Source organism: Lemur catta, chromosome Y (assembly GCF_020740605.2).
Source record: "Lemur catta isolate mLemCat1 chromosome Y, mLemCat1.pri, whole genome shotgun sequence".
Taxonomy (NCBI): domain Eukaryota; kingdom Metazoa; phylum Chordata; class Mammalia; order Primates; family Lemuridae; genus Lemur; species Lemur catta.
In genome coordinates, this window is record NC_059156.1 from 516,504 (window position 1) to 588,592 (window position 72,089).

Below are 72,089 nucleotides of genomic sequence, written 5' to 3' on the forward strand. Positions count from 1 at the left end.
CTCTCCCGCCCCGGGGGCGGAGGGGGTCGTCGTCTGGTGGAGACCCGGCCTGCCCCCCCCTTCTTTCCCCGGAGAGTCGGGGTCGACCAGCTGGCCGCCGGCCGGCGAGCCCCCGTGCGAGCAGATAGGGAGAGTCCCGCGGGCGCGGCGCTAGCGCCTCCACCAGTGCCGCGCGCGGACGCCATGATACATGCGGTCGACCAGATGTCCCCGTCACACAGTCTCTGCGGGGCTGGGCTCGTGGACGTCATGCGAACGGTCACCGCCACAGGGCTCTGGCGTCGCAGGCCTCTCGACTCCCTCCGCCTCCTTTCCTAGCTACGTGGCCGACAGTGTGCCTTCCCCCACCCTCGTTTGCTCTTCCTTTCTTTGCGTCCCCCCCCGCCCCCCTCTTTTCCTCCGCACACGCACAGTTATCACGCTCACGAACTATCCCGGGGACCTGGCGTGACTTTAATCGCAACCCCCCCCCACCACTCCTGGCAGAGAGCACACTGGCTGTTCGTCCAGATGTGCCTGGTGCAGGCGGCCTCCGCGTTCGTTCGCCGCTTGACGGGATGTCCGGTCTTGTGGCTGCCCTGGCGGCGGGGTGTGTTCGGGACCGATTTGGTGTCTCTGGCACCGCCGGCCCCAGGGGTCGCCCCGCGATGCGTATTCTTCCGGCGCGGGCCGAGGGGCGCATCGCAGCGTTCCCCTCCTCTCGGAGTTTCTGTGTGCCGTCTCCGACTTGCTCTCACTCCCCTACTACCTCTCCGACTGTGTGACTTTCTTTTTGGCCCTATTTTATCTATCTATTCTCTCTTTGGGTTTTCCTGCCCCCCCTTCTCCTCCCGTATTCATAGTTTCACGGCAGCGGGTGATGTGCCCACACACCAGGACGCACATCTCACACGTGCGTGTGAACACGCAATCACCACGTTTATGAACTAGAAAGGGATCTGTCTGGGTGACTTTGCAATTCTTTCCCCTCCCCTCCCCCCGCGCTGAGAATGAGTTTCCCCGGCTCCTGTTCCCGCCTGGGAATCGGCTGCAGACGCCGTGGCCCCGGGTCCGCCGCATGTTGCCCTCGGCCTCCCTTGGCACAGTGCCCTGGGCTCCACCAGATGTCTCTGGCGAATTGGGGCCGCAGGGTGCCGTTCACGGTGTGGTCACCAGGTGTCGCTCTGGGCTCAGTAGTCTTCCTTCTCCCTGGGACTTTGGTCTCTTTTTTCAAAATTTCTTTCTTTCTTCCTCTTTTTCCCTGTTTCCATTTTCCCTTTTTCATCTCTTTCTCTCTTTTTGTTGCTTTTTTTGCGGCACACGGGTGATGTGTGTGTGGAGGAAACAGGGCGTGAGGGAGAAGACACATCTCCCACGTGCGCGGGAACACCCTGGTACCGAATTTTTAATAGTTTTCTCCTCTCTCTCTCTCACTCACCCCCTCTCTCCCCCTATCCTTCTGTCCTCTTCCCTCCCTCCTTCCCTCAATACCTTCCTTCCTTTCTTTTTTTTTTCTTTTTTTCTATTTCTTCTTTTCTTTCTGACAGAGTCTCCTTCTGTTGCCCTGGCTAGAGTGGCGTGGCGTCAGCCTCGCTCACAGCAACCTCAAACTCCTCGGCTTAAGCGATCCTTCTGCCTCAGCTTCCCGAATACCTGGGACTACCGGCTCGTGCCACCGTGTCCGGCTAAGTTTTTCTATGTCTGTTTTTAGTTGTCCAGAGAATTTCTTTCTCTTTCTCAGTAGGGACGGGACGGGCCAGGGCGGGTACGGTGCCTCGCTCTTGCTGAGGCTGGTCTCGAACTCCTGACCTTGAGTGATCTTCCCGCCTCGGCCTCCCAGAGTGCTAGGATTACAGGCGGGAGCCATCGCGCCCGGCCCTATTTTCTATTTTCTATGTTTTTTTTTTTTTAATTAGTTGAAACTGACGGTGAGCACTGCCTGCCTGTGTTCTCCTTAGACCTGACTGATGAAGTCCCCAGCATGTAGCCCGGGGGTCAGTATGTCTCTTTATTACAAAAACATCACTTGACTTTACTCCCTGCCAAGCCTCCACCCCCATCGCCACCCACACCCCGACCCACAACCAGGGACAACGCTGTGTACGTCCTCATCGACATATTATTTAGGGCATTGGGGGGGGCAAAGGAAATACTGGTCCTGTAGAAGAAACATTCCCTCGCTCCACCGGTGGCTCCCTCAGCCGAGTATGATCTTTATGTCTCAGAACTTTATTCTGCTCTCCGTGTTATTAATAGGAGGATGACGGCTGCACAGGCACTGGCACCCGCACACCCCCACACCAGAAGCCCCGGCTCTCCCCCCCACCCCAATTGCATCAACACCATAATTTTTCTATACCTTGTTCGATTGGGGGATTTTTTTTTTTTTCAGGCAGAGTCTGGCTATGTTGTCCCGGCTAGAGTGAGTGCTGTGGCGGCAGCCTAGCTCACAGGAACGTCAAATTCCTGAGCTGAATCGATCCTACTGCCTCAGCCTCTCCAGTAGCTGGGACTATAGGCATGCGCCACCATGCCCGGCTAATTTTTTTCTGCATGTATGTTTTAGTTGGCCAGATAATTTCTTTCTATTTTTTATTTAGTAGAGACCGGGTCTTGCTCTTGTTGAGGCTGATCTTGAACTCCTGACCTCGAGTGATCCACCCGCCTCGGCCTCCCACAGTGCTAGGATTACAGCCATGAGCCACCTCACCCGGCCCCGATTGGGGGATTTTAACTTTTTGAATTTGTCATTGTAGAAATCAAAGATGACTTCCTAACTTCTTTTTCTATGGAGCTGTTCCATGGAGGCCCAATCTGTCCTTCCATAGGATGGACCTCAACGACTCTCAAAGGCCAGTGGGGAAGGGGAATGAATCCTAGACATTTTCCCCTTTGAGGCGAGGAAGGCCAGCGTCTGGGTGTTTCAATACACACACCACTCACTCATGTCAGATGGAAAACATGAAAACATGAAAATCAAAAAATAAAGCGTGGAGCCGGCCGGCCCGCCAGCACGCACGCACGCAGGCAGGCACACCAGATCGTCTGTTAAAAGTGCTGAATGACTTTTTCAATTTTTCCGGTTGTACAATTTTAGCATGCATTATTTATACACAAACTGACGTGCACACGTATAGGTCTGTCCCTGGTAAAGAAGCCAAACTCAGTAAGATGGATGTCCCTGACGGTGGCCCGGAGAGCCACGCCGAGAAGCAAGGAGTGAGTGCTATTGCCGTGGTCTGGTTACAGTTTGGTTTTCTACATTCCAGGGACATGGGAACTCTGTGTGAAGTCATGGATCGATACGGGGACACGGTGTACGCTGGTTTGCCCCCCACCCCAAACGCGAGCCATCTCGAAGCGGGGGATGACGGGATTTACACTGATACTTGGATGGGTAATGGGTTAAAAAAGATGCAGCTTTGTCTAAACGCTTGCGATCTTTTAAGCTAAGGAAGTCCGTTCATCCGAGCCACTCACTCACGGGACGCTGTTAAGTCAAGGGATGACCCGCAGCTGTGATGGAAGCTCTGTCTCGCAGACAGATAGCCTCAGGCCGGCTGACGAGTTAGCGAAGGATAGCTCTGAGAAGGGAGGGGGCGTGACCGGGTATGTCTGACCTGCCTTCTCAGGGCCAAGCAGTCATCTTCTTAGGGTCTTCCTGGGGTTCCCTTGGCCACGAGTGGGGGGATCGATCCATCCATTCAGCCTGCTGGGGAGAGGGAGGGGTGAAGATTTTAACGCATTTCCCAACCTGTGTAGGCAGCGGCAGGAGCGGGACAGGAGCAGTTGTCATGGTCGTCCTCATCGCCACCGCCTCCGTAAAAACACCGAACGACGTTTCTCTATGCACGAAAGGTGTCGGTTTGCCTGCAGATGATAAGGGAGCCTTTCTGGGCTGGGCGATAGAATTTTCAAAGTCTGCCCTTGACCCTGGTGACACCACACCCACCACCTCTGTAGCCACCCGTGGGACCGGCCCACCAAGCCTGACCTAATGCACTTTTGCAGCTATCTGTCGCCCTACTCCCCCAAGGCTAAAGCCCTCAGGGCGTCCCTTCCCTCACGTTCGTCCCTGCTTCCAACTTTGGACCGACTGTAGTGGTATGGAGAGCCACGGGTGCACCCCACGGCCCCTCACGTGGGACGCCCTTCTTGGAGCCGGCCGGTATTCAGCTTCCTCAAGCGTGCCAACCGCCTCCTGTCAGGGCCTGCCTTTCCCCTCTCTCCCCCGCAGGGCTTTCCCACTCCTTTGCCTGCCTTAGACTCTCTGCCAAAGGCAAAGAAAGCACTGCTGGCGGTGATGGCCGCAGCAGTGGTGACACTGACTCTCTTGAGAATGAATGAATGTCTAATGTCTGTCTATTTATTCACACACAGGTGCGCACACACACGGCATATATACCACTTATTCTCATTTGGGTGATCTGTCTTGATTGCTCTCCACAGAGTCGAGTAGCCTACAAGGCAAATAAAGTACTCAGAATCACACCCCATGTACTCATGGAAATATTCCCCCTCCCCATCCCCATATGGACAGTCCACATCTGAGCCCCCCTTCCCATCTGGATAACCAAGACCAGAACCCACGTAAAACCAGTCACGGTAAGCTGTCAATTTGATTGCATTCCCAGGCCTTAATGGAGAAGACAACCATACATATGAGCCCAAACATTAGTCCCCTAGTTGGGTTCCCTGGACTGGCAAACTTGCAGAAAAACCTCAACAGTAGTAAGAAAGCAAGAGGCAGAGCAATGCAAAGGGAGAATGGCCTTTTCTGAATTTAAAAGCAGCAGCTTCCAGTGAAACTCTACGTCCTATCCTGGTGACGTGCACTCTCTGCTGCTGTAGGGATGTGGCGTGACACTGGCGGGGCAGCCGCCAGCCCTAGTGTGCGCGAGCAACAGCGAGTGTGGACAGTGTCAGAGAGGAAATGGAAACAGACCAGCGCGCCTGGAGTCAGGGGACTGTGTGAGCAGTCCTGTGCCGCTGCACACTCGCCACGGACATAAGGCAAAACACGCGTCTTTTATTCCGATACCACCCAGCAGTCCTCTCTTGGTATGCCCGAACACAAACCAGTACCTACGGAAGACGGTGCATTATTACATTTCAACTGTGTCCATGTGAACTGTGTGAACCTAACCTGCAACCCAACCTCACTGTACCCATTTCCACAATTCACAACCCACTTTCCATTCGAGACAGGCTGGGTGAAAGGGGAACGTAGGCTGTAAAAGAACACGGACGTTTCTATCCTAAAAAGTGGGTAGAATGTTTCAGGCTAAAGTGTCCAGTGCATCTGACCGTCCCATCGTCCCTCCCTCTCCCAGCGCCCCAAACAGAGCATGGATGACATGACTGACTGACAGCATGAGTGGCAATAAGAGGGGTCCGTGCCACCTGTGGGCCGGCTTTCCTGGAGGGTCACCCGCCTACAGCAGATATCACCTGAGCTGGGGTTATACTCTGCATAAGTGCACGGGGGTCACACACACAGCTCCCTGGGAAACTGGGACTGTGTGTGACGGCGGCACACCTTGCTTACTCTGCCCAGCTCAGTCGCCCAGCGGCATCTTCGTCTCAAACACTTACTCTGACAACACGACATGTTAAAGCTACGCCCACAAAATTGAACTCATCCACCACCCCATCTCCTGCCACTAAAGCTGATCGAGGTCTGAAGAACTGCGACAATCTCAAACTCCAAACAGCACCTGGTCCGCACACTGCCCAGTAATTCCCAACCATGGGGACAGAACCCACCACCCTGACAATCAGCAACTGACAATATCCCCAAAGTACCCATCCCATCTATGTCACATTTGGCCATACGACGACACCCCTTGTAACTACCTGTGACTCAGAGTCAGTGCTGTGAGCTCAGTTCAGCCTGCTTCTCACATGGCAAAAGTGTTTCCCATATACGCTTTCCAGTACGTTCCATCCGCCTCTCTGAGAGACACAGCACGGTCACGGTTGTTCTGTCTCCACGTCTCCCACAGTGCTCACCGCCTGACTTAGTGCTCTGGGCTCCTGGCACCACTTTCCTCTTATTTCAATTCAGTGCTCTAAACCGTGTGTATAAAACCAACGCATGTCTTCAAACTCTCCCAGTCAGAAACAAATTATCATTGTATCACGAAAACTTCATACCAATCCTCAGAACGAAGCCCTGCGTGAGACGACGTGACACCGGAGAGCAGTGAGAAGGACGCAGCCACAACACGGGCCAAGAGGGAGAAGGGCTGTGGTGCACACGCAGGTGGGGATAAAATAAAAGAGAGAGAAAAGCTGGAGACGATCACAAAATTGTACAAGATGCATTTTCTTTCTAAATTCAGAGAGTCAGCTGCGCAGCCTGGCAACAGATGTCCCCTCTGCACGTGCAGAGCTGATGCCAGTTCTCCACTCTGGACATTTCAGTCTCTTACCTACATCTACAAACTCACCCCAGTAAGAACGTTTTGCTCCATAATATTAAGCATCTATTTCACATAGAGCACTGCCCTGTGTGTTTCTTACTTTTATATAAATGTCAAAACAACTGCATGATTTTTGAAGCTTCTGTTTCTATCTGAAAAAGTCAGTCCAGTAAAATCAGTACATTTGTCTTAAAAGGAAGACAACAATTAAAAAAAAAAGCTTGGCTAGGTAGTTTCATTCTCTAATTGAAAATGGAGAAAATAAAGTATATTAAACAAAGCATAACTAAATATATCACTGCAGAATTGCTCATATCTTCAAATTAATTTCTGAGAATGATTAGATTATATAAACTATTAGCTTAGCATATTTAGATATTGCATTCTAAGTAACTTAAAATAAAAAGAAGATTCTATGCATTTGACTCAGAGAGCATGTGCAAAAAATTATGGGGCAAAACTATATAAATAGTGATTTAGGATCTAAAAAGTATGTTTTCTAATTATACTCCCACAGAAACTTTATTATAACTATCACAATATCCCAGTGATTACAAAAATGAGAAAAGAATACAAAATAGTAACTATGACAATATCCTCCCAGTATAGGAATTTTAAGTCCCGAGGGAATTGAGATTACTAGAGAAATCATGCCACTCTGTCACCCAATACAATGTTATTTCCACATGTTATCCACAGTCTTAGACATGATGAGACAGTGTAAAGTTGATGACAGGATAACAATTCCTTCTTTACATATCTGTGTTAAACTTTAAAAATCAGTTAGTTATATCGATTCAAACAAATTATGTTCAAACAGTCTTCAGAAAGCATCCGAAAATCCAGTATATGCTCCCTGGTAATACACAGTTGCAAGAACTCCAGGAGCATTTTTCTCGAGGTATCACGTGGTGGGGGCATCCGTGGTCTTCTGATTTCAAGATTGTTGTTTTTAAAGCACCAAATGAGTAAGAAAAGCTTCATCTTTGTCTGCTATACCGCTTTTAGTAAAAAAATTTGTTCCGTAAATTTCAGATTCTGTTAAAAGGTCACACTTAAGAATCGACAAGGCCACATAGGTTGCCTTAAGGCCACAAGTTTCCCACCCCTGTGAGGCTAATTATTTACTGAATGTTGATTGGAAATAATTTATAACATTCCAGATAGGAGTAATCTTTACTTTTGACTGATATCTGTGAAGGCATATTAATTTCTATCACATTAAGTAACATTCAACACTTCTACTATGTCTTCTATCACACCAAATAATACTCAAGACTTCTACTTGATTCTACTATGAAAATAACTCAGCATTTTAAGTGGCTAGTTTGTTCCGTGTAAGGACCAACTGGAAAAAATGATTTATTTAGTAAATTCAGATTGGTCCCCTCACTTAAACTCAGAAGAGTCACGTTCTCAACATGCACCATATGCTTATATCCATGAATGTTTTATAATATAAGTCAAAGACAAGCTGCATCTTCCTTTAGATTTTCATCATGGGTTTTACATCTTAATTATACAGCCATGGAAAAATTCATATTAATTATATCCACTTAATATAGAATAATCTCTAGTAGTTCTGATGCAGAGAAAAGATCATATATTTTCATATGAACACTAGAAATTAAGGCACAGCATCAACTGAATTGAGAGCTGAATTACATCAATACCTGCTTTTCAAGCAAGTCAAATACTGTCAACACAAATAAAGTATCGAATGACTATGTTCTTGCTTTTTTTTTTTTGAGACAGAGTCTCACTCTGTTGCCCAGGCTAGAATGAGTGCTGTGGCGTCAGCCTAGCTCACAGCAACCTCAAACTCCTGGGCTCAAGCGATCCTACTGCCTCAGCCTCCCGAGTAGCTGGGACTACAGGCATGCGCCACCATGCCCGGCTCATTTTTTCTATATATATTTTTAGTTGTCCAGATAATTTCTTTCTATTTTTTTAGTAGAGACGGGGGTCTCGCTCTTGCTCAGGCTGGTCTCGAACTCCTGATGGTGAGCGATCCACCCACCTCGGCCTCCCAGAGTGCTAGGATTACAGGCGTCAGCCACCACGCCCGGCCGTTCTTGCTCCTTTGAACCATATGAAAAAATCATATAATTGCTTTGAATTTGGATTATTCTCCATAATAGATATTCTGTTTTGGTATAAAATTTCAAAGTGTTTGTGCTTTAGTTTTTTTATTCTGGGAATCCCCCAATAGAATGAAATTTGCATTTTAATTAAATGCTTCCATTTATTTTATCCGTAAGGTTTCCTTTTCTGTCATATTTTTGGTAATTTCTACGTTATGTATTTTGGATATTATTTTCTTATTTGCTATATCTATAGAGTCTTTCTACTATGAATTCTCTGATGCCGAGTAAGGTATGACCTACAGTTAAAGGCCTTGCCACATTCTTTACATTTGTAGGGTTTCTCTCCAGTATGAATTCCTTGATGTCGAGTAAGGTATGATCTACAGGTAAAGGTTTTCCCACAGTCTTTACATTTGTAGGGTTTCTCCCCAGTATGAATTCTATGATGTCGAATAAGATGTGAACTATTTTGAAAGGCTTTTCCACATTCATCACATTTGTATGGTTTCTCTCCAGTGTGAATTCTGTGATGTTGAGTAAGACTTGAGGAATGAATAAAAGATTTGCTACATTTATTACATTTATAAAATTTCTCTCCAGTGTGAATTCTCTGGTGCTTTGTAAGATGTGAACTATACTTAAAGGATTTGTCACATTCTTTACATTTGTAGGGTCTCTCTCCAGTATGAATTGTCTGATGAACAATAAGATGTGAAGAACGAATAAAGGATTTACTACATGTTGTGCATTTGTAAAATTTTTCTCTGGTATGAATTCTCTGGTGCTGAGTAAGTTGTGAACTGGTTTTAAAGGCTTTACCACATTCCTTACATTCATATGGTTTCTCTCCAGTATGAATTCTCTGGTGTACAATAAGACTTGAGGAATAAGTAAAACATTTGTTACATGTATTACATTTGTAAAATTTTTTTCCAGTATGAATTCTCCGGTGCACAATAAGACTTGAGGAATGAGTAAAAGATTTGCTACACGTACTGCATTTGTAAACTTTTTCTCCAGTATGAATTCTGTAGTGCTTTGTAAGAAGGGACCTATACTTAAAGGCTTTCCCACATTCCTTACATTTGTAGGGTTTCTCTCCAGTATGAATTTTGTGATGTTGTCTAAGGATTGAAGGCCAGATAAAGGACAAGCCACATTTTTTACATTTGTAGGGTTTCTCTCCAGAATGAATTTTCTGATGCACAACAAGATTTGAGGAATGACTAAAGGATCTGCTACTTGTTTTACATTTGTGAAATTTTTCTCCATTATGAATTCTCTGGTGCTGAGTAAGACGTGAACTACAGTTAAAGACTTTGCCACATTCTTTACATTTGCAGGGTTTCTTTCCAGTGTGAATTCTCTGATGCACAATAAGACTTGAGGATCGAGTAAAAGATTTGCTACAAGTACCACATTTGTAAAATTTTTCTCCAGTATGAATTCTCTGATGTTTAACAAGATGTGAAATATGATTAGAAGATTTGCCACATTCTTTACATTTGTAGAGTTTCTCTTCAGCATGGATTATGTTATGTTCCCTTTGATTTGATGATCGACTCAAGACTTTCTCACATTTACTGAATCTGTATGAATTTCCTCCAAAATGGATTCCAAGATGCTGAGTATGTTTTGAAGGCTGGGTATAAGCTTCTAAACCTTTATTGTATTTGTAAGGCTTCTCTTGAATATGGATACACTGATGAACAATAAGCTTTGAGTATTGAAAAAAGACTTTCTTACATTTGTTACATTTGTAATCGTTCTCTTGAACATGCATTTTCGGATATTTTCTAGAACTATACACTTCATTAGAGGTTTTCTCAGAGTTACGGCAGTGATTATTTCTGTCTGCAATGTAAATATCTTGGTCATTATTTAGGGTAGAACCCTGGCTAAAGGGCATCAAAGTTTTATTGTAAGTGTGATATTTTCCCAAATTATCTATTCCATGATATTGATTAGATGAACAAGTGAAGACTTTCCCATAGTGATTACTGTTGGAGATTTTGGTAGAAGAAGGTATTATGTTTTGGTGGAAAAATAATAAACTTTTAACAAATGACCTATCAAATCGATCATATTTAGAAATCTCACCTTCATTTTTAGATATCACATCTTCAGAAATGTTTGACTGAACATTTAATCCAATTCTGTATTTTAATTGGTCCAAATTATTATTTGGAACATTCATCACACCACAGTCTAGAATTTCCAAATTTTCTTTCTGATAAAAGTTATGCTCCAAAAATTGATGCTGATATTTACTTAGAGAAACATATGGTTCAGCAGAAGTATCTGATATAAATGAAGCTTTTTTCCAAAATGTTTTATGCTCTTGACCTATAGTATCACTGATATTTTCATTATGGGTGGTTGTTCTACACTTGTTCTGTCCATCATAACATCCATTCTGCCCTTCACACTCATCTGCGCTTTCCCAGTCTTTCCGTACGTGTAAATTTTCAAGACCACAACTCACAAACCTTCCCAGTATCACTTTCTGGAATGGAGCTTCTATGCACTTCTTTGTCCACAGGACTTGGGTGAAATGAGAAAATATATCTGAAATATACCAAAAAAATTTAAAATTCCGATTACTATATACTTTACAAATAACATATAGAAAAGTATTCCAAGCTGAAGACATCAGCATGATGACTGAATCAAAAACTTCAGGCCTTTGTTTCTCCATTGATACACCAACTTAACAAAACATGCTTAAAAAAAAAAAAAAGTACAATTTGCAGTACCCCCACAGTGAGCACAAAGCCAAGAAGAATGAAATTAAGAAAGAATGAAATTAAGTCTGTTACCTTTCTGCACCACAGCAGAATGGAATCAGGAAAAAAATCTTCCCAGACCTTGTTTCTCTCTCAGAAAACAAAGAAAAGAATGGAACATGTGTCCAAAGCTCTCAGGTTTTCTGGGGCTACCTAAAGACTGGTTACTGCTTCCTTTAGTATGGAGTGTTAAAGGGAATGGAAAAGACAGGTTGAGTCTCCTGAAAACAGGCATATTGAATCAATGCTATTTAAGGTATGGTAGTAAAATTTCCCATAAAATGCATTATAATCATTAATAAAAGGCCATACTGAGAAAATTTAAGTGAATGAAACTTTCTTATGTTGTTGAGTGTATTGGTACTACTTTTATACAACATACAATGGCTATAATACAGTCCTTAGTAGCTAAGCAAAGTTTTATGTTTCCAAATAAAGGAACAACATAAACATTATAAAATGTCATGTAATTACTGCCATAAAACAAACATTTTGGATTAAATTATACCATCATTTAGATATAGGCTGAGAAAAGAGATATATAAATTTCCATGATTCCTTATTCCTTCCAGTAAACTTAAACTTTCCAACATTTTAACACATGTGGTGTCTGCTCATAATCTAATTCAATTCTTATATTACATGTAAATGTGAGCATTTTGCTTCAGAACTTTTGAATCTAAAAGTCCCAGACAAACTGACATGCAACATTTACAAAAGTGAAACTCACAGGAGAGGACGTCACCAAGATGACAGAACAGGACCTCCCCCCCATTTGTACCCTACAGCGCAATGCAGCAGCCGTGCCCAGATGAAACTGCTTTTGTGGGAGCTTCGGGATCCAGAACTGAGCTTGTGGTGCCCTAGGGCAGCTCAAAACCAAGCAGTAAGGCCGCTGTGAGAGGGCAGGTCCTCACCCATGTGACAGGCTGCCTAATCACAGTCCCAGCTACAGAACAAAAGGTAGCAACATCTCACTGGGGACCTAGTTACGGTCCGCTTTCCCTTGGTCTCGCCATTAGCACCATCTGCCAAGATACCCAGGAAGATTCAGAGCCACCTGTGTCTCAGGTGAGGCCTGATGCCCTTGGTCTTGTCTGTGGCCCCTGACTCAGCCCCAAACCCACTTTCTTCACCTCTCATTAATGGTCGGGGGAAAAGAACTCCCGCCCGCACTGGGATCTTCAGGGAGAAACATCCATCTGTGACCTGTATGTAGCACCACCAAATCTGATCTGAATGTGGATCTTTTTTTTTTCTTGAGACAGAGTCTCACTCTGTTGCCCGGGCGAGAGTGCCGTGGCGTCAGCCTGGCTCACAGCAACCTCCAACTCCTGGCCTCAAGCCATCATCCTGCCTCAGCCTCCCCAGGAGCTGGGACTACAGGTACATGCCACCACGCCCGACACATTTTTTCTGTGTTTAGGACAGTCAGGGTCTCGTTCTTGCTCAGGCTGGTCTCAAACTGCCGATCTCAAGCAATCCTCCGCTTTAGCCTTCCAGAGTGCTAGGATCACAGGCGTGAGCCACCACACCGAGCCCTGAATGTGGATCTTGAAGCAACACTGGAACCCGGCTGCCTCCAGCTGCAGGTAGTCACAGCCCAGGAGCAGGCTGGCTAACCTGGGAGCAGTCTGGAAGCGCATCCGTCTGCGTCCATGAAGGCAGGCCTGCTAACGCAAGTCTCACTGTGGATCTAAGAATCCCTGGAACTCAGTTCCAGTCCCTGTCAGCCAAGGTCTGGAAGCAGCCCTGCCCACGCCAACACCTGCAGGGAGACACGCCATGGACCAAGAGACAGAACCGAAGACTGAGGTCCCAGCTGCAGCAGCCCCGTGAATCAGTCACAGCCCCCTCAGCTGGGATCAGGGGTCAGTCCTGCCCATCCAGAGACCTGGGTGACAGCACTCTCAGAAGCCTGTCATTGAGACAAACTTGCCACACCTATTGTAGAAGCCCCTGATCTGCAGAAACCACTGCAGTTCCTCGTCTCAGCGCCAGTCCTACTGAGCAAGATCTCGAAGAAAGCTCAGTCTCCCCAGGGAATAGACAGGATGCATGAGTGTACGATGCCCTGATAACTGAGTGCTCTGCCAACCACGAATCCGCTACAGTCCCAGTAGCAGTCATGGGACCTGGCTCCAAACTCAACTGACTGGAATCTCCGTGAAAATATCATCAGCCCATGGATGAAATATGGCAAGATATTTAACTTCTCAAACTAGTCGATAATGACTGAAAGAGGGGAGTGCTCCTTCATAGTCAGGGACACAAACACAGGAATACACAAATCATAAACCATCGGGCAAACCTGATCACCACCAAAGAAAACTAATGAATCTGTGGTAATCATCTGCAAAATAATGGAGAACTGGCTAACAAAGAATTTAAGGTAATCATCTTTTTGAAATCTCAGATAGCCTGATTGGCCCGAGTGTGTGATGTTTACAACTAATTGATCAGAAACAGTTACAGATTCCTTTGTTCCTTCTCCACTCCTACTGCTTCACTTAACCAGCCTTTAAAAAATAAAAATAGGCCAGGCGCAGTGGCTCACGCCTGTAATCCTAGCCCTCTGGGAGGCCGAGGCGGGTGGATAGCTCGAGGTCAGGAGTTCGACACCAGCCTGAGTGAGATCCCGTCTCTACTAAAAATAGAAAGAAATTATCTGGCTAACTAAAAATATATATAGAAAAAAATTAGCTGGGCATGGTGGCGCATGCCCATAGTCCCAGCTACTCAGGAGGCTGAGGCAGGAGGATCGCTTAAGCCCAGGAGTTTGAGGTTGCTGTGAGCTAGGCTGACGCCACGGCACTCACTCTAGCCTGGGCAACAAAGTGAGACTCTGTCTCAAAAAATAAATAAATTAATTAATTAAAAATAAAAATAAAAATAAATAAATAAAATATCAGATAGAAAAGAACACTGAACTATAACAAAAAAGTTTTCTGTAAAAATGCATGAACAAAATGAGAATATTAATATAGGCATGAATACCACTAAAAAACAAACCCTCAGGGTGAGGTACACCAACGTAGAACTAAAAAATGTAATTGAAAGCCTTAAAAGGATACTAAATCATGGAGAAAAGAATTCAGCAAACTCAAAGACAGTTCATTTGAAAGTAGCCAATTAAAAGAAAAAAAATGCAAAGGTAAAGAAAGCATATGGGCTTTACAATGTATAATAAAGCAAATATATGCACTTTAGGATTTTCAGAAGCAGAAGAGAAAAAGAAAAAAGTGATTATTTAAAGATATAATATCCTTATACTCTCCAAATCTAGAAACGAGTATTGAAATCCAATTTCATAAGGCTCAAAATACATAAAGAGAAACCTAATGAAGACTGCCCATGGAGGTAATTCATCACCAGTAGACCAGTCTTACAAGAACTGGTAAAGGGAATTTTTCAAGTTAAAATGATGGAATGTGGCTGGGCATGGTGGCTCACACCTGTAATCCTACCACTCTGGGAGGCTGAGGCGGGAGGATCGCTCAAGTTCAGGAGTTCGAGACCAGCCTGAGCAAGAGCAAGACTCCGTCTCTACTAAAAATAGAAAGAGATTATCTGGCCAACTAAAAAATATATATAGAAAAAATTAGCCGGGCATGGTGGCGCATGCCTGTAGTCCCAGCTACTCGGGAGGCTGAGGCAGGAGGATCGCTTAAGCCCAGGAGTTTGAGGTTGCTGTGAGCTAGGCTGATGCCACGGCACTCACTCTAGCCCGGGCAACACAGTGAGACTCTGTCTCAAAAAAAAAAAAAAAAAAAAAAAAGATAAAAATTATATCAAGTTTTTTTTCTTATCACAATGGTATAAAACTGGAAATCAATATCAGGAGTAAAACTGGAAAACTCACAAATACGTGGATAATAAATGTGTTCCTGAACAACTAAAGGGTCACAGAAGAAACCAAGAGGGAAATAAAAGGTACCTTGAGACACATGAAATTGGGAAGACAACAAACCAGAACTTCTGGGATGCAACAAAGTAGCTCTAAGACAGAAGTTTATACTGATAAATTCTTACATTAACATAAAAATAAAGATTTTAAATAAATATCTTAACTTTAAACCCCAAGGAACCTAAATAAGAACAAAATAATCCCAATGGTAGTATAATGAAGGAAATAAAGGTTAGAGCAAAAAAATTAAATAGAGACTAGAGAGCCAATGGAAAAGGTCAAAAAGACTGTTGAGTTTTTAAAAGAAAACAAAATTGACAAACTTCTGGCTAGATTAACCAAGGGAAAAAAAAGAAGATTCAAAATATTATAAATGAAAGAGAAGATATTATAACTAATGCCACAGAATTCAAAAATATATATTAAAAGACTAACCATTATATGAAAACAAATTGGATATATTAGAATAAATTCCTAGAAACATGGCCAGGCGCGGTGGCTCACGCCTGTAATCCTAGCCCTCTGGGAGGCCAAGGCGGGTGGATCACTCGAGGTCAGGAGTTCGAGACCAGCCTGAGTGAGACCTCGTCTCTACTAAAAAAATAGAAATAAATTATCTGGCCAACTAAAAATATATATAGAAAAAATTAGCCAGGCATGGTGGCGCATGCCTGTAGTCCCAGCTACTCGGGAGGCTGAGGCAGTAGGATCGCTTAAGCCCAGGAGTCTGAGGTTGCTGTGAGCTAGGCTGACGCCACGGCACTTACTATAGCCCGGGCAACAAAGTGACACTCTGTCTCAAAAAAAAAAAAAAAAAAAAAGAATAAATTCCTAGAAACAAGCCCACCAAGATTAAATTATGAAGAAACAAAAATACTAAACAGACCAATGAGAAAGGCAATTGAGAGAATAAATAAAAATCCCTCAAAGAACAAATTTCAAGGCCGAGTGAGTCCCTCAGTGAATTTTATAAGCATTTGAAGAATTAATGTCAATACTTCTCAATCACTTCCAAAAAATTAAAGGGAGGAAACACTACCAAACTCATTTTACAAGGCTATCAATACCCTCATACTAAAGCCAGATAAGGACACTAAACAAACAAACAAAACCTACAAGCCAGTATCCCTGATGAAGACACAAGCAAAAGGTCTCAACAAAATATGAGAAATCAAATTCAAAGAATCACACACCATGATCAAATGGGATTTATCTCTGGGATGCAAGGATGTTTCAACATACACAAATCAATAAAAATGATATACCATAAAAACAGAATAAAAAATAACAATAATATAATCATCTTAAAAGTTTTATTAAAAACATTTGACCATATTAAACATACTTTCATAATAAAAACTCAAAATAATATACATTCAAATGTATGTACCTGAACATAATAAACGCCATGTATAAGAAGCCCTTGGATACCATTATACTCAACAGTGAAACACTGTAAGTTTTTCCTCTAGCATCAGGAACAAGACAAGGAAGCCCAATCTCACCACTTTTATTCAGCATAGTACTAGAAGGCTGAGACGCAGTAGTTAGGTTAGGGGAAAAAAAGGGCATTCAAATCAGAAATGAGTAAGTAAAATTCTCTCTGCTGGGACATGAGGTAATCTTCTCTCATAAATATAAAACCCTAAAGACTATACCAAAATCTATTTAGAATAAATCCATCAAGTTGCAGATCACAAAATCAACATGCAACAATCAGTTGCATTTCTATACACTAAAATAAACAGAAAAAAGTAAACAGTCCCATTTACAAAAGCATAAAAAAGTTTAAAATTCTAATGTCAATTTAACAAACAGGTGAAAGATCTGTTAGCAAAATCTGTAACATATTGATAAAAGTAAATAAACAAATAAATGGAAAAATACCCCTTGTTCATTGATTGGAAAAAATAATATTGATAAAATGTTCATAGTACACAAAGCTACAGATCCAATGCAATTCCCATTAAAATTTCAATGGCATTTTTCACAGAAATAGAAAAACATTCTAAAATTTCTGTGGAACCACAAATGACCCCAAACAGACAACACAATTTTGAGAAAGAAGAACAAAGATGCAAGTATCACACTTCTGAAGGAAACTATTACAAAGCTATGCTAATCAAGAGTGTGGTACTGACATACAAACAGACACACAAACCAATGAAACAGAAAAGAGAAAGCAGAAATAAACCCATGTGCATACAGTCAACTAATTTTTGAAAAGGGCACCAAGATACAAAAAGGGGAAAGTATTCAATAAATGATGTTAAATAGTACCTATCCACATGTAAAATGAAATAGAAGACAAAAAAAATTAACTGAAAAGGGATTAATATCAAATGTCAGACCAAAAACTGTATAACTTCTCAGAGAAAGCATAGGGAACAAACTCTTTCACACAAGCCTCATCAATGACGTTTTGGATACAAAACCAAAAAAGCACATGCTACAAAACAAGAAAACAAAAGCAAAAGCAAATGGGAATACATAAAACTAAAGTTTCTGCACGGTACAGGAAACAAGGAACAATGTGAAAAAAAAAAAAAACAACCCAAAGAGTGGAAGAAAATATATCTGATGAGAGTCAGTGGAACGGCCCTGCAAGAAATGCTAAATTGAGTCCATTATGTTGAAAAATGAAATGATGCTAAACACCATAATAAAATCACACAAAATTATAAAGTTCTCTGCTAAAGGTAAATCTATACACAGATATAGAGTTCTCCACTATCATAATGATGGTATACGAAACTTTTAAAATTTTACTATAGAATTTTTTTATAGTGGAAAATTCTGTTAATAGATGCACAATACAAAAAATTACAATTTGCGACATTCATAATGAAGGAAGGGAATGTAAAGAGGTATAGTTTTTGTATTCAGTGGAAGTGAAGTTTTATGAAATTAAAGTATATTGCTATAACTTTAAGATGTATGATATAAATTCCATTTCTCAAGGTGATCACAAAGAAAATGCCATAGAAAGTAAGTAAAAAGTCATGGCTTATCTTCTGATGCTGGGAAAAGAATAAAAAGAAAGTAAAAACAAAAACAAAAAAATAAGCAAGCCAAAGGAAATGGGAAAGGAATCAAAGCTTGCCACTACAAAATCAAAAGGACAAAAATTAAGGCACTCTGAGTGGAAATGGGGGAAAATATAGCTACAAGAAACAGAAAACAATTCACAAAATGTTGATAGTAACTTCATTTCCTTCAGTAATTACTTTAAATAGAAATGAATTATACTCCCTAATGACAAGAAATAAAATGGCTGTATAGATTAACAACAAAGAAGACAATATAACATGCTGCCTAAAAAAGATTCACTTTAGCTGTAAGGAGTAAAATAGGCTGAAAATAAAAGGATAAAATTTATTCCATGCAAATAATAACCACAACAGGGTCAGGTGGCCATAATTAGATAAAATGCACTTTTAGGTCAAAAAACTGTTGCAAAGGCAAAGGTTAATATTATGTAAGGGTACAGCTGATCCATTTACCAGCAATCTATAACACATAGACACACACACAGAGTTCCCAAATATACAAAGCAAATATGGACAGAAGTACAAGTAATACACAGCAACACAATAATTGTAGGAAACTTCAAGCCCCACTTCCAATAATGAATAGGAAAGTCAGATAGAAGACCAATAAGAAACAGGAAATTTGAACAATTTTATAGGCCAATCAAACGGAATAGAAATACACAGAACTACAGTCAAAAGCAGTGGCATATACAATATACTACTCATATATGGCACATTCTCTTTGGACTCATAACAAGTCATCAAATTTAAGAAGACAAATCATACAATTTTTCTTTTCTGAACAAATGAAACTAGAAATCAAAACAAAAGAGAAACTGGCAAATCCAAAAATATGTGAAGGTTAAAGCCACTTTGAAACTTTGAACAAATTCTTTCCCAAGAGTCCAATGACTTAATATTGTTAAGATGTCAGCATAACACACGGTGTTGAACCAATTCAAGGGAATCTCTATAAAAATCTCAACGGTGCTCTTTCCCCGCTGCCGCACAGTGCTGCGGTGGTGGAGGCTCAGGTGCAGTCAAGATTCGGCTGCTCCCGTAACCCGTGGGCACGGCTGAGCAAGGCATGGCTGCTGGAGGTGGAGTGGACACTAGAACTGCACACAGGGCTGCTGGAGGCCACCCTCACCCACGATGGCCTTGCCTGCATGTGACATTCACAAATCTGCCAACGCCTCAGACGAGGGCCACACCCACCTTTGTGTGCTTGTATCCAACTACCCGGAACCTACGTATGTCAAGTTTGTAGAGGACCTTCGTGCTGAACACCAAATCCACCCAACTAACACTGATGACAACAAGAAAGCGGGGGAATGGGTAGGCCTGTGTAACACAGACAGACAGAGAAAACCCTGTACAGTGCTTGGTCGTAGTCGTGTAGTAGTTAGGGATTCTGGCAAAGAGTCTCAGCCCAAGGATGTCATCAAAGACAACTTCGGATGCCAGAAATGAACGAATACAACTGTGGCTCATGGTCCTCAAATAAAAAAAATCTCAATGGTACTTTGACAGAAATACAAAAAACTTCCTAAAAGAAATTGTAGAGACTGTGAATAGCCAAATCCTCTTTACAAAAAGAGGAACTACCCTTTCTGATTTCAAAACAAAGCTACAGAAATAAAAACAATGGGGTCCTGGCTCAAAGACAGATGCACAGATGATGGAAAAGAATAGAGAGCCCAACAGAAAACCCTGTGTATACAATCAAATCATCTTTCACAAGATTGCCATGGCCACACCATGGGAAAGGAGAGCCTTTCAACAAACGGTGTAAAAACTACACGTCTACATGGAAAAAGTCGAACCTTACCCATGCATCATATACAAAACATATCTAAAACGGCTTAAATACTTAAACATGAGAAATATAGCTACAAACCTGTTGAAGGAAAATATAGAGGAAAGATCATGATATTAATCTTTGCACATTTTCTTGGATATGACATAAAAAAGGGACATCAAACTCCAGAACTTCTGCACATGAAAGAAAACATTTTGTGGAGTGAAAATACTACATAAGATATTGGTGACAATATTTTCAAATCACGTATTTGATAAGTGTTAATATCTGGAATATATAAAATATCTTAATGCTCAAAACAACAGAAAGTGAATAACTTGATAAAAAATAGACAAAGGATTGGACTGATATTTCTCTAAAGAAGAGATAAAAATGGGTAACAAGGATTTGAAACGATGCTCAAAATTAATAGCCTTTAGAAAAATACAAATAAAAACCACAGTAAGATATTACTTCACAACTATTAAAGTGGCCACAAAAAAATAACCAAAGACTAACAAAGCTATTGGGAATGTGGAGAGATTGGTATGCTCGTGGGGAAGAATGAGCAGCCACTATGAAACACGACATGGGGGTTCCTCAAAACATTCGAAATGAAATTATCATCCGATCCCACAATCCCACTTTGAGTAGGTATCCAAAGTATACAACGTAGGAGCTGGAATTGATATCTGTATACCCGGGTACAAAAGTAAAAGGTGGAAGCAACACAGATGTCCCTCGACTCATGACCAGTTAAAGAAAATGTGGCACCTGCATACAATGCAATATCACTCAGACTTGGAAGAAAACAATCTCACCACAGGCTACAGTGAGGAGAAACTTTGAGAATATTATGTCAACTGAATAAGCCAGTACCGAAATGACAGATAATGTATGAGATATCTTCAACAGCCAAAATCATAAAAACAAAGTAGAATGGTGTTTTTCAAGGCCTGGAAAGAGGGTAAAATGGGCAGTTCTTCAATGGGCACCAAGTTTTAGTTCTGCAGGATATAAAAGTTCTAGAGGTCTTGTGAGTAACAATGTGAATATAATTAACACTACTGATCTTTACACTTAAAAATTTAACATGGTAAATTTTACATTTTTACCACAATTAACTTTTTAAATGGATAACTAAAAGAGATACAAAGTTAAAAAGCTTTCCAAAAATTAGCTTCAAAGCACAAAAGTATTTCTCTCACATGAAGAAAATGGAGGTTCATCAGTAAACACAGAGAAATTAAGACTATTGCCATGACTACTCACCGAGGCAAGATAAAACAGACTGTTGACAACAAGCCAGAAGAAGAAATATACAAGAAAATCCATGAACAAAGTTAGAGTCATATCTATAGAGACAAACAGACACACACACATAAAATTTAGTTGATAGAACTATGCCTGATTCATATTTTAATTAAGCTCCACATTGACATAAAAGTATATAAACAAAGTTGTAAATCTTTCTTCAAAAATTATAATAAACAGGTAAAACCAAAAACACAATAAACTGATGCCAAGGAAATGACCCCCCGCCCAAAAAACCCAGTAATATGATAATGCAAAGGAAGAATAAAGGAATATTTATGAATAAAATTCTGCATGCAATATTGTTATGAATTTAGAAAACATTTTTCTAAATAACTACAATGACTGTGGACTCCTGGGGAATAGGAATCTTGAATCCTTGGCATGCAGTGTGCAGCAGTAAAATTTTACAGAAAATGCATTACAATCATTAATGAAAAGCTCTAAGGAGAAAGCTGTAATAAATAAGCATTTAAAAGACACTAATGGCCCGGGCGCGGTGGCTCACGCCTGTAATCCTAGCACTCTGGGAGGCTGAGGCGGGTGGATCGCTCGAGGACAGGAGTTCGAGACCAGCCTGAGCAAGAGCGAGACCCCCGTCTCTACTAAAAATAGAAAGAAATTGTCTGGCCAACTAAAATACATATATGTAGAAAAAAATTAGCCGGGCATGGTGGCGCATGCCTGTAATCCCAGCTACTCGGGAGGCTGAGGCAGTAGGATCGCTTAAGCCTAGGAGTTTGAGGTTGCTGTGAGCTAGGCTGATGCCACAGCACTCACTCTAGCCCGGGCAACAAAGCAAGACTCTGTCTCAAAAAAAAAAAAAAAAAAAAAAAAAAAGTTCAAAGTGGGAATCACATTCTATGATGCCTAATGACACAGTACATTTAAGAAATCTAGGAAGGAGTGGATACACTTAGATGCATTACAGTTCAGGAAAATGGAAATATAGTTTAAATTATTAATCTCAGTTTATACCATACTATAAAAATTTGAAGTTAAAATATCATTTTTATATTTAGGGAGATTCTTAGTATTTTAATGAAATTACTGGGTATGAATTCCGACAACATAGCAATGGAAACCTCCACATGACAGGAAAATACAAAACAGAAAATGAGCGTCTGTCGCTGGTGCTCCTGGGATTTCTGAAGCAAATATCAATAACACCACTACTCACACACGTTTCAGACACCATGCAATAAGGGAAGGTAAAAAATACTTCCAAATGGAGTTCCTCAAAACTATGCAGATATTCCCATGTCCCCAAAAGCAATGGAAGAGGACGCAGATCATGCAGTTTCTCATAAGCCACGAAGAGGACTTCGGCTCTCACTGTAACCCTGAGGGAAGGTCACTGAAGGGAAGTAGGGTCCCTAGAGAATGCAAGAGCATGGGGCAGAAGATGCCCCTAGGTGACAGCCAGAGAAAGAAACCCAGGCTTCTCAGAAACCATCTCCATTCGAGCAGAGATTCCCAAACTACATTTTAAGGTCTGGCTTCTTCCCTGAACTTTGGCCCTCTCACCTGTGTCATCTGCCGCATTCACTCCCACCTACCTGGGTGTGTGGCTCCTGCCTCATGTCTCCTCACAGGCCCGGGCTCTTGCCTGTGCTCCAGACAGGAAATCAGGTCCAGCTCAGAGGCAGCAAGACCTGTGTCATTAGAAAGAGGCAACGTGACTCGTGCCAGGATTCTCCAATTACCAACCTCGTACTGTGCTTAGTAGAGAAGAAAGAACATTGTAGAGGTTCTGGAAAATTAAACTCCAAATACTGTTTCTTCACAGAACCAGGAGGATATTTAGAAATTATTTAAAACTTTGTGAGTTCTTAGTTCCACTATCTAGTATTTAAATGAAACACTGGTGGTCAAAATTGAATTTTAAGGTCTGGAGAACAATGTTTTATGCTACCAAATTTTTAGACTTGTCACCCATCTGGAGTGAAGTATACAGGCCAGCTCACGAAAGGGAAGGTTCATATCAAGATAAAACAACTTGAAGATTCTCCTTTCTACACCAGCAAGCCCCAAAGTGTTCCTTGAAAGCAGTTCTTGTTCTGAAAGTCATTCATGCAAAGCAGAAATTCCCATACAACATTCCATAAGAAAATAAAACCCTTAGGGTGCATTAAGACTCCTAAAGGAAGTCATCCTCACCCACAGAGACCAGGTTTGCGTAGTTCTCTAACATCACATCCCGATGCAAATTCTGCTGAGCAGGGTCCAGGCACGCCCACTCCTCCACAGAGAATTTTATGGCCACGTCCCTGAATGTCAACAATCCCTAGGGGGAAAAACGTATTTACCAAACAGCCATGGCCAACGCTCTTAATTTCACTAAAGGTGAAACGAGAGAGGGAAGAGAAGTGGCTTTGACTTACGTGAGTGACTGGAATTACCCAGCAATTAACACAGTAACATCCTCTAATGCATTCTCTACTCTGGGGACAGAGGGCAGCAAAGAGATCCACAAAACATGCAGATACTGTACTTTTGTGCATGATAAAGTATTCATATAAATTAAGGGCATCCACAGAGGCATATACATTTTTGAGTGCTGTATACATATACACATCATATACAATAAGCTGTATATGTTTCTCATGTGGAAAAGTCAAGGTGAGTTAGAAAGGCATGACTGAAATTTCAATGTGCACGGCTGTGAACTGGAGATCGTACTGAAGTGCAGATTCTGATTCAGGAGATCTGGAGTGGGGCCTGAGTTTCTGCATTTCTCACACACTCACCAGTAATTCCAACTCTTCCAGCCCATAGAAAATATCTTGTCAAACATACAGCAAGTAGTAGAACCTGGGTTTTATCCTGGTTCACCTGACCAGTACACAAAGATGAGAGCCTTCATTCTCCAAAGCAAGCTATAAGCCAAAAAGCAAAACCAAGAAAAAGGAGAACTGCCAGATGAAATGTGATGATTTATGTACCTCCCTGAGTAAAACTCCCCATGATACTTACTGACAATTTAGAAAATCATCACTACAGTAGAGGAGTCTGTCAGAGACCGCTTTAACCGAGTAAGTAAACTTCACACCAACTGTTAAGACCGTAAGTTTGTGTCAGGTGCTGATGTGCACAGGACACCACATCACTGCTGTGACATTACTGGCCACCAATAAATACCTATACTGTGAATCCAATCATAAATAATATCAGTTTTATGCCAAGTTCAAACCACATATATATTTCCCATGTTCTGTAATCGCTAATGGTTTATTTTATTTAAATAGTCCCGCAGCATCCTACAGAGCACAACTCTTCCAATTAAACTGTTTTCCAGAAATTTCTGAGTTATCTGGGGCAATTTATACCATCCTCTTTGAATGTGCCTTTTAAAATCCTGTTTGGCATAAGGATGACGGGGCATCCACATGCGACCTCACAGGACAGGTCCCCCCACTGACAGCTGAGGACCCAGCCCCGTGCCCCAGAGGATTCTCCGGTATCCACATCTTCCCGTGCTGCTCTGTCAGAAAGGGAGCATGCTCAGTCCTGCAGGCCACAAACTCACGGTGGGAACTGTGCAGGCTATGTGAACAGCCTGCATGGAGAGAAGGCAGAGAAGGCTCTGCTATGCAGGGGAGGAGGATTTTAAGGAGCCCTTGAGTATCTGAAGAAGAATGGAAACTAAGTAGTTGAGACAATCTTGTTCGGCAGAACCACCAGAAGCAGAGAAGCAAAGGTTTGCAAATCCCAAATACAGGACATTCTAGCAGTGAAAGTGGACACAGCCCCTGACCTGGGAGAACTTACCTGAGAACCAGCCATTTCTTCCTCTTCCTCCGGCCTCTCTAAGGCGCCCTCTCAGCTGAGGTCATCTGCACAGGTCACAGCTGCATCTTGAGAATGTGCATGTCAAGGCCTCAGCGCGACCCCTCCATCTGCTACCACCACACCCGCAGGCGGAAGGACCCTGAAGCGCAGAAAATACGACATTCACCTGCCCTTTGTCACAGTAGAGAATCGGGGACACCGAGCTCCCACATAAATACCAAAATGTGCATTTCTCCTTCCCTGCCCTCAGGTGCCCTCCCCTGCCACAGACACCGGCAATTTCTGCTGCAGCAGCGGGAATACGGGCCACACTGGTTTCCCCCCAAGCAAACCCAAGCAGCGCCGGTCCTGTGACCTCGACTTTGGAAAAAAGGCTGGACTCAACTCTCATGAACTGATCTGGGAGCCCACATGCTTGACCCTGGCCTCACCTCAGAATCACATGAGGCAGGTAATTAAAACCACATGGATGCTCCCACCCTGACGAATAGAATCTGCAGGGTGGGCACAGGTGACCGTGTTCCTTCAACCTGGCCATGGAGTAGAGCTGAAAGCCTGGGCTGTGCTACTTAGCTGAGCATCACGTCTCAAGCTTCAGTGGACACATAAATCAACTGTTATTCCAGGTCCCACTTTAAGCAATGTGATTCAGCAGGTGTGGAGGTGGTCCATGGATTGGGCTTTATTCACAAGTCTCCTGTTAATGCTAATGTTGCTTCCTCAGATATGTGAACAGTCTCCGCCAGCTAGAGACAGCAGGCACAGCACCAAGTTCCTTACACCCAACACTTCCATCACAACATAAATAATTCTGGTCCAAATGAAGACCACCACCCACCGTCCTGAAACATTCTCTGCTGGCCCTTTCAGGTTTACGGAGGCTGCAGAAGGCAGCTCTATCTGAGGAAGCCATCTGGAAAACTGCATGGACACGTGCATTAAGGCGATGCTGACTGACCACGCCCTGAGTGCTCCCAAGTATGCTGCCTGCGGCGTGCTGGGACCTCACGTTCACTGTGTGAGTTCACCCTCCTAACACCCTGGGGGTCAGGCACTAAGCGTCCCATAATTCCTAGCAGAATCTAGACTTTCGGCCCAGCTTTTTCATTTTTCTTCTCTGCCACTGATGAAATAAAAACTGTACAGAATAAAAGATATTTCTTTTCCCTGGTAGCATTCCCAAAGCTAAGCTCTGGGATTCTGTTTGAAATACCCCAAAATTGAACTGAACTCAGAACCTTACACCACTGACTCTGGGGAAGAAATAACATAAAAAAGAATTTTTTAACAAATGGGATATACGACTAGATTTTTTTTTCCCTGAAAGCCACCTTGTTCTTGCCCCTCTTTGGAAATATTTTATTATCTTTCAGGCTCTACTGATAAAACACAGTTTATAATTAATGAATAAATCTTTTCAAGGTGACGTATTCAGAGAAAGGTGATGGTGAGTGCAGCACAGATACGTGTGACTCCAGTGTCAAGTCAGACCATCTGATCACTCTGGAAATCCTCCCACCCTCATCCTGCTCATTGAAGGACTCAGTGACCACCATCCCAGGGGACACTGTGCTGTGCCTGTGTGCCGGAAGTGCAAATGTCTTTGCAGATTTTTGCACTGCCTGACTTGAGCATGTTTTCCTTGTCTTTTGGTACAGTTTTCCCTCCCTTCAAAAGTCTAAAAGAACCCAGAGGGCAGGAATCATTTCTGCCCTTTCCTCCCAATACCAGCACTTTACTGGCTAAGCACCAATGTGTCTCCAAAAAAATGGAAGCTCAGATTTAGGAAAGAAAACCTTAATGTCCCAGTGGGTTAGCTTTTCAGATGAAGGGTACAACGGTAGACTCCTATCAGCACCAGGGAATACAGCTGTTCTCCCTAGAGGAAACAGCCCCACTCCTCAGACTGTCCTCTGGGAGAAACTGACACAGAGCTGACATGCACCACATGTTCCAGGAGACACGGTCACTGTGGGTATCTTGGGTCATCCCCAGACAGTTGTGAAACCAGGACCAGGAAAAGACACAAGGATGGCTGAGGACACGTCACCCTGTAAAGTTTTCAAAGGGGACCTCAACCTAAAGATAATCTGGTAAGGTGTGTGAGCCCAGGGAAGATAAAAGGATGAGGAGCACATACAATTTTTACAGGGGAGTGTCAGGTAATTTATTCTCTGCTTTACGGTCCTGTGAAATGTTTAGAAACAGAAAACAAATATTTTAAAAAAGCCACTCACAGCCCTGTGAAAAAATAATTAAAATATTTTGTCTGCTTGAAAAATAAATATAGGACAAATAGTTGATAATGTTATGAGTTGGGGAGGGGTAGCAGGCATTTAGGAATGTGGGGAAGGAACCGGAAATTTGGGATTTCCAACAGGCCCTGTTAGAACAGTTAGGCTGGGCAAACTGGATTTGAGTCTTGGATTTGAGACCCTGCTTCCCATATATTTGGAAAATGCAGGGAAAAGCAGTCCCTTTAGGGAATTTTAAGATAATTAAATAAGGAGCAATTAAACTGAAGGGGCCATACTGCTCTGGTTCCTACCTATGGAAACCTAATTCTGACTCAAACGCATTTCCTGTAAATACAACTTAAAAGGAAAAAAACTTAGGCAAACAACTACAAAATGCCCTAAAACTCTGATTACAAAACCCGAAAACAACCACGTGGATAGTCCAAATAAACCCGCTATAACCGTACCCAATAAATTGTTTAATTTGGTTTGCTTCCTCGTCCGCCTCATAAGTCTTTCCTTCAAGCCCCTCCAGTGGCCCCAAGACCTCAAACCACGGTTGGGGACGTGCAGATTCACCAATTACTGTTTGCTTAAATAAACGATTCTAAGTTTCCACGCTTCCCCAGTTTAACTGTTAACAGGACGGAGGAGGGACGAGGCCCTCACGGACTACGCCTCCTCTCCCGCACCAGCCCCGCACAGCGTCGCCGCCGTCCCCGGAGGACCCTCCCGTCGTCCCCGCACAACCTGGGGAGACGCGCGGCCGCCCGGAGCCGCTCGGGCTGGGGCCGCAGGACACGCCGGGCCGGGCCAGGACGCCCAGGGCCCCGCTGCCCGCCCGGCCCGGCCCCGCCCCGCGGACCGAGGGGACCGAACGCCCCGGCGCGCCTCGGCCCGACCTCGGTCCCGGACTCCGGAGGCGAAGCCGGGAGGCCGCGTCCCCACAGCCGCTTCCGGCCGCCCGCCCGGCCCCCGCCCCCTCGGAGCGCCGACCGCACACTCGCCCCGTCCCAGCTTCCGGGGCGTCCCCGCGTCCTCCCTAGGGACCCCCAGTACCTGCAGGTCACGGGTGACACGGGCTGCGGCAGAGACACCTGGGCCCCCTGCAGGAGCGACAGCGGAGCGCGGACGCTGCTCCGAGCCCGGCGGAAGAGACAAAGGCCGCGCCAGATCCCGGAAGCCGCCTCCTTCTTCCCGGCTGCGCATCTGATTGGACAGCTCTCACGTCGGCACGCCGGATTGGATAAGGCTCTAGGCCCCACCCCTCCGGCCATGAGTGACGGGAGACGCGGTCAAACCAGGGCTGAAGGAGGCCGAGTAACAGGTGTTTCGCCCTATGTAGCTTTAAGTGTTCTCACACCAAAACATGATAAGCATGTGAGGTGTAATGCATATGTTAATTAGCTTGATTTAGCGATTTCACATTGTAACGTATTTCAAAACATTATATTGTACACGTGAATATGTTCAATTTTATTTGTCAATTTAAGTAAGTTAAATACTAAAAGGGAAAACAAATTTATTCTATGAAGCCATTGTTACCCAAATAACAAAGCCAGACAAAAGCATCACATGGACAGAAATGTATAGACCATTATCTCTTAAAAATACAGACACATATTCTCAAGTATAGTAGCAAACTCAATGCAACAACATATAAACATGATTGGACGCATTCACCAAATTTTTATCTGACAAACGCAAGTATGGTTTAACAACTACAAACAATGCAATACATCATAATAATAGAATAAAGTACAAAAAATTATTTTGATTGAGACAGATGAGCTTTTGATAAGTTCAATGCCTGTTCATAATAACCACACACACCCGGAAAACCAGGAATAGAAGGGAATTTTCTGGAACTGCTGAGGGCACCTGTGAAAAATCTACAGCTAATAACATATGTCATATTGAAAACCTGAGTGCTTTATACGTTTGTCAAAGTCAAAATACAAATGTAGAGACAAATCTCTGAATTTAATGTTTTATCTAGAAGAAAAGAAGTGTAATTTGAGGCCCACATGCAGACCGGGTGGTCTTTGGTACGTCTGAGGAACAAAGGCTAAGGTGCTATAGAAAGAAGAAATGTTATGTGTAGCTCTTTAAGCAGGTTTGTTGGCACTTGTATGGGTTTGGGGAGCCGGCCAGCCCTGGCTGGTGAGGGATGGTGCTGAGAACATCAGTCCTAGAGTTACAGCAGGTTAAATCAGGAGCTGTAGATAAAACTGGTTTCAGGTTACAATTAGTACTTTCAGTAGTCAGGATTCCAGAAAATTACATTGTCGGAGTGATTTTTGTACCCTGAGTGCTTTCCCTCTGGTTTCTCAATTCTGTTTTAGTTAGATATGACAAGAAGGACCCAATTTTTGTGACAACTTTCACACCTGAGTTTGGGAACAAGACAAGAATGTCTACTGTTACCACTTCTATTCAATATTATAGTGGAGGTTTCAGCCAGGGTATCACTATAGCCAGGGTGACAGAGCAGGACTCTGTCTCAAAAAAAAAAAAAAAATTCAACATTTTAGTAATAAAACCTCTCAACAAATTAGGGGTAGAAAGAATGTATTTCAGTGTGATAAAAGCATATATCACAAGCCCATAGCTAACATCATACTCAAACAAAAAGTTGAAAGCTTTTTCTCTAATTTCAGAAACAAACAAAATATTCTCACTTTCTTTTCAACATGGCACTGGAAGTTCTTGCCAGAGATATTAGGCAAAAAAGAAATAAAAGCATTCAAATTGGAAAGGAAAGGAAGAATATAGATTTTCTGTCTGCAGATGATATGATCTTATGTATAGAATATCCTGAAGACTGTGTCAAAAAATTTGTTAGAACTAATAAATGAATTCAATTAGATTTCAGGATACAAAACATACAGAAATCAGTAGCATTTTAATACACTAACAATGAAATATCCAATAAAGAAATCAAGAGAACAATCCCACTTACAATAGATTAAAATGCTTAGGAGTAGATTTAGTCAAGGAGGTGAAAGATATGTACTAAAAACTTTAAACATTAATGAGAGAAATTGAAGTACATAAATAGAAAGACATCCCATGTTCCTGGATTGCGGGAATTAATACTGTATATTTATCCATGCTCACCAAAATGATATAAAGTTTCAAAACAATCTCTATCAAATTTCCCAGGACATTTTTTGAAGACATAGCAAACAATTCTATAATTTGTATAAAACAACAAAAAATCCTGAAGAGCCAAAGAAATCTTCAGCAAGAAGACAAAGCTTGGGACACCCACACTACCGGATAGCAAAATGTACTACACAGCCACAGTAATCAACACAGTGCAGTACTGTCTTAAAACCAGGCAAATACATTAATGGAACAAGTTAGCTGAAGTGTACACAGTAAACTAATTTTTGACAAGGCCATCCAGAAGGTACTATGGAAAAAGGAAAGTCCTTCCAGCCACTGTCTGGCTAAAAAAAAAAAAGAAAAAAAAGAAAGGAAAGTCTTTTCAATTAATGATGCTGGGGAAACTGCATTCTCACATGCTGCAGAAGAAAGTTCAATTCTTATCTCATTCCAGATACAAAATTGCCTTAAAAATGGATTGAACTTAAATGTTAAGACCTGAAAGTATAAAACTACAGTAAGACAATACAGTGGAAAAGTTTAGAACACTGGTCTATGCAAAAATATTTTCGATATGACCCCAAAAGCAAAAACAGACAAATGCAATTCCATGATGATAAAAAACATCTGCACAGCAAAAGAAGCAATCAACAGAGTGAAGAGATAACCCATGGAATGAGAGAAAATATTTTCAGTCCATACATCTAGTAGAGGATTAACATTCAAATAGATAAGGAACTCAAGCAACTCAATGGCAAGTAAACAAATAATTCCTTAAAAATAGGCAAATAACATAAAGTCATTTCTACAAAGAATACATACAAATGGTCAACAGTTATGTGAAAAAATGATGAATATCACTACACATCAGAAAAATGCAAATTAAAACCACAATGAGATACTTCCTCACACATGTTGATATAGCTGCTATGAAAAACAAAACAACTATTGAGGAGGATGTGGGAAAAGGGAAGCATAGTACACTGTTGCTGGGATTGTACATTAGTGAAAGCATTATGAAAAACAATATGAAGATACCTACAGAAATTAAAAATAGAACTACTACATGATCCAGCAATTTGGTAATGGGTATGTATTCAAAGAAAAGGAAATCAGAACATCAGAGATATGTGCACTCCCATATTTGTTGCATTATTCGTAATAGACAAGATAAGGAATCCACTGTAGTACTCATCAATGAAGAATGGACAGGCCGGGCGCGATGGCTCACGCCTGTAATCCTAGCACTCTGGGAGGCTGAAGCGGGTGGATTGCTCAAGGTCAGGAGTTCGAGACCAGCCTGAGCAAGACCCCGTCTCTACTAAAAATAGAAAGAAATTATCTGGACAACTAAAAATATATATAGAAAAAATTAGCCGGTCATGGTGGCACATGCCTATAGTCCCAGCTACTCGGGAGGCTAAGGCAGTAGGATCGCTTAAGCCCAGGAGTCTGAGGTTGCTTTGAGCTAGGCTGATGCCACGGCACTCACTCTAGCCCGGGCAACAAAGTGAGACTCTGTCTCAAAAAAAAAAAAAAAAAAGAAAAGGAAAAAAGAATGGACAAAGATAATATAATATCATACAGAATGGGATACTTTTGAATCTTAAAAAAATGAAATAAATCCTGTTATTTGTGACATGAATAAACCTACATGACATTCTCTTAAGTAAAACAGCCATGGACAGAAAGATAAACACTGCATAATCTCAGTTATATGTAGAATCTAAAAAAGTAACACTAATTGAAGCAGAGGGCAGAATGGTGATAACAAGGAGCTGGGGAAGGAAAAGATGAAAAGATGTTGGACAAAAAATATAAAATGTCAATTACCGAGGAAGAAAAAGTTCAAGAGATTTGTTGCACAAATTGATGACTATAATTACTAGCAATGTATACTTGAAAATTGCTAAGAAAATAAACATTTAAGTGTTATTACCATAACAAAACAAATACATGTGGTAATAATATATATGGTAATATAATTGGATTGATTTAGCCATCTCACATTGTATATGTACCAAGACATCACGTTGTGTAACATATATAATATTTGTCAATAAATAAATAAATAAAGTAAAAATACATGGAAAGAGTAAAGATCACCTGCAATCTCATCAGTCATAGATAACCACTGTTAACGCCGCTTGCATACTCTTATTCACCTTAGGTACACACACACACAATTTGCGTAACTGAGATGGAAACACACATGACTTAATTTTTCTGTAATTATGAGCACCTTTTTGCCCTTTTCCTTTTCTTTCCAGATCAGGCTCTAAATTCCTGGAAAATCATCCAGTTACTTTCTTTAATAAGATTATAAACACACATACATACTCATCCCCACAATACACACACAGACACAGCAGGTTTTGGGTCAATGTTTATAAACAAAAGACTTTTATTATACGCATTTTCATTTTGCATCTTGTTTTCTGAGTCAAAATTTCTTGTGGAGATTTTTATAGTTATCTTGTATAGTTTCCAGTCATTCTTCATAATATCCATATGATTCTTCATGATATGGCTGTACCACAGTTGATTCAGTCATTATTATGCTGGTTACTGTCAGACTTAAAAAATAATACATAGGCTGGGCGCGGTGGCTCATGCCTCTTATCTTAGCACTCTGGGAGGCCGAGGTGGGCAGATCATTTGAGTTCAGGAGTTCGAGACCAGCCTGAGCAAGAGTTAGACCCCGTCTCTACTAAAAAATAGAAAGAAATTAGCTGGACAACTAAAAATATAAAGAAAAAATTAGCCGGGCATGGTGGCGCATGCCTGTAGTCCCAGCTACTCAGGGGGCTGAGGCAGAAGGATGGCTTAAGCCCCGGAGTTTGAGGTTGCTGTGAGCTAGGCTGACGCCACGGCACTCTAGCCAGGGTGACAGAGAGGGACTCTGCCTCAAAAATAATAATAATACTAATACACAAAATAGTTCCATGTATGTATGTGATTTACTAAGACTTCTATTTCATGTATTTGGAAAAATTTCCAAAATTAGAATTTTTGAGGAGAAGGGCAAACAAGCTTTAATTTTATTAAATTGAATTCCATTAAAAAGGTATAACACTGCAATTTATACCAGAAATGCATAAGGGTGCACTTTTCCACACATTCTATCTGCCAAGGGATTTTAGAGTTTTTGTTTTGTTTTTGATGTCCTAAGAGATGTTAAATAATATATACTGCAATTTAACTTGTATTGCCTGTGCATCATGAAGGATTATTGTTGACAATGATTGTTTCAATACAATTCAATTGTAAAATTAATTTATGATTGATGTGGGCTGACAACCACTTCATGACTGCAATTTCATTAGACATGAAAAGCTCAAGACAATCTTTCCACATCAAGGGAAACTTTAGTAGGGCCATAGCATTGGGTTCACCAGTTCCAGCAGAAGTTTATTGTCTTTTTTCATGAGACAAATGAAATTGTCCTCGAGGCAACTGTCACAAAGCCAGAGCAATCCTTGCCTGGTTGTGTCCATTGCGGCCCTTGGTCGCAGTGGCATCTGGTTGGCCCTCTGCCTTTGCTCTGCTACCTGTGTGGGAAGGCCGTCTCCACTCTGGCCTTAGGCAGCAATCTGCGTCTCTTCCAGATGCAGTCACCGAGCACCTCCTGAGGTCCCAACACAACAACTTCCTGATTCTGTATAACAACAAAAATTTTCCTTATGTCAATCGGTCACATAAACCTTACTTACGACCCTCTGTTTCTTCCAGTCTGTTTGCTTCTAGGGTGACTACTTCACCTTCACTGTCAAACCTCGAAGTGATTTCAGTCACTTTTATCCCTGTGTTCCATGGTGATATATTTATACATTTATGTAGATAAATTGCAGTCTTTTTTTTTTTTTTTTTTTTTTTTTTTTGAGACAGAGCCTCACTTTGTTGCCCGGGCTAGAGTGAGTGCCGTGGCGTCAGCCTAGCTCACAGCAACCTCAGACTCCTGGGCTCAAGCCATCCTTCTGCCTCAGCCCCCTGAGTAGCTGGGACTACAGGCATGTGCCACCATGCCTGGCTAATTTTTTCTATATATATATTTTTAGTTGTCCAGATAATTTCTTTCTATTTTTAGTAGAGACGGGGTCTCGCTCAGGCTGGTCTCAAACTCCTGACCTCGAGCGATCCACCCGCCTCGGTCTTCCAGAGGGCTAGGATTACAGGCGTGAGCCTCCGCACCCAGCCAAATTGCGGTCTTATAAGACATTAAAATATTCCCTGAAAAGACTTAGCTGTGACTATGTGCTGATTCCAGAGGTACTGTTGAGCACTAGCTGTGGCCAGGTAGATGGGTGACACGTCAGTGAAGCATTTTCAGACCCTGACCTCCACTCTGTCTTCTGAGTTCCTGCTGAAGTCACTGGAGGAAGGGTCTGAATCTAGAGCTAGAGACAGTGGCTTGGAACCTGCCAAGTCGAGAGGAAAGGCAACTGCATCCAACTTGCCCACCATACACTTGCTATTATTGTCCAAAGTTAGGTGTGCTAATTTCTAAATTGTATACAGGAGCTGATGAATTTTGATTATCAGAGAATTTCCAGCAGTGTTTCCACCCAAGACATGCAGAAAGAATAGTCCAACATGTTGGGTTTGCCAATACAAGATAGATAGATAGATAGATGGATAGATAGAAAGTTATACTGTGATAGCTTCTGATAAGATCCACTCGTTTTACATACCGGCCACATTTATCTTGAAAATCCGGTGCTTATAACAGTAAAACTTTACAAGAACTGAATTACCAATAACACTTAACAAAGATGAGTCTCAAGGATGCTAATAGATGTTTCAGGTATGAAGAGAGAAGATTGGTACTTTGTCTATGCTGTGAACAGGTTTGAAGCACAGCAGTTTAATCATCTTTGGAAACAAAAGGTTAGAAACTGATCAATAAAAAGCCCTTAACAAACGTTTTTTATGATTTACTTAATATTTTAGATTGAATCCACCCATGTGGTTTGTCCATAGGGCTGCAGTAAAGTTCCTCATCCTAGGAGAGGCAATTATAAATGCTTCCGAAGTCTTCACCTCTTGACCTTCTAGATAGCTTTTTTTCTAGCTTCATTTTATGAGTTGTGCTTAGAGAGTGGATGTTTTCCCAGTATTTTCTGAAGAGCCCCCATCACATCCTTGTTCCTCAGACTGTAGATGAGGGGGTTGAGCATGGGCGTGAGGACAGTGCAAAATACAGAAACTGCCTGCTCCTGCTCAGCGCTGTGGGACGAGCCAGGCGTCATATACATATAAACACATGGTCCAAGATAAAGGCTCACCACGGTGAGATGAGAGGAGCAGGTGGCCAGGGCTTTGTTTCTGCCTTGGGGAGACTTCATATGAAGGACAGTGAGGAGAATGAGGCTGTAGGAGGACATGATAAGTACAAAGGGGATGAGGATGAATGCAATGCCCATCACAAAGACCACAAGCTCGTAGGTGGACGTGTCTTTGCATGAGATCTTCATGATTGCTGGCATCTCACAGAAGAAATGGTGGATTTTCCTGGAGCCACAGATAGGAAGATTCATGGTATAGAGTGTGTGGGCTGTAGAAGCTAAAATGCCCCCCATCCAGGATGTTATCGCCATTTTCAGACAGACGTCCTGGTTCATGACGACTGCGTATCTCAGGGGGTTGCAGACAGCTACGTAATGGTCATAGGCCATGAGCGTCAAGAGGATGCATTCAGCACCCCCAAGAGTAAAGAAGAAAAATATCTGTGTTCCACAGTCGAGACGTGTAATGTTCCTCTTTCCAGAGAAAAAGTTGATGGCCATCTTGGGAACAGTGCTGCTGGATGAGGGCCAGGTCTACGACCGAAAGCTGGCTGAGCAGGAAGTACATTGGAGTGTGGAGCCTCACGTCCACCCATATCAGCAGGAGCAGGATGACATTCCCCGTGACGGCAGCGACGTAGACCAGGATGATAACACAGACCAGGATGCTGACATGCTTCATACCGGGGAAGAGTCCGAGGAGAATAAAATCTGTTGTTAATGTCTCATTTCCTCCCTCCATGGCTGTGACTCATCTGGTGGAACCAAAAGAAGAAGGCAAACAGAACAAAAGTCGAATGAAATTTTATAAGACCTCTTGACATATGTTTTATTGGTCAGCTACTGCTTCAATGCTGTGATGTAAACTATGACTCTCCAGATTTCAGTATTTATAACAATAAACCTGTATTTTCTTGCTCCTACATCTGTAGGTCAGGAGAGGCACTTTGCTCTACGTGAATGGTCATGTACAGACATACTCCTCCACCTGTCTCACATTTTGGCAACTGCTCTTCTCCTGGAGGATGGTAAAAGCCAAAAAGGGGCAGGCAGAACTGTATGATTTTTCCAAAGGCCTGAGCTTTGGATCGACTCTGTGACTTTCAGCCACATTCCACTGACTACGGAAAGTCACGTGTTGAAGCCAAAGGTCATTGTAGCAGGGAACTAAACTCCATCCACAGGGCATCATAACAGAGATGAGAAGTGAAGAAAAAACTGAAAGCAATTGGGCAATTAATTAATGCTTTTCAAAACTGCTACTGTGGCTCTCCTCAATGTTCTGGTGTAGATTCTGGGTTTTCAGATAGTTTATAAGTCAATTGTTAGTCTTCTGTTTAATGTGGTCTAGTAAACCTAACACTGGAGACCCGTCAGCCAAATGTGGTGGTGTTTGCCTATGGTCTCAGCTACTCAGGAGGCTGAGGAGGTGGGGGGAATCACTTAATACCGGGAGTTGGAGGCTGCAGTGAGCTGTGGTCTTGCCACTGTACCCCAGTCTGGGTGACAGAGCAAGACTTTACCTCTGAATGATGATGATGATGATGATAGGGACCTATTTGTTCCTGTGATCTCAAACATATTTCACTATGGAAAATGACTTGAGATTACATATAGCCATTGAATCTATCCACAGCCAAACATACATTAGGTAAATATATAAATTCTTTTCCTTGTGCTCCTGTACCTGTGGATCTGATTATCTATATCCATGGACGAAGCTCTAGATGGGTGTGAAATACAGTAAAATGATGAATTCCTGCAGCCGAATGGAATGGGGGAGGTCATTTTCTATAAGAGGGCACATCAGCCAAGGAAGGAAATGATGTAGTTAGTATTGTGCTTTCCTTTATCTTTTTTTATTTTTTATTTTTTTGAGACAGAGTCTCACTTTGTTGCCCGGGCTAGAGTGAGTGCCGTGGCATCAGCCTAGCTCACAGCAACCTCAGACTCCTGGGCTTAAGCGATCCTACTGCCTCAGCCTCCCGAGTAGCTGGGACTACAGGCATGAGCCACCATGCCCGGCTAATTTTTTTTTTGTATATATATTTTTTAGTTGTCCAGATAATTTCTTTCTATTTTTAGTAGAGACGGGGTCTCACTCTTGCTCAGGCTGGTCTCGAACTCCTGACCTCGAGCGATCCACCCGCCTCGGCCTCCCAGAGCTAGGATTACAGGCGTGAGCCACCGCGCCCAGCCTGTGCTTTCCTTTAGATTTACTCATAGCACCCTGATATAAACCACACCAGCACAAAATCGGAAATAATTACTAAATCAAATTTCATAAACTGTAAGTGAGAAATTAGATTGTTGCCATGTTGAAGTGGAAAGAAAGCCCTACCCTCAAGACTATGGCAGTAGAAATGAAGAAGATTCTACTGTACACATCCTGGAATAGGTATTTAAAAACTAAGCCTGGAATGTATTTTTTGTGACCATGCAACCAATTATGCAGATGGCACTTATGCAATTGAGAAAACACGTAAAGCCACAACAAGCCCGTAGGGTAAGAAATGCAGTTGAGGGTTGGGGAGAGGGCAGATTCCCAAAGGAAAACTCTAATCAGCACACGAGGATCCAGGAAGACTGTGCACTGCCCCAGCCAGACCTGACTAGTGGAGGTTGCTGGTGGCGACAGTGATGGCTGTACATGCCTACTGAAAATGTGCAAGTGCACTGAGAACGTTCTGTTAATTCTGCTCTGTAGATATTTATTAGGTTCATTCACTTCAGGGACTCAGTCACTGTGTCTTCCTAGAGCTGACTGTTGCATTTTCAGGGAGAGGGGATGAAAAGCTCTTGGGGTCAAGGAGGTCGAAGTTGAAGAAAGAGCCAGATCCAGGAGGTAATTTAACTTAGGAAAAATGTTTTTAATGTTAGCCCATATTCTTAAAGTTGCACCCAGTTATTTGAACTAAATATTGACCTCTGACCTCTCAAGTTGCTACAAAGGGCTCTTTATGGGGAAGACTACCCTGCAGAGGGGAAAGCAGCAGATGGGATTCCTGAAAGCCAGGCCAGCCTCTCCCCGACGTTACCTGCGTCTGTGCTACACACGGGTTTACATCACCAGGCCACGCTGCTCCAGGCAGTGATGTTCCCGACTACTTTCTGAAGAGGGCTTGGTGCTGGGAGAGTTGGACGTTCTGATTGCTACATGCAGGCATTATTTTTTGAATTAATATCAACAATTATAAGTACACATGACAATAGCAAGTGACCCAGAGGATTCTTGTGGCAAACAGACGCCCACAGGGGAGGTGAGTCCCTAGGCATCTATTAATTGGCTTGTTTACCTCCATTGCACTGGATTCTGCCCAAACAAGACTCGATGGGGAAAACGACACTGTTTATCCAGGACTTTATTTTCCTGGGTTGCCTAAAGATGTCTCATATTTTGGTCCCTCTTGGGATATCATTTTCTTGTATTGCTTTTCTGATTTCTCAACAAGCTATGACACTCACTGAACTTACAGGAAGATGGGAAAATTCACTTCCAGTAGCAGCCACATGTGGAACAGATTTTTTTCTCTTGCATGATCAAACAGTATTACCCCTAAGAACAAATGTAGGTATTCACCATCATGCAAGATTTATGACTATCTTGTTTCTCCAGCAATGTTTTGATGGTTTTGCACAAGTAAAATATAAACATACTACAGGTAAAAAGTTTTTAAAAATACACAAATACAAGGAGTAATTATTAAGAGTCTTATTGTCCAACCCATCTCCACCCCTTTCTGTGGAAGTAACAATGGTAGCAAATAGGTATATATCTTTCCAATCTTTTGCTATTCAATATACACATGCACGACTTTCTCTATGTTTTATTTTTAGTTTTTAAAAATAAACTGTTTTAAGAAACAAAAACAAAACAAAAAAGAATAAAGCAAAATAAACTTTATTCTGAAATAATTTTTGATGTACAGAAAAGAAACAAGGATAATACTGAGAATTCCCATATAGCAGCTCCCCTTGATGTTAATCATAGCAAATTTTTTAAAACTAAGAAATTACCATTGGTATGTTACTATTAGCTAAACTCCAGACTTTATTTGGAGTTCTCCAATTTTTCCACTAATGCTTTTTTTATTGTTGTTCCAGGATCAAACACAGGATACTTTGTTTTATTTAGTCTTTATGTTTTCTTAGTCTCTTCTGGTTTACGACAGGTTCTCAATCTTTCTTACTTTGATTAATGACCTTAACAGTTTTGAAGAGTATCTGTCAGATGTTTTGTACAATGTCCTACAATCTGGGTTTCCCTGAGGTTTTGCAATGACTAGACTGATATGATCTGTTTCAGGAAAGATTACCACATAGATGATATTGTTTCATATGAGGGAGTACATGCTAGCAACATAAGTTATCAGTGGTATTGTTAACCTTTATCACTTAGTTAAGGTACTGTTGGTAAGGACTTTTTTATTTTAAAATTATTGTTATATCCTTTTCATACTCTGTTCTTTGAAAGAGAATTCTAAGTCCAGTCTGCACTCACGGGGTTAAGGATTTAATCTCTACCTTCAAGAGTGTTTGCATATGTTATTAGAAATTCTTCTGTAAGAAAATTTTGTCATTGTTTCCTCCATTTATTTGATAAAACATTTATTTTTGTCAATACGGATTAATTTATATATATTTTAATTTATACATAATATTTGCTTTTTAAAATCTTTTTTGCTATTAGTTTGTTATTTATTTTTATTCCAGAATATTACAGGGGCACAAATGTTTAGGTTACACATACTGCCTTTGCCCCACCTGAGTCAGAGCTACAAGTGTGCCCATCCCCCAGACAGTGCTCACCGCATCCTTTAGGTGTGAATATACCATCCCCTCCCCCCATCTGCCCGACACCTGATGAATGTTACTATCATATATGCACATAAGTGTTGATCAGTTAGTACCAATTTGATGGGGAGTACATGTGGTGCTTGTGTTTCCATTCTTGTGATACTTCACTTAGTAGAATGGGCTCCAGCTCCATCCAGGATAATACAAGAGGTGCTAGATCACCATTGTGTTTTGTGCCTGAGTAGAACTCCATGGCCTGTGACATCCTCCTCTCTGAGCAGTGGCGGCCACTCTGCCCAAGGCAGGCTGGGCCGGGTGTGCTCCCCACCCCCCGGGGCAGCTCAGCCACTCGGCCTCCCCGGACCCCAGGCAGGCTCGGTCTGTCTCCCCCACGGGACGAGAGCCCTGTGTCCCGCTGCAGGCCCGAGGCTTCCAGGTGGGGCGAGGGGAAAAGTCCTTTCCCCTTTCCCTGGCCCCTGGAACGCCCCTGATTCGGTCTGTGCCGATCTTGCCCTTCCATCCTCCTCTCCCTCACTGTTCAGCTCCTGCTCGTGGTGTCCTGGACTCCACTGGCCTCAGACCCCGTGGTCCACTCCCGGTGGGCTCCCACCCTCCACTCTCCCGGGGCCAAACCTCAGCTCCTCTACCAGGAAGGTCTGAGCCTTGACCCGAGTCGGGCCTCTTGCCAGGAATGGAGTTGAAGAGTAAAGTTTCTGTTAGGTTTCTCTTGGCTTGTTTGTGTCTGTGAGCAGAAGACAACTGAGCCCAGAAATAAGTCTGTATGTATATGATCAAATGATCTTCCACAAGGTTGCCATGATCATCACCCAACGGGGAAAAGAGAATCCTCTCAACAAATGGTGTTGAAAAACTAGATATCTACATGGAAGAAGCAGAGTTGGACTCTTCCATTGGACTATATATAAAAATATTTTAAATGCATTAAATATATAAGAAATGTGACTAACAAAACTCTTAGAATAAAATTTAGGAAAAAAGATCATGACATTAGTCTTGGAATTATTTTCTTAGATATGATATCAGATGCATAAGTGAGAAAGAATAGAAAAATGGAACTACATCAAATTTCAACATTTCTGCACACAGAAAGAATGAATTAGTGAAGTGAAAACATCACATATTAAGTGGGTAAATATATCTGAAAATCATATTTGATAGGAGCTAATATCCAAAATATATAAACAACTTTTGAAACTCAAAAAGAAAAAAAATGAACTTGACTAAAAAATGAACAAAGGATTGAACTGTCAATTCTCCAGAGAATATGCAAATAGCCAGCAACCATTTAAAAAGATGTTCAAAATTACCAATTTATAGAGAAATGGAAAGCAAGATCACGATAAGATAACACCTTACACTCATTAGAATGGCCACTATATTAAAAAAATCTGTTGAGGATGTGGAGAAATCAGAACCCTTGTGAACTGTTCAAGAGTAAAAAATGATGCAGTCACTATGAAATATAGTATGGAGCTTCATCAAAAAATTAAAAATAGAATTCTATGATCAACAATCCCACTTTAAAGTATATATCCAAAGTATTCAACACAGGAGCTAGAAGTGAGATTTGCATATCCATGCATATTGCAGGATTACTCACAAAACCCAAAAGGTAGATGTCCCTCAGATGAGGAACAATGAAATATAATGTGACATATTCATACAATGAAGTAAATTCAGTCTTAAAAAAGTAAATCTTGTCACATTCCATTATATGATAAGGATGAACCTTGAGGATATTATGTTAACTGAAATAAGCCATGAACAAAGTGACAGACTGTATATGCTTCCACATACATAAGATTTCTTAAGTAGTCAGACTCACAGCAAAAGCAAACACACTGGTGTTTATCAAGGGCTGGAGAGGGGGTAAAACGGGCAGTTGTTCCTTAGTGAGCATTGAGTATTTGGGCAGGACCTGTTTTCCTCAGGGAACCTAAAGAGTTGTGGGTTGGCGGGTTTCCCCAAGGTCTAATGCTCCACACTTTTCTACATCCAATTCCTCATTCTCTTTGGCTTTTAGATGCACACATGTGTACATGGAAGTTTTATGTTGTGTCTACATGTGTGTGTAAGTCTATACATGTGTTTCTATTGTTTGTACATAGTACCAAATTAAAGATAAATGAGTACTCCTAAGTTAAATAAATAAATATCTTTAAAGTTCACGTGATTTGAGTAAATCCTTTGGTAAACATAACTTTTTAGTATTGTTGGTTTAGTATAAACTATGTTAACTGACTTATCAGAAAAATGTGTGTATTTATTAATAACTTTAAGGTGACTGCTTTTATGATACTTGCCTAAAATTCAGTAATATAAAAATGGTTAATACAAAATTTAACTTGAGGTAATTGATAGATTAGTCTAATGGCTCCTGAGATTTTCCAAATACAGTTATTAAGAATCAATAAATAAAATAGATGTAAATGGGATTAAAGTTTATACATGAACTTATAATAATATTATGTTTTATAATATGTTTACTTAAAAAGGTTTCTCAGATATTTTGGTAACTATATTCTTAGACTTCTGCTGAACTAAATAATGGATATTCATTAAATACATAGGTTTTTCCAAATAAGATACAATGCTAAAATACTAATTACTAAATATGAGTTTAAGCTTACATACTTTTGGGTTTTTATTTCAGAAGAACAAAAGATGTTTGAATCTGTTAGTAAATATATCCTGTTCCACATTGAAAAGTTGTTCCATTAGTAGCCTACATTCTAAAAGTTATAAAAATGTATGTTCATAAAATATTAGTATGCAACTGATAGTTAAAGTTCCTTACATCTTAGATTTTCACCATAAAGGACTAAGTCTTAAAATTGTGACTAACGTGGTGACTAAAACTAGTGATAAGAAGAGAAAAATATTCTATATACAGTGTATATAAAGTAAATGTGTTTTCTGGTGAAAAGTTATAAAAAAAGAAACAGGATATAATTTTCCTAGTTTAGAGGTTATTTAAAGGTTGCATTACATTAAAGATGGAAAAATTAGATAGAAAAACTGAATGGATATAGAAAGTTGGAAAAAGAAAGATAATGGAAAAAATAGCAAGAGATTATAAAATATTTATAGAAATCTTATCATGTGTGGTCAAAGATGATTGAGATTGGATAGATCTGTTTAAGGTTTTACTAAAATTTTGTTTAGTAATACAATACAAGAGTAAAATTTGGTTTTATCTTTCAAATAAAATTTTCTTGAATTAATAAGAAGTAATAGATGACTTTGGTTCACTTTTTGAATAAACTATAAAAAAAAATTTCTTTGTCAATGGCATCCTTAACCATGACCATTTTAAGTCTTGTTCTAGTCCTTCTTGGGGAGTTCCTTCTGAGCTTCACAGAAACCAAGAAACCCCTTCTGCTGGTCAAATAATTCAATCTGTTTGTAATATATGACTGATTTTTCAGCATTTCTGCTGTGCATACCACCCTCAGTCTTCTGACTGGTGGAAAGCACAAATAGGGTAGTAAATAATCAACTGGCAACATTTACAGAAACTTCTAACTTTCCCAGCCTATGGCTCTTCCCTAGATTAACCTAAATTGTTACTCCAACACAGGCATGCACCAAGGAAAGATTTAAAAAAGTAAAATGAACTTGGGAAAAAAAAAAAAAACAAAAAACCCCACCTGTTTACCAAAACATCACCTCTAGCATTACCAGTATTAGAGCCACTACCTGCCCAATGACACATGTTCACGGCCACGGTCTCCTGCCCATGCAAAGGTAGCATAATCACTTATTCTCTAATTAGAGACTCAAATCAATGGCCACGGGAGGGTTCAAGTGTCTCTCACTTTTAACCAGTGAAATTGACCTCCCTGTGAGGAGGCAGGGATAGAATAATGAGACAAGAAGACCCTATGGAGCTCAAATTTATTAATCCAAATAAATCATGGACTAACCTAACATCCAAGGAATGATACTTAAAACCTCTGGATTAAAAATTTCGGTTGGGGTGACCTCAGAGTACAACACAACCTCCGAATGATTTTAGCCTAGACTTCGCCAGTCAAAGCAAAATATCATTTATTGACCCAAATAATTTTGATCAATGGAACAAGTTACCCTAGGGGTAACAGTGCAGTCCTACTCTAGAACACATACGGACAATAGGGTCTATGATCTTGATGTTGGATTGGGACACCCTAATGGTATAACTGCTATTAACGTTTTCTTTGTTCAACGATTAATGTCCCATGGGATCTGAATTCAGACTGGAGTAAACCAGGTCAATTTCTGTCTATTTAATATTTCTCCCACTACGAAAGGACAAGAGAGATAGAGCCAACTTAATAGAGTGTCCTTAATCTAATAGATAAAATAATCTTAATCTACTATATTACCCAATGCCCTGCCCCCAGACAGGGCTTAAGGTGGCAGAGCCCAGTAATTGCATGCAATTTAAAACTTTATAATCAGAGGTTTGATTCCTCTTCTTAACAACATGTTTATATTAATCTCCTTCTACTAATTATTCCCGTTAGTAGAATAACTGTGTGGCATTCCTCACATTATTCGAACGAGAAATCTTAGGTTACATACACTCCAGAAAGGACCCAGCGTTATGGGTCCCCATGGCCTGCTTCAACCCTTTGCTGATGCAATGGAAGTATTTATTGAAGAACCGCTGTGACCACGAACACCGTCCTCACTCCTTTACACCATTGCACCAACACTCGCTCTGTCCGCTGCACTTGTTATACGAAGTCCTCTGCACCCCCAGCCACTAATCACTATAAATCCAGGACTACTGTTTATCCTAGCTGCATCCAGCCTAGCCACACACTCAGTCCTACGGTCAGGTTGAGCATCCAACTCAAAATATGGCCGAATTGGTGCTCTATGAGCAGTAGCACAATTTCACATGAAGTTACCTTAGCCAGCATCCTCTCATCAGTCCTACTGATAAGTGGGTCATTTACCCCATGCACCCTCATCACAGCGCAAGAATACATGTGACTAATTATTCCGTCATGACCCTTGACCATCATATGATTGATCACAACACTAGCAGAAGCAAGCCAAGCCCCATTTGACTTAACAGAGGGTGAATCAGAACTAGTTTCCGGCTTTAATGTCAAATGCACCACAGGCCCTTTTGCCTTATTCTTCATAGCAGAATGTACTAATATTATTATAATAAATGCTCTACTACTGTTTTTCTAGGAGCACTATATGACACTCACATACCCAAAATATATACAATTAATTTTTTTTTTACCAAAACACTCCTCCTAACTGCACTATTTCTATGCGTGCGAGCACCATACCCATGATTTCAATATGACCAGCTCATGCATCTCCTATGGAAAAATTTCCTGCCACTAACCCTAGCAATATGCATGTGACAGGTTTCACTGTCCATTTTATTAGCCAGCATTCCACCACAAATATAGAAATATGTTCTACAAAAGAGTTACTTCGGTAGAGTAAATAATAGAGGTTTAAGTCCTCTTATTTTGAGAATCATAAGCATTGAACCTACTCCTAAGAATTCAAAATTCTTCATGTCACCTAGTATACCACCTTCTATATTCATACAGTAAGGTCAGCTAAATAAGCTATCAGGTACGCACCCTGAAAATGTTGGCTTATACTCTTCCCCTACTAATGAAACCCACCGTTCTCATTCGTACCCTCTTTCTAGGAACAATAATGATAATAATCAGCTCTCATTGACTTCTAACCTTAATAGGATTAGAAATTAATAAATTAGCTATCTTCTCCATCTTAACTAAAAAAGCAAATCTTCGGTCCACAGAAGCTACTACCAAATATTTCCTTACACAAGCAATAGCATCCATAATAAAAATAATAGCTATTGCCACTAACACAATATACTGTGGACAAGGAACAGTCACAACAGTCTTTAACCAGGCAGCCTCCTTAATGCTTGTCGTCGCACCAGCAATAAAACGTGGCTTATCCTCAATCCACTTTTGAGTCCCAGAAGTAACACGAGGAATTTCACTAGCATTGGTCACAATCCTCTTAACATGACAAAAATTAGCCCCAGCCTCTGTTCTATTCCAAATTTATCCATCAATAAACCTCAACATCCTACTAACATTTGCCCTCTTCTCAACCCTAACTGGAGGCTGAGAAGGACTCAATCAAAAACAACTTGGAAAACCCTAGCCTATCCATCCATCGCTCACATGGGCTGAATAATAGCCATCCTTATATATAATCTTTCCACAACAATCTGAAACTATTAATTTACCTAATACTGACAATTGCAATGTTCATAATATTTAACCTGATGACAAATACTACTATGTTATCACTATCAGATTTATGAAATAAAACACCAGTAATAACCTTCACAATCTCATGTCAATGGAACAAAAAAGCCAAACTCTGTAGAATAATTTTAAAGAGATTTACTCTGAGCCAAATTTGAGGACCATGACCCGGAGCCACGCCCAAGAAGCCTTGAGCAGGTGGACTTGCTGTGGCTGGGTTACAGTTTGGTTTTATACATTTCAGGGAGACAGGGGTTACAGGTAAAGTCATAAATCAATACATGGGAGGCATACATTGGTTTGGCCCAAAAGGTGGGACACCTCAAAGCGAGGGCTTAGAGGTTATAGGTGGGTTTAAAGATTCTTTGGCTTGTAATTGGTTAAAGACATGAAGTTTTGTCTAAAGGCTTGCACTGTTTTAACATAGGAGCTGTTTATCAGAGATAAGCTACCAGACATAGATTTGTTGTGTAAATTGAGGACCTGCAGATTTTTCTTGCATACCCTTAGGTCTCGCTCTTGCTCAGGCTGGTCTTGAACTCCTGAGGTCAAACGGTCCACCGGCCTCGGCCTCCCAGAGTGCTGTGATTCCAGGCGTGAGCCACCGTGCCCGGCCTTGCCAAAGAATGCTGAAATACAAAAATATCATAACCCTTGAGAAGCAAAATGCATGAAAATCTATTCACCTCTTTCATTACCCCAACAATTATAGGCCTTCCTATTGTTGTCCTAATTATTATGTTTCCTAACATCCTATTTCCCAAGCCCACCCGTCTTATTAACAATTGATTAACCTCTTTACAACAATGACTAATTCAACTAGAATTAAAACAACTAATGATTATACATAATATTAAAAGCAAACTTGATCTCTAATGTTAATTTCACTAATTCTATTTATTGGCTCAACCAATCTATTGGGCCCATTACCTCATTCATTTACTCCCATTACCCAACCATCACTAAACCTAGGAACAGCTGTCTCCCTATGAGCAGCCACCGTCATCACAGCCTTTTGCCACCAGACAACATCACTAGGCCATTTATTACCAGAAGGAACTCCTGTACCACTTATCTCTATACTGATAATTATTGAAACCATTAGTCTTTTTATTCAGCCTATAGCCCTCGCCATATGCTGGCAAGGATGTGGAGAAAGGGGAACCCTTGCACACTGTTGATGGGAACGTGATTTAGCGCAACCACTATGGAGAACAGTATGGAGCTTCCTCAAAAGACTAAAAACAGAACTACCATATGACCCAGCAATCCCACTGCTGGTATATATCCAAAGGAGGGGAATCCAGTATAGCAAAATGATAGCTGCACTCGCATGTTTACTACAGCACTACTCACAACAGCCAAGATTAGTAATCAACGTAAGGGCCCATCAATGGATGAAGGATGAACATATCATGGAACATATACACAACGGAATATAGCCACAAGAATGTCAACCCTCAGCAAAATAAATGAAATTAGAAAACTATTAATCAATAAATGCTAAACAATTATGTGAAAGAAACAGGCAGACATTTCTGAGATCCACTGATCAATCTTAACATAAATAAAAGTGGAAATCCCAGACGTGCATCCAAATGTGCTTTCTGAATCCCGATGAGCTGGAAGTCTAAAATACAGAGCAAGTTTGAAAGATTGAGTACCAAACTAAAAAAAATACTTCATTAATAATACTATATTGATCACATGTAGAAACAATAATTTGGATATATTAGGTTAAATAATTACAATCAATTGCACGTGTTTCTTTGTGTGTTTCTTTTCTGTTGCTGCTAGAAACCTTAAAGTGACACACGTGGCTCACACTTTGTTCCTAATAGGCACTGCTGCCCGAGGGGATCACCTCGCTTTTTCAAACTCAGGCTGCCTCTTCAAAAGGTTAGAAAATCTGAAATTTAAAAGTAATTGTCATTATATTGTTTTCAATTTGGAATATCATACATATTAGTCATATGTGGCTATAACCTTACACACAACGCCAAATGCTAAGGTCTTCCGGGAAGTGCCAGGTCCCAGAGCAGACAGGAAGCCCGGGTTGCCGCCAGGAACGAGTGGGATCCCGTGACCTGTCACTCAGGACCCGCGGGGCCCTGTCCAATCAGGGCTGTGGGAACGTCCAATCAGCCGCGCAGCGGAAGAGGCGGGTCCTGCACGGGGGCGGGGCCTTTGTCTTTGGCGCCAGCCTTAAAAGCCGGTCGGGGCGGCCGCTCGGCCTCCATTGCCGGGTCGGGAGGTGCGGACGCGCGGCGCGGCCCCCGCCGTCGTGCGGGCCGCGCGTGCCGGGGGTCCGTGTGGAGGATGGAGGGACCCGCCGGGGGCCGGGAACCGGTGAGTGTGGGCCCCGTCCCGAGGGGCGGGGTAGCGGGAAGCCACTGAAACCGGCGGTGGGGACCGGCCTTGCGGTGCGCCGTGGGGTCTGCGGACCGGTCCCGGCAGGAACGGCGCGGGGCAGGGCCGGGCCGGCAACCGGGACCCCGGGCGCCCTGTCCCGTCCTCCCAGGCATATTTGGCGCAGTCGGAGCCCCGTGTGGGCGGCTCCGAGCCCGCAGCCCCGCGTCTTTCCCGCTCAGCGCGGTGACGCCGCGAGGGCCCTCGGGGGAGGATCCTGGGTCGCTGTGCGGGGCTCGTGCGCGGGAGGAGTTCGGTGGCCCGTGGGGTCCCAGTCCTCCCTCCTGTTAACAATTAAACTAAGACACTATTAAAACTTTAAAGAGTTCATTAGAGCAAACCGGAGTTTATGAATCCGGAAGCACCCAGCCATGGTTTGGGGTTTGGGGTTTGGGGTCCACCGGAGGGTCTTGAAGGAAAGGCTTTAAGAGGTGCATGAAGAAGCCATCCGAATTCAGTACTTGATTGGTTATAATTTTGTATTCGCTTTTATTGGATTGTCACGGTGGCTAGTTTCTTGGTTATGTGAGCAGAGGTTAATTGGTGCTTTGTGGTTTGTTAGGCCTAATTTTGCTTCTAAGTTAATAATTTACAGAAAATGTATTTGGGTTATATTCCTGTATTCTTAGGTAGGAACCCAAGGCACTAGAGTCACTTCGGTCTAATTGCCTCCTATTTAGTTATTTTAGGATTTCACCGAGAGTCTGCTTTTCCGCATACGTTTTCCAAGTGTATGGGTGGCATGGAGGCTCTCAAGTCCAACACCGTTCTCCCGCCATAACTCTTCTAGGGCTTGCAGTAAAATCCTGAATTCCTAGTTCTTTCCCGACATTTCCAAATGACAACTTCCCCTCACCAATTCACAAAATTTTCAGCTATTCTTTATTGTATTGTTGAAAGAGACAGAGTATTTTAATTGTTTATTATTCTTTCACAGAACAGTATTTTTCTTTAAAAAAGTTGTTTCCTCTTCCTGAAAAGTGCACGTGAGAGGAAATCAGGATATTCACTTGACACCACACTGTAAAATATCTTTGTGCCTCTCCTCCTTTTATCTTTCCTAGGCACAGATATCTTACCAGAACGTCTTTAGGGTGAGTTTTTTCTTGGGATACTTTACAGGGTGATGTGTCCTCAGCCACCTTCCTGTGGTTTCCTGGTCATGGGTTTCACAGCTATGGAGGATGACCCAGGATGCCCACCCCAGCCATGCCTCCTGGAGTGTCTAGTGAATACTAGCTCTGTGTCATCTCTTTGCAGAGGACAGCTTGAGGTATGGGGCAGGAGTCTCTGGGGAGCAGCTTGCTGGATGCCCCGGGGGCTGAGAGGACTCTTCTGGTGTACCTGTCATCTAAAAAGCTAGCCCCTTGCGACATCAAGATTTTCTTCCCCCAACCCCAGTTTCCATTTCTTGCAGACACGTTGGTGGCCAGCCAATCGGTTGTTGGTTTTGAGGGGAAAAGACAGAAAGGTTTCCATTTCTCTGGATCTTCTCACACTTGTGAAGGGAGAAAAACTATCCCCAAGGACAAGGAAAACACTCCCCAGCGAGGTGGTACAAGAACCTGCAAAGCAATTTGCAGTTCAGGCACACAGTGGGCTGCAGGCACAGCACAGATGCTTCTGGGTGGGTGGTCTTTGAGCACTATAGCAAGCAGAATGGGGGTGGGTGTATGTTCCAAGTAATAGGATGGTCTGACTTGACACTTGATTCAGACATGTCTGTGTTGCTGTCACCACTGCTCCTCCCTGGGTTTGTCACCTTGGAAAGATTTGTTTATTCATTTCAACTTCAGTTTTTTATTAACAGTAAAATGAACTTTAGCAGTAGACCTTAAAAGATAAGAAAATACTTTCAGAGAGGCATGAAAAAGGCATATTTCAGGAAAAAAGCTAGTCATATATTCCGTTTGTTAAAAATTATGATTTTTTTTTTTTTTTTTTGAGACAGAGTCTCACTTTGTTGCCTGGGCTAGAGTGAGTGCCGTGGCGTCAGCCTAGCTCACAGCAACCTCAAACTCCTGGGCTTAAGCGATCCTACTGCCTCAGCCTCCCGAGTAGCTGGGACTACAGGCATGCGCCACCATGCCTGGCTAATTTTTTCTATATATAGTTTTAGTTGTCCAGATAATTTATTTCTATTTTTTTTAGTAGAGATGGGGTCTCGCTCAGGCTGGTCTCCAACTCCTGACCTGGAGCGATCCACCCGCTTCTGCCTCCCAGAGGGCTAGGATTACAGGCGTGAGCCACCACGCCTGGCCAAAAATTATGATTTAACTGTTTTCTTCCCTAGAGTAAGTATAGTAAGTTTCTCAGGTCTGGTTTTGTTTTGGTTTTTTGAGGCAGAGATTTAATTACACACCCTAGAGACTGCAGTGGCACGATCATAGCTCACTGCAGCCTCCAATGCCTGGGCTCAAGCAATCCTTCTGCCTCAGCCTCCTGAGTGGCTAAAACGACAGGCATGTGCCACCAAGGTGGCTGTTTTTTTGTTTTATTTTATTTTTTGTAGAGACAGGTCTCACTATGTTCCCGAGATGTGTCTCAAATTCTTGACCTCAAGCAATTCTCCCACCTTGGGCTCTCTATGTGCCAGGATTACAGGTATCTCTTATTTGGAGATACCTCTTATTTGGAAGTAATTTTCAAGTTAATTTCCGGACTCAGCTTTGGGAATGGTACCCAGGGAAGGAAATAGAAAGAAAAAAATCTCTTCCATTTTGGTTGCAGAAAAATGAATACATTTCCAGAAGAAAGTGTGGTAGAAAAATCGGTGAATTACAAAGATTTACGAAAACATTAGTTTTTTCTGGTGCAGGGGGAGAATTTGTGACATTGATAACTCTGTTCTGTATCGTGTTATCTGGATATTGGAGTTTAATGGTAAATCCTATGAGATTGGATTTGGCAACTCCAAAAAGTGTTCACATATTGTTTACTGAATATTTTGTTACCATGGAAATAAAAAATGACGTGCTTATTTTCTGGAAGGGCTAGATACTTTTGATTTTCTCACTGAGGTGTAAAATTTAAATGCCTTATAATTTTTGTGATATCATGATAGATATATTTGGTTTTTGTCCATGACTTCTGGCTTTCAGCTCCTGTAAGCCTTGTTATTTGCTAAGTGATTAGAGTAATATCTTTTCTTAAAATAGTTAGTCTTTTTTTTCTTGGTTCCTGAAGTAGCCCCTCAATGGTAAAGGTGAAAGTCTTCTGTTATTTACAATAAGCCTTTCAAACACATCTGAGCTTATGTTAATGAAGTAGATTTTGCAAAGACCCTAGAAACCACCTGAAGGGAGACTGGTTGCCAGGGAAACAAGCCAGGTGTTTACAGAAATGGAATTTTCATTTTCATTCCCAACCTCTTGTGAGGGGACAGAAGCTGAAGGTTAAGTTGATGGAAAATGGCCTATGGTTAATTATGCCTATGAAATAAAGCTTCCATAAAAAAACAGAAGGACAGGGTTTGGGGAGCTCTCAGATGGCTGAACACGTGGTTTCTGGAAGGTGGCGAGCCTGGCAAGGGCTTGAAATCTCTGCACCCCTTCCCCCATACCTTGCCCTATGTATCTCTTCATCTGGCTGTTTATATCTTTAAAGATATTCTTTATAATTACTTAAATATAAGTTTCCCTGAGTTTTGTGAGTTGGTCTAGCAAATTAATCAAATCCACAGAGAGGGTCATGGAACTCTTATCTCAAGCTGGTTGGTCAGAACTTTTGTAGGTCAGGACCACAGGGGGCCAGTCTTGTGGGACTGAGTTCTCAACCTGTGTGATTTGATGCTATCTCCAGGTAGATGGTGTCAGAATTGAACTGTATTTGAAGATATTTAGCTGGTGTCTTCTGCAAAATTGATTGCCGATTCATTGGTAAAGGGAGAGATTTGCACACATTTGATCACAGAAGTCTTCTGTGTTGGTGCTTGTTGTGTGAGAGCAGAGGGAAAAAAACGTGAGGTTTGAGATTTTTCTCTTCAGAACGTCCTTCCCTTCTATAAACATAAAACACTGACTTTAAGTGATTTGCCTGATTCTTGAAACACTGGGTATTTTGTCATTTGCAATTAAATGAGTAACTCTGACTGAGAAGCAGAGTCAGAAGTTCAAGACTAATCTTGAGCTTGCAAAAGGAGGTCATTGATGTCCCAGTCATTTCTTTTTGTCTGGGGAGTCACCCTGAGAGGTGTCCCAGCTGGCTCACACCATCATGGAGGGAACGTTTATACTAAGAGAAGCTACAGATGACTGGAAATCTGGGTCTACATGCAGGTTTAGTTGGGTTTGCAATGGAAAGAGTGCGGGATGCCCCTTATGAGATTGCAATTGTTATTATCTTGGCTGTTTTCAAACATTGACAAATCAAGTAAATTCAGATTTGGGTGAGAAGTGACTTTATTGTAAAGGAGTATTGAAATGGGGAAAGCACTGTCTACTATAAGATCTACAAGCATCTTAAAGGTTAAGCAGAAATAGGCTTTCTTTCACGGGCAGGAGTAAATAAAATTAGAAGACAGGTTGGGGGGAGGGCAGGATGTAGGGTAGCAACTTTAGATGGTAAATCAGAAAATGATTTACCCTGAAGTCAGACTGTTCTTAGGAGGGGCATAGAGAGGGGTTGTGTGCTGGCTAAGAGTGAAGGGGCGTGTAAGTTTAGGGGCCTGGCAGAAGGAGAGTAACTTAGGCCATATTTGGTTAACAAGTATGTTAGAATGGCGAAAACAAAACCGTCTTCCATTAGGAAGTCAACTAAAAATATCAGGAGTAAAATTAAATCTAGGTTCTTCTTTAGAGACTTGTTGTAGCCAAGTGGCTCCTTTTTTCATTTTTCCTAGATGGGTTTTTATTTCATGGAAACTATTTATGTTTGCACAACCAGAGGTATTTTCCACCATACATACATCTCCTTGCTCAGGTGATATATAAGGTAAAGCAATGTAATGGCTAGTACAACCTCAGCCAGTGAACCAATTGCTTTTGTTGATCTGTGATGAAGGTACCAGTTTGATGCAACTGGTAATTGTTCCTGAGGTTATAGGATGATTTCTAATCATATGTTCATTGGAAGTGGCACCCCATTAAGGCAAAAGCATTCTAAAATGCACGTAGCTGTCTTCTTGATGGATAGGCAGGTAATTAGCAGGTTTTCCCCAAACAGAATCTCCATCTAAAATAGATTGGTGGTCATGCCTAGAGAAAAGTTTGAGGTAGGAAGTCCAGCGTTGGGTTTCCTTTGAGCTATCAATAGACAGAGGGGTGACCAAATATTATAAGAGACATTGGCCTTCAATTTAGCATCACGGAGTTGGTTAACTGTAGCTGATATGGTTTCTTCCACCAGTGTTAGAGGGAATCATTTTCTGATGGTATTTTCAATAAACTTATCTTCTAGGCTGGAGGTCATGATCTTTGATGTCTACATATCCTGGGGGCTTGATGTTAAAAGATTCTTTGATTGATTTAATTTTTTCAGTGAAAAGCTTTGTAAGGCCTTTATAAAAAAGACACATATCACTTTTAAGGAGATCTTGTTTATATGCAACTTAATCCAGGTGCATGGACTTTTCTGTTGTTATTTTAAAAAGATAAATCTGATGTTTCCCAGGTCGGGTAGAATATAGGTTAAACATACCAACAGAGGAGTCTCAGGACAGAGAAGGTTAAAAGTTTCTGTAAACTCTTGTCAGTTGATTTTGTATTACCCCATTTGTATATTCCATTGGTCTGGAGGCCTGAGGGTGGTATGCACAATGGAAATGCTGAAAATTTGGCCATATGTTGCAAATAGACTGAATTGTTTGACAAATGAAAGGAGTTTGCCAGTATCTCAGAAGAAAATCCCCAAGAAGGAATTAGAAGAGATTAAAAGTTGTCATAGCTAAAGACACAGTCCACAAAGTAATTTGGTCATTTTGTTTGTTTTTTAACAGTTTATTGGAAAGGTGAACCAAATTCTTTCATTATCTCCTAATAATACTTTACGAAAATCTTGTTTAAATGAGAAAGCCAAAGTTTACCCCTGAAGTTTTGTATTATTAATATTAAAGCTAATTTTAATAAGATCTTATAAACAAATTTATCCAATCTCAATTGGCTTTGACCACATAAGGTAAGATTTCTTTATACCTTTTATAATCTCTTAGAATTTTTCCATTCTCTTTTTTCGTCTTTGTATGCCCACTTAGGTTATCTATTTTGTTTTCTTCTTCTTTTATTCTTTCAGTTGACTTCAACCTTTAAATGCCCTTTAAACTAGGCAAAGTTAATTTTTTTACCAGAAATGACATCCTTATTTCTATTTTTTATAATCTTTTACACAAAAAAACACATCTTATTTTCTTTATACACTCTGCATGTAGAATGGTTTCTCTTCTTTTCTCTAGTTTCGGTTACCATGTGTTAGCAAGGATTTTAAGTCTTAGTAACATTAATTCATTGTGAAAACCTAAGAAGCTGGGAAGTTTTAACTGTGGCTCACATACTAATAATTTATGAATATGTATTTTATGATTTTACAAGCATAGACTTTGTAATGGAATAATTTTTTAATGTGAAAAAGCGTATTTACTAACAGATCTAAATACTTCTTACCTCTGAAATAAAAAGCCTAAAGTATCATATATAAGCTTAAACTCATATTTAGTAATTAATGTGTTAGCATTATATCTTATTTGGAGATGATCTATTTTCAGTGACTATCCCTCATTTACTTTAGCTTAGGAAAACTCTAAGGGTATAGTTACCAAAAAAGAGTTGAAAAACATTTTTATGTAAATATATTATGAAACATAATTATTTTTATAAGTTCATTTATAAACTTTTATTCCATTTATGTCTGTTTTATATATTCATTGTTAAGAATTGTTTGTATAATCTGATGAGACATTAAATCTGGCCATCATCTCCGGTTGAACTTTTTATTAACCATTTTTATATACTGTTAGGAAATTATCATAAAAGCAATCACCTTAAAGTTAAGTACATGCATATTTTGCTGATAAGTGAGAAGACATAGTTGTTTTCATTAAACTAACAATATTTAACTAGTCATATTGACTAAAATATTTACTCAAGTCACATAAACTTGAAAAATATTTGGGCTTGTTTAATTTATGAGCATTCATTTACCTTTAAGTTAATTTGGTACCATGTAGACAATATACAAACACATGTATAAACGTATACATTCACGTAGATATAAACTTAAGTACACATGCATGCATCTAAACGCCAAGGAAAATGAAGAATTAATTGTAGAGGAGAGCAGAACTTTATCCCAGAGAGGAACCTGTCTACCCACAAGTCTAGGGTTCTATGAGGAAAAAAGTGGTTTCTTGCCAGAAAAGGTGGAATCTGTGGTGCCTTTTTTGTGTTTCTCAAGTGGCTCCCTGGCTGCTGCTGATAGGAGTTTCCTTTAGGTCCCTTCGCATGGTGTCAAGGGTGGCAAGGAGAAGGAGAGACAGACGAAGTACATGGATGAATAAGTTCTAATGAGAACTAATTGGAGAAGACCTTGTTTTCCAAAAGGCCAATAAAGTTTTACATTATCTTTGGCCAAAATCACATCAGTAAGAGGAGAAACAGACACTGGGAACACATGTATTTAACAGGTGTTTAAAAGTGAGAAATTAAGTTGACTGAGAAGCTTTTATTGAGAGAATATAGGCCTCAAGTAAATATATTTGTATGTATGTGTGTACATATATATACACATAGCCTAAATATTGTTTATAAATAAATGAACTTTTGACAATGGAGTTTTTAGAAAACTTTTTCATGTAAATAGTAACAACTTCTGTTTGGTGGATTTTCCTTTTGAAATTTGCACCAAGAAGGGGTTTTAGAGGTGGGGCTTATTTGTGTATGAGGATAATCACTATTTAAGCTGTTTGTCTTTGAAATGTTTTAACAAACTGTTTCCTTTCTTTCTGAGTATATAGTTTTATTTAGCTTAGGAGAGAAGGCTAAACCAATAAAACAACAACAAAGACAAGTCCTTATCACACTCTAAATATAAATCAAGTTACACCTGAACAAATAACGCAAAACACACACAAAGAAACAGGCATAAGAGCCAAACCAAGAAGTCGTTTGTGGCATTAACCAAATTCTTCCCAGCGGTAGCAAAAAGTTCCAGCCCTTCCAACACCCAGACCCCTGCCAAGGGCAGCTTGAAGAAAGTTTGGCTGGTTTGAAGGAAATGCAACCAATATCTTCAGGGCATATTTTATAAGGCCCAGCTTCTAATCTCACCATCTACCCACAAAGTGCAGAGAGATTAAAAGACAGTCAGTAGAATAAGAAAACTGTAGCTGTCTTTCCACAAGGTTAAAGAGCCAGTTTGAGAATTTAAATTGTTTTCTGAAGGAGTTAAAGGAGAGCCCTCTACAAAAATACTTTTAAATTCCTTATTGTCAGATTTCAGCCAGGAGAAATAGAATATAGGCATCCTCCAAAATTTGGTTTTAAAACCCGATTTTTCCAGTTGTGCATTGAAATGTAATAATGCAATAATTTCGAGAGAACCCAATTTTGGCCATTATGTTTTTGAGTCATCTAGAGTCATGTGAGTCCATTTAACTAGGCATTTGCAGGATGGAGCTCCACCGATAATACACATAAGTTTAGCTGATGTTTCCAGGGGGCCTTGACCCATAAGGAGACAGGACCATCATCCAGCCCTAGCACCCTCACTTCTTGACCAAGTAGCCTGATAAGAAGCAATCAGCAAAAGAATGCAGGAAACATGAAAGATCATAGAGAAAAATGATCCCCAGAGCAATCATTAGATCCTCAGCAACGGACACCAACTTAAGTGACATGATTAAGATGATAGGAAGAATTCCAAATATGGATTGTAAGAAAACTCAATGGAATAGAAATCCAACACAAAGAAGCCATAAGAACAATAGAGGAAATAAATGAAACATCTCTAAAGAAATTCAAGTTTTACGAAAGAACAGAACAGAAATACTAGAAAAGAAAGAGGCATTCAAGGAAGAACAAAACACAGTGGAAAGCCTTAATGATAAAGTGGATCACGCAGAGGAAAGAATCTCAGAGCTTGAAGATAATGTCCAACGTACACAAATCTACGCATGCAATTCACCACATAAATAAAAGCAAGAACAAAAACCATATTCTCTCAATAGATTCAGAAAAAGCACTTGACAAAATCGAGCATACTTTTATGATGAAAGATCTTAACAAAAGAGGCATAGATGGGTCATATGTTAAAATTATTAAAGCCATATACAATAAACGCACAACCAATATCATACTAAATGGGGAAAAATTGGAAGCATTCCTGCTTAGAACTGGAACCAGATAAGGTTGCCCACTATCTCCACTTATATTCAACATAGTGCTGGAAGTCTTTGCCAGAGAAATCAGTCAAGAGGGGGGAATTAAGGGTCTCTAAATGGGGGCAGAAGAGGTCAAACTCTCACTCTGTGCTGATGATATGATATTATATCTAGAAAATCCCAAGGGTTCCACCAAGCGACTTTGGGAATTAATAAATGAATTCAGTAAAGTCTCAGGATATAAAATCAATGCACATAATTCAGTGGCATTCATATATGCCAATAACAGTGAAGCCAAAAGTCAAATCAAGGACGCAACACCTTTCATAACAGTATCAAAGAGAATTAAATATTTAGGAATATATTTAACGAAGGTGGTGAGAAACCTATATAGGGAGAACTACAAAATGATGAGGACAGAAATTGTGAAAGATGTACACAGATGGAAAACCCTACCATGCTCATTGATTGGGAGAATCAATATTGTTAAAATGTACTACCCAAAGTGGCCTACAGAGTTAGTGCAATCCCGATCAAAATACCATCATCATTCTTTGCAGATCTAGAAAAAAATTAATTCTCTGCTTCATACGGAACCAGAGAAGACCTGGTATAACCAAAGCAATCTTAAGCAAAAAGAACAAATTGGGACATTAATCTACCAGACTTCAAGCTTTTCTACAAGGTTATGATAATGAAAACAGCATGGAACTGGCACAAGAACAGAGATATAGATCCTTGGAACAAGGCTGAGAACCCAGTGATAAAACTTTCCTCATATCGTCAGCTAATCTTTGACAAAGTAGACAAAAACATACACTGGGAAAAAGAATCTCTATTCAGCAAATGGTGCTCAAAAAACTGGATAACCACATGCAGAAGATGGAAACTGGATCCCCACCTCTCACCTCTGACAAAAATTATCTCATGATGGATAACAGATCTAAACCTAAGGTGTGAAACCTTAGGAATTCTAGAAGAAAATGTTGAGAAAACTCTTATAGACATTGGCCTAGGCAAAGAATTTATGAAGAAGACCCCAAAGCAATCACAGCAGCAGCAAAAATAAATAAATGGGGCCTGATCAAATTAAAAAGTTTCTACGCAGCCAAGGGAACTATCATTAGAGTGGATAGACAACCTCCAGGATGGGAAAAAATATTTGTTTTCTACACATCTGAAAAAGGGCTCATAACAAGAATCTATATACAACTTAAGAAAATAAGCAAGAAAAAAAATCACACATCTCCATCAAAAAGTGGATAAAGGGCATGAACCGAAAAGATGAGGAAGATAGAATAATGGCCAGCAAACATATAAAAAGTGCTCAACCTGTCTAATCATCAGGGAAATGCAAATCAAAACCACAATGAGATATCACCTAACTTCAGTGTGAATGACTTCTCAAAAAGTTTCAAAACAACAAATGCTGGTGTGGATGTGAACAGGTAGGACCACTCTTACATTGCCTGCTTGCGGGACTTCAGATTAGTACAACCCCTGTGGAAAGTAACTTGGAGATATCTCAAAGAGCTAAAAGTAGAACTACCAATTGATCCAGCAATCCCACTACTAGGCATCTACCCAAAGGAAAAAAAGACATTCTATAATAAAGACATCTGGACTTGAATGTTTATGGCAGCACAATTCACAATTGCAAAGATGTGGAAACAACCCAAGTGTCCATCAATACATGAGTGGATTAATAAAATGTCGTATATGTGTACTATGGAGTACTACTCAGCCACAAGAAACAATGGTGATCTAGCACCTCTTGTATTATCCTGGATAGAGCTGGAGCCCATCCTTTGAAGTGAAGTATCACAAGAATGGAAGAACAAGCACCACATGTGCTGGCCATGAAATTGGTACTAACTGATCAACACTAAGGTGCTCACATGTAAGTAATATTCACTGGGTGCTGGTCAGGTGGTGGTGGGGTTTTGGGGGTATGTAAACTCACAACTAATGGGTGCTTAGTGCACTATATGGGGGAAGGGCATGCTTGTGTGAGGCAAACGTAATATATGTAACCAAAATGTTTGTACCCCAATATTCTGAAATTTAAAAAGTAAAAAGAGGCCAGGCGCGGTGGCTCACGCCTGTAATCCTAGCACTCTGGGAGGCCAAGGTGGGCGGATTGTTTGAACTCAGAAGTTTGAGACCAGCCTGAGCAAGAGCGAGACCCCGTCTCTACTAAAAATAGAAAGAAATTATACGGACAGCTAAAAATATATAGAGAAAAAATTAGCCGGGCATGGTGGCGCATGCCCGTAGTCCTAGCTACTCAGGAGGCTGAGGCAAGAGGATTGCTTGAGCCCAAAAGTTGGAGGTTACTGTGAGCGAGGCTGATGCCACGGCACTCTAGCCCAGGCAACAGAGTGAGACTCTGTCTCAAAAAAAAAAAAAGGTAAAAAGAAAATTAAATATTAAAAAGTTGTGAATTGCTCTTTTACTTCTCTTGGAATCGCTGATCAGCTTGTGGTAGAAGAGTGTGAAGGTGCTTGGTGACCACTCTGTATGTGCAGCTTCCAGCTGAGCTGAAAGTCCCTGGCAGACATCCTTGTAGGGAGGCCCTGAGACTGCTACACATCCGTGAGAAATGTCCCAGCATCTCAGTAAGATCTCTAGTTCCCCACCACATATACGTGGGTCACAGGGAGCAGTTGCTGCTTCTTTTGGGGGTTAGAGGATTAATCCACATGCATTTTTTGGTTTGAATGTAATAAGAATTGGCAACAAATTTTTTAAAAAAGGTCTGAATTATAAATGGTAGAGAGCAGCTGCAATTTTAAAAGGATGTTATATGATTTTATGCCAAAATAAACTGGAACTGCCAGTACTATTAATAGATTGTCAGTACTATTAACCAGACCTTCCTTTCTGAGGAAGAGGCAGGGAAGGAAGGTTTTTTAAAATCTTGAAAGCTGCATATCCTTTCTGTAGTCAGAGACAGAAGTCTCTGCTCTAGAAAGGGAGTCCTGAAAGAAAGAGAGCTTACGTAAGCTCTAGACCTCCTGAAAGAGTAACCGAATTCAAGAGGACTCATGCCTTATATGCAAGAATGTATTTGGAGCCAGAGGAACTCGGGCTTCTGGCTGGCCAGGTACTGAGTCCGGGAGGAGTATTTGATGTTTGCAGGAAAGGAGGTCACTCAGCATCTTGGTTAGAGCCCCAGAAATGTCAACGTAAAGAAAGAAGCTTGAGAAAGAAAGTCTAAATAATTTACTTGAGTGAAGGTGAGGACAGCTCCCTGGAAGACTCGGACTCATGTAACCTTGGATATGACCTTTGTTATGAGAACCCACAACAAGTGACTTAGGCAAAGATCTCAATCAGTTGAGGTTTATTACACCAAAGTTTGAGATGTTCCTGGGAAAAGCACAAACCACAGAAGCATCTGTGGTCTGTTTCACATTAAGGTGATGTGGAAACTCGGTATTTAACAGAAGTGGGCACACAGAAATAAAAAGCAGGGGGGAAGTGAGGTAAGTGGTTACATTCTTGTTAGACTTTTCTCAGTGCCCAGGAAATCTCCATTTTACATAAGGTAAGGTGAATTTTTGAAGAAAAAAAGAGAGTAAAGGAAGAACCAATTATGTAGATGTCCCTGGGTAGTTGGAAGAATGCTTGATCTTGTCCTCTGTCCCCTGTACCTGGGAAGAGAAGCCTGTAATCAACATTTCTGTGGAATCAGACAGACTTCAGATTGAGGAGTAGACTTAGCCTGCAAACCTAAAGTTACAATTTGTATGTCTTTGTTTATGGGAGGCCAGCTAAGAATTTCTTCGTGAATGATCTGTGGGGTCAGTCCTTGTAGATACCTGGATACCTGAGCCCTTTTACTTCTCACGGGGATCTGGCTGATGCATAACGTTAGTAAGAGCTGTTCATTTGGAAGCAGATGTTGCATGACTCGGCCTCCAGACTTCAGCTTCCCTTTTACATAAGCGGCGGGAGGGGGTTCTGAGATTTTTATTTTCTTTACAGGAGAAATTTATATGTAGTGTAATTATTCCTTACATATGTGTTGGTCTGTAAACTGGTTTGTAGAGTTATGTATGCTTGTCTTTTAAACTGTAGACTAAGAATATCCATAGAAGCTCTCATAATAAATAATACTGCTATTTCCATAAAAGTAGGAATACATTATTTAGTAGCTTAGTAGGCTTATTGTGGGATTAGTGTACTGTTATCTGGGAGGTTTCATGAGTATTCTGAAATAGCTGCAGAATTCATCAGACAAAGGAAAGTGATTATCATGAAACCAGTCTTCTCATATTTTCCTGCAGTTGCTGGGATAGCATGACATCTGCATTTATATTATTTAGACTAACGAGGGAAATTCTTTTTAAAATGTAAACCAGACCATGCATTTTTAAGAATTAGTAGAGCTTGAAAAGATCTTGTGAAAATTAAGTAAAATTGGGTTTGAAAAAACTGGATAAGATATGTCTACAGATTTGGTGCTCAAAAAAGCCACAGTGTGGAGAATACCAGTTTCTGTTACAAACAACGATTCCTGTATTTCTTTTCCTGCAAGTCATAAAGGCAAGTTTTGTGTGTGTGTGTGTGTGTGTGTGTGTGTGTGTGTGTGTGTTTTTACTTCTTCACACTTCCCAGTTCACAGAAGGGGCAAGATTTTTAACAAAAGACTATATGCTACTAACAAAGTACCTTGTGTTTAAAATAATAAAAAGGCATAAAAAAACCCAAAAAAACAAAAGACTGTATGCATTGGGGCAGGTTGTGTTAAAAGTGATGAGGTACTACATGCATTGGAGCAGGTTAGTGAGGGATGGTGAGTCTTGGCATCAGGATTCCTGAGCAAGGGCCTTCAATTCCTTTGTCTCTCAGAAATTCTGCCAGTTCTGGGAAAAAACTCAAAAAAGTCAAATAGTTAGTTGAAAGTTAGAGGGTTCTGGTAATGAAGCCCTACTGGCCTGAGAATGTAAAACATCAGAGGGAGAGGATTATAAAACATATATAGATCGCTGAACTTTGTTCATAGGTCCAGGCACAATGGTACAGAGACGTTTATTTTTGAGATCATCTACTTTGTCAGACTTTTTCAATGATACTTTTTATATTTTATATTCAGTTTAAGAAGGACTTTTATTCCCCATACAAATGAACATGATTTCCCTTATTGTAAGGTAATAATCCTAAGTGCAGCTTTTTTTTTTTTTTTTGCCATATTCTCTTCAGTCATCTGAAAGATTTGAGGCAATAATCTCACTTTTCTGATGTGATATGCAAGTCTCTGGACGCTATGTAATAATCTAACTTTCCTCATACATTTCAAACGCATCTTTTATTAGACCACTCCCATTTATTTTAAGTTTATTTCTCATACATCCTCTGGATGGATGGATAATATATAAACAGATCATATAGACAGGTATAGATAAAAATGCATATTTGTTTAGAAAATGCTATTTTCACAATAGTGAATAATGTTTAGATTTTTTATGTCTTAAATCAACTCCACATAACATATTTTTCATCTTTATGTTTGTATTTCAATAACACATACATATACAATGTATTAATTTTTAGTGAAATTCTGGGTTGAATGTAATCTTATTTTTTAGGACTTCAGTACCTAATTTGACAGTTGCAATTAACTTCAAGTTGTCTTTGCTGACTTTATTCACTTTTTACTTCAGGTAATACTACATTGTAAAAGCATATTGGAAGCTTCCTGTATTTATATGTTTAGCATCAGTTTCTAAAACCTGGAAATTATGTCATTTTGAATGTCTGGTACAGATAGAACATGTATACCTCAGTAAACATTCCCTATTAGTGTACTGGACTTTAAAGTCAACTAGAGTTTCCTCTGTGTGGTCATATTGATATGATATATAGTTATTTTCATTTACTGAACTTTCAGTGAACGTGTGTCTTCCTGTGTGCATCAAAACAACTGTCCTACTGCAGTTGTTGCTAATTTTATTCACTTGGTTAACGTTCTGTCTGACAGATTTTTCCACCGTAGAGTTAATTACCTCGTGAAGATTTACCAACTGATGTGTGTAAACTGTCACGTTTAATTTGGAAGCTCCTTTTTCTTTTTAGATTCTCTTTGCATATAGCTTACTTTGGAAAATGAAGGCTCTCATCTTCATTTTCTGGTCAGATAAACTGGGATTTGCCACTTACTGGGTGTTTGAAAGGCATTCCTCATGGACCAGGAGCTTTGACATCACTTGTGAGATTGTTAGAAATTCAGGCTTCACCCCAGATCTCCTGAATGAAAATCTGCATTTGAATAAGATCTCCAGTTCATTGTTTCACTCATTAAAGTTTGAGAGGTAACCTTTTAACTCAGCGTTACTTTGTATCTGGAATATATATATACAGCTAATCCTGTATGATGTAAATGCAGCACTCAAAAATGTACATGGTTGTTGGTGCTTTGAATTTTACAACTGTATCATCTAGAAAACTATAGTATCTACACTGGTTTTGTGGATCTTATGTCATCCTCCTTCCTCAGATTTAGAGAATATTTCTATGTTAAAAATTGTCCTTTTAAACAATAGCAGTCACTCATTTGAGTGAGAACCAGTCCTCTCCCTCTCTCACTTCACCTGGAGTCACGTTAAGAACTCTTCCCACAGCCACATTGTAAATATGTGTTTTTCTTTCAGGAACTGTTGACATTCGGGGATGTGTCCATAAATTTCTCCTTGGAGGAGTGGGAGTGCCTGGACCCTGCCCAGCGGAATTTGTATAGGGATGTGATGTTAGAGAACTACAGAAACCTGTTCTCCCTGGGTGAGGATCAATTCAATACACAATTTCTATTCCACACTAAGGATTTCATAACCCTCCCTTGTGGAATGTTTTCTGGGAGTTTCTGCTTTATATGAATGAGTTTCAGATTATTCTTTCTAAGGAAAACTGGGGGATTTGTTGGTATAGAAAAAAAAATCTTCAACATTCTTTATCTGGACATTAATCTTACTCTTTTTTGAGCTGATCTGTATCTTTCACTCTAGATTAGTGGTAATCCCAGAAATTTAGTGGTATAAAATATTGTTGTCCACACCCTTAAATCCCATTTCCACCATCCGTTTTTAATTCACTAGGACTGGGTAATAGATGTAAGGACCCACAACTTTTAACAGTTCTTAAATATTGTCAAGATTCTATCAGAAAATGATACTTTTTGATTAATTTTCTAAAATCTTCCATAACATTTTCTCTTCTCTACTGAGCAGAGTACTCGGTTGGTAACTGGAGAATACCAGCAAGAGTGATATAAATTTTTCTAATAAAACAGGTCTTGCAGCCTCTAAGCCAGACCTGATCACCTGTCTGGAGCAAAGGAAAGAGCCCTGGAAGGTGAAGAGACATGAGACAGTAGCAGAACACCCAGGTAGGTGGAAGTGAGTGAAGCAGATGACACAGGTGAGAGGTCCACAGGTTAAGGAGGAAGCCAGACCTTAAAGTGTGGTTTGGAAAACTCTGCTCCAATGGAAATGGTTTCTGAACAGCCTGGGCTTCTTTCTCTTGTTCTCACATTTGGGCATCTCTGTCCCTTGTTCTTAAGCTATCGAAGGACTTGACCTTCCCTTCAGTGATCTTCCTTTGAGGTTACAGTGAAAAGCCAAGTCTTGTTGATGGCTTATAAGAGACTGCAGGATCTCACTGCTCTTGCATTGTTTTTCAGGACATGGGAATATCTATGTATGTTTTGAGAAACTCTGTTAAACCAGTTTTTAATTTTCCTTTTTTCATCATATGTGAAATGTGTGAGTGTAGTGGTGATATTGGTATTTGGTTTAGAAATTCCAGAACACTGGCCAGGCGCGGTGGCTCACGCCTATGATCCTAGCAGTCTGGGAGGCCGAGGTGGGTGAATCGCTCCAGCTCAGGAGTTTGAGACCGGCCTGAGCAAGAGCTAGACCCTGTCTCTACTAAAAATAGAAAGAAATTAGCTGGACAACTAAAATATATATATATATATATGTTAAAATAGAAGCATTAAGAATGGGCATAATACAACTTGCATTGGTGTCTGTGCATTGAAGGAACTAACACCTTTTCCAGCTTATGAGCCAGTTCCAGCAGGTAGAGATGTTCCCTCTTGGTACCCTTCCCTTCTTGGCTGATGGGATCTCCTTTGGGTTTACAGATAAGATGGGTTATAGCTGGGTGTCAGTTCTGCTGCCAGGTATGCAGTGAGGTCTGTCTTTAATGTGGGCTTCTTAGCAGGGGCTTGTGTAGCTGTAAATCCTGTCTTCATGAGCCTTCAGGACACTGATCTGTGGGGGAGGCACGTGCAGTTGGTTCTGCCTGGGGCAGGCCTGGTATCAGGTGTACGGATGAGCGTTGCTCCCGCTGAGGACGTCAGAGGGTTGCCCCAGCTCACTGCCTGGGTACCGTGGTGGGCAGGACTGGCCTAGGACTGTGGCTAAGAGGGATGGAACTGAGTCACAGAGCTGCTTCAGAGGCCACAGTGAGAACTAAGGTCTGTAGGACTGTCTCCATGACCACAAACGGTCATCGCTTCTCAGGTCTCTGGATAGGCAGCACCACTCCCAGACCATGACTGGGAGAAGCTGGAGGTGCCTACGTAGTCACTGCATAACTCTCAGCGGGACCAAGTTGAGTGGGCCATTTCCTGTTCTGTAGCTAAGACGAGGGTTTCCCAAGTTTGCCACATGAATGAGGGCCTGCCTTCTTAAAATAACCCTCCTTGGTATAGGGCTTTATCAGGGTTTTACGCCCTTCTCTCTGGATCCTGAAGCTCTCATAAAAGCACGGTTTTAAGAGTGATCTGACTATATCACCCAGGCTCATCTCCAACTGCTGGACTGAAGTGATCCTCTCACCTCAGCCTCCTAGTAGCCGAGATTACAGGTGTGAGCCACTGTGTTGGGCTGTCATAGAGGCACTTTTGTCATAGGTGGCTGCCAAATGTTCGTTGTTATGGGGAGATAAACAAGCGGGGGGCTTTTTATTCCATCATCTTCCTGATTTCACACTCTGTGTATTTTCACTTTCCATTTTATTCTATATTAAATTTTCTACAATTTTAGTTTCAAAAATTCAGAATAATATGCTAGAATTTCACATTATGCAAGAAATAAATTAGATAATCCATAGGTATCCCATAATAATTAAAAGGTTCACTTGAACGTTTGAGTTTACTGCAGGCAAAAACGAATCATTAGAATTGTCATCTACGGCCATAACACCCCCAATGTGCCTGATCTCGGAAGCTAAGCAGGGTCGGGCCTGGTTAGTACTTGGATGGGAGAATTGTCATCCTCTTTTCTCAACCGATATCTAAATTATAATATAATTTTTGCCAAATGTTTATTTTACATGGCAGTGACTCCCATCATATTTTTCAAAATTTATTTTTACTTTATGCTCAAATATAAGCTTTTCTTTGCTGCCAAGGATGAATTACAGCATTTTCAGTTTTTGTAAGAATAGCATGAATACTGTAATAACATAATAAAAGTTATCTTTAATGTTTTTAAATGCTTAGATATTCTGATTAGATCCTTTTGTTAATGATTGTAATACTTTTTTTTTTTTTTTTTTTTTTTTTTTTTGACAGAGTCTCACTTTGTTGCCCTGGCTAGAGTGAGTGCTGTGGCGTCAGCCTAGCTCACAGCAACCTCAAACTCCTGGGCTCAAGCGATCCTCCTGCCTCAGCCTCCCGAGTAGCTGGGACTACAGGCATGCGCCACCATGCCCGGCTAATTTTTTCTATATAGATTTTTAGTTGGCCAGATAATTTATTTCTATTTTTTTTTTTTTAGTAGAGACAGGGTCTTGCTCAGGCTGGTCTCGAACTCCTGACCTCGAGCAATCCACCTGCCTCGGCCTCCCAGAGGGCTAGGATTACAGGCGTGAGCCACCGTGCCCGGCCTTTAATACATTTTTTGTGAAATTTTATTGCTGTATAGCATAGCAATGATTTAAAAAACCTGCTGTACATGGGTTTACAGTCATAGTTGAACATTGTAGTTATCCAGAAAAAAATTTTTTTAATGGTAAAGCAATATTTCACACAGGATTTTATGTCTAAACATTTCTTTTATTCTCGTTTTGCGATTCCATATTACTGTGTTTCTTTTTTACACGTCAGTTTTTTTGTGTGTTTGCTTTCCCTGTTGTATTAAAATTTTGGATGAAATCACAACACTTCTAAGGCAATGTGTGTTTAAAATATGAATGTGCCGTGTATATTAAAAATAACGTATGTGAGTTTGTCTCTACAAATATTACCCCAAGTTTGGCTATGACTATTCTGTGTATTTCTTTTTCTGGCTGGTTTTCCATGGTGGTTTCGTCCTGTCTGGGTGAGCAGTCACGGAGCTAGTCTTAAACGCGCCGTGCACTTCGTGAGGAATGCGTGTCCGCTTGGTAGGAGGGAGACGCTCCTGCGCTTCAGTGCGTTTCGGAGGCAACTGTTGCGTCGCATTCCAGACGGGTGGCGCTCGGCGGGGGCGGGTGCGGGTGCGGGTGTGGTGCGGGTGGCGCCTGGCGGGTGCGGGTGTGGGTGTGGGTGCGGTGCGGTGCGGGTGCGGGTGTGGGTGCGGTGCGGGTGGCGCCTGGCGGGTGTGGGTGTGGTGCGGGTGGTGCCTGGCGGGTGTGGGTGTGGGTGCGGTGCGGGTGCGGGTGTGGGTGCGGTGCGGTGCGGGTGTGGGTGCGGTGCGGGTGGCGCCCGGCGGGTGCGGGTGCGGGAGTGGGTGCGGTGCGGGTGGCGCCTGGCGGGTGCGGGTGTGGCTGTGGGTGCGGAGCCGAGGCGGGCTGCCAGGCGGGCAGGTGGGCAAGGGCCTCGTGTGTGTGTCCCGCGTGAGCGAGGCACTGCCCTTCCCCGCGCCCGCGTGGGCTGCGAGCTCGCCGGGCCCTCCGCGGGCCGGGGCCTGGTCGCTCGCGTGCAGACACGCGTGGAAAACCGCAGTTGGACGGGCCCCACGGCTGCGGGACCTGGATCGCACGGCCCACGGGGAGCGCGCAGCCGGCGGCAGTGCGGGCCGAGGGTCGCTCCGCGGCGGCTGCAGACCCCGCAGTTGGGGCTTGCACCTTTTTGCCCACATCCTTAATGGCGCATTTTATGTTGTTCATTGTTAAACTCAATAAATATACCTCTTGTTGTTTAAAAAAAAAAAAGGTCATTTTAAAAAATGCATAGCTACTTTAGCTATCTTTTTGAATTATTTAAAAATAAGAACATTTACCACCTTAAATGTTTTTAAGTGTACATTTGATTAATAGTAGGTGTATTTTTATTGTTATGCACAAGACCTCTGGACTTTTACGTCTTGCAAAGCTAAAACTAAACACCTATTAAGTAACAACTGCCCATTTTACCCTCTCTCCAGCCCTTGGCAAAACTCATTCTATTTTCAGTTTCTGAATTTGACTGCTTAAAATACATCATATTAAGTGCAATCCGAAACTCTCTGTCACCTTGTTACTGGCTAATTTCAGTTAGCCGGATAATGTCATGGTTTGTCTTTATAGAATTTGGCAATATTTTCTTTCTTTTTCTTTTCTTCTTTTTTTTGAGACAGGAGGCAGGGTCTCAGTCTGTAGCCTGTGGTATAGTGCATTTAAGTGGTCCTCTTGCCTCAGCCTCCAGAGTAGCTGGGACTGCAAGCACACACCACCATGCCCAGCTGATTTTTCTGTTTTTTGACAAGACAACAGTTTCAATATTTTGCTCAGGGTGACCTTAAACTATTGGCCTCAAGCAATCCTCCTGCCTTGGCCTCCCAAGGTGCTAAGATTATAGGCATGAGTCACCACACCTGGCCTAAGATTTTTATTTTTAAGGCTTAATAATATTCCATTGTCTTTATCTGTTCATCATGTGAGTGACATCTGTTATCCATGCCTCTGGCGTGTGTGGGGTGATGCTACAGTGAACGTGGGTGTGCACACATCTCTAGCTTCTGCACTGCATACTTGGGATGGAGACCCAGACTTGGGATTTCTGGATCATATGTTACTTTTCATTTTTAATTTTTTTAGTATTCTTCATATATTTTTCATCATGTCTGCATCATTTATTCCCACCAGTATTTCAAAAAACATTCCTGTATATCTTTGACAAACTTTTTTTTATATTGCCCGTTCTGAGTGTGAGGTGATATTTCACTGACTTTGCATTGCATTTCTCTAAAATTTAGTAATATTGCGTATCCTTTCAAATGCTTGCTGCACGCTTGTGTATCTTTGGGAAAATGTCAGTTCAATTCTTTGTTCATTTTTTAATTGAGTTATTCAGTTTTTGTTTTATTTTAGTTTATGTATTCTGAGTATTAACTCCTATCATATATGTGACTTACAGATATTTTGACCCATTTCTTAGGTGGCATGTTCATTCAACTGAATGTTTTCTTTTATGTACATAAATTCTGAAATATCGTTTAGTCCCACTGTTCTGTTCTGTTCCTTTGCTTATGCATTTGATGTCATATCCAAAAGAACAACGCTAAGACTAATGTCATGATCTTTTTCCTATATATTCTAAGAGTTTTATTAGTTATATTTTTTATGTTTTAAGTATTTAACCCATTTAAAAATATTTTTGTATGTGGTGCAAGGGATTAGTCCAACTTCAGTTTTTTTTTATATAGGTATCCAGTTGTCAACAGCATTTGTTGAAGAGACTCTCTTTTTCCATTGGGTGGTCACGGGCACCCCTGTGAAAACCAGTTTTTTGGGCTCTCTATTCTGTTTTGTGATCTATTTGTCTTTATGCCAGTATCACATTGTTTTTATTTTTGTAGCTTTGTGATACATTTTGAAATCAGGAAGTGTATTGTCTCTTGGTTCTTCTTTTTAAAGGGTATTTGGCTAATCCTAGTTTCTAAATAAATTTTAGAATTTTTAAAATACTTTTGTAAAAAAAGGTGCCAGTGGGATTGTGAGAGAGAGGTTACATTGAATTTATCACTGTGGGTATTACTGACATGTTAATAATATCAAGTAGTCCAATTCTTGAGCAAGAATATGTTTAAGAGTATGGTTAATATCCACATCTTTTTGGATTTGCCAGTTTTTCTTCTGCTTTTCATTTCTGGTTTCATTTCATTTTGGTCAGCATGCACTGTATGATTTCAGTCATCTTAAATTTGATCAGACTTGATGTGTTCTAATATAAGATACCATGTGTAATTGAAAACATTGTATATTTTGCTGCTTTTGACTTGAGAGTTCTGTACATGTCTGTTAGGTTTAATTGGTGTATAATGCTGTTTGAGTTTTCTATTTTATTATTGAGCTCATATCTGATTTTTCTATTCATTTTTGAAAGTGGGGTCTTAGTCACCGTGTTACAGTGTATTTCTTGCTTCACTTCTGCCAATATTTGTTTCATATATTTGAAATATGTAATGTCATATATACATGTGATGTAATATTATACAACACATTATATAATATATGTAACCTATACATGTGCTTTTAGATACACTTACATACATATATATTTTACTGTTATAGATTCCTGTAAATGGACTCATTTTATCATTTTGTAATATCAGT

General features: G+C 41.0%; 1 protein-coding gene and 2 pseudogenes across 2 annotated transcripts; 1 reads left to right on the top strand and 2 right to left on the bottom strand.

Moving 5' to 3' along the window:
* Window positions 1-847: 847 nt before the first annotated feature.
* LOC123629142 lies at window positions 848-938 on the bottom strand (annotated as a pseudogene).
* Window positions 939-3,508: 2,570 nt separating this feature from the next.
* On the bottom strand, window positions 3,509-28,523 carry LOC123629087 (zinc finger protein 736-like). Of its 2 annotated transcripts, XM_045539038.1 has the most exons (6): window positions 28,420-28,523; window positions 25,103-25,262; window positions 23,492-23,618; window positions 22,891-22,986; window positions 10,981-11,059; window positions 7,339-7,405 (listed from the first exon to the last, which is right to left on the bottom strand). In XM_045539038.1, exons 2-6 carry the CDS (start codon window positions 25,115-25,117, stop codon window positions 7,357-7,359), a joined length of 366 nt encoding a protein of 121 aa, XP_045394994.1. In that variant the 5' UTR covers window positions 25,118-25,262; window positions 28,420-28,523; the 3' UTR covers window positions 7,339-7,356. The 2 variants fall into 2 exon arrangements, with proteins under 2 accessions (XP_045394995.1, XP_045394994.1); XM_045539039.1 differs by lacking the exons at window positions 7,339-7,405; window positions 10,981-11,059 and adding an exon at window positions 3,509-3,691.
* A 33,103-nt stretch (window positions 28,524-61,626) lies between these two features.
* Window positions 61,627-72,089, top strand: part of LOC123629028 — a 19,193-nt pseudogene continuing 8,730 nt past the window's right edge.

Bases quoted from the DNA above. Each gene is read 5' to 3' on its own strand.
- LOC123629087 (XM_045539038.1), bottom strand. The intron at 22,987-23,491 runs GTGAGGATGACT...CTAATGACACAG, and splicing joins CGCAAACCTGGTCTCTGTGG to GTCTTGCTGCCTCTGAGCTG. The intron at 7,406-10,980 runs GTTTGTGAGTTG...TTTTACTAAAAG, and splicing joins CAGAAAGTGATACTGGGAAG to CGGTATAGCAGACAAAGATG.